The following is a 70024-nucleotide window of genomic DNA, read 5'->3' on the forward strand; positions in this document are numbered from 1 at the left end:
TAATATTATATATGATTTCTGCACAAGCACAGAAGCCAAGGCTTCTCGATATAAGAGAATGTGTCTTTGTTTGCTGTAGAAAGTAAGAATAATAACACAGAGAAACCAGTTGAACTGTCGAAGAGACATGCAGTGTGGCACTATGCAGTAGCAAATCCACGTTGAAATTACTCAACTTTAACACTGGAATTATTATAAAATGGCAACCCAACAGCAACAAAATGATTCTTCATAGCTTTTCACAAGATAAATTACAAATTAGTCTGTATAATTTAATAAAATGTACATATTGATCATTGTATACCCATAAACCACTTAATTTGTCCTAATAATTTCAAAAAATAAAAAGATATAATCAGCACAAATAACTAATGCTGACCCATTAAGAATGAATTCCTATAATGTCTTCTGTCTTCAAATTGATGTCATATGTAAAATAACCATTCCAAGTCCTCAGACAATCCAACCAATTAATTATATGTTATCTCTACATTTCCAAGTTAATCTCAAACAAGTCAATCGGTTCACCATAGATGCAGAGGACTTCAACCAAGTAATCCAATCAGATTCAATTTCAGTATCACCAAGGTTTTCAATGTTGGCCTTCACCAAAAAATGCTTCCAACATTTGTTGTTCACAGAGTTATACTTGCAGCAGCTTAGCTCCACTCCTCTATCATCCGCCATTTTCTTATATACTTGCTGCAGTTCAAGAAAAATAACAGGGTACTGATAAGTTCTCAAAATACATTTTCCACAAGTACACATCCACTAAAATAGGCAAGCAAACCATTAGTAATGAAACTGTCACACCTCGGGGAAATCACTTGTTGTAGATGATACTATTGACAGTGTGTATGGATGCCATGTCCGGAGTAAATTATCTAATATATCTTCCAAGCTCGTCGATGATTTGATAATTTCAAGCTTAAAATCAACAACTTGAGGAACCAAGATATTTCTCAGATCTTCATGAAGAATAATATCCTTGATTGACCATAGCACGCAAGGTAAAAAGGAAAAATCTTATGAGAATGTCAAGCACATAATCTTTTTACTGAAAAAATAAAAAGGAGATGCAAAAAGTAAGATACCTCTTTTGTACGGACTATAAGTTTCAAGCCCTTGGAGCAATCAAACTTCCGAAGAAAAGTTTGCAATTTATCAAAAGAAAACCCACTATCAACATCGTTAGGCAATCTGTAAGGCTCAATATGAAGCTTTGCCTCCCTCAAACCAGAAGGGTCAAAAGAAGAAAAGGGTACCTTTGGACCCTTATACTCAAAAGAAAGAAGATTTGGAGTATCAATATCAGCCTCCCTTAGCCCTCTACATCCTCTCAAGGCTAGCGTCTTTAGCTGATGACATGAAATTGTAATACAACGTAAGGCATTACATTTACTTAAAATCAGCTGTTCAAGGACAGGAAAATTTGAAAGATGATTCTGAAACAAATCATCCGTCATTTTGCTATCCTCTAAAGTCAAACTTTTCAGAGATTTGCACATGGCCAAGTTGATTTTGCTGCACCTAGATCTCTTTCGTTGATACCAAAATGATTGAAGACTTGGTGATTTAACTTCAACTTTCTTCAGTCCATGGCAACAATGTATATCAACTCTGTTAAGTCTATTGCTGGAAAGCAGCAAAGTTTTCAATCCACTGCAGTATATGAGCCTCATATCATCAATTAAAGGGCAAGCAAGAATCAGATTCTGAATGCTCTCTTCATCAATGTGGACCTTTTTAATATAAAGTTTTTGCAAGTTGGACATGTTAATATAAGCGCAAGCTCCTAAATTGCAGCCAGAAATCCTTAATGCAGTCAAAGTATTGGCAGCAAAGACAGTTTGAGGCAAACAATAACTTATATTTTTCTTGGTTGGGATATGGAGATCTAACTCTTGGATGTTGCTTTTTGTTGTAATACCTATCCATTGATCCACACGATCAGACAATTCCAAATTATAGGAGGTTAAATGAAGCATAAATTTCCGTATGCTAGATTTTTCCTCAATGCGGCTCTGCAAGGTTTCATCAACAAAATTCAGAAATATTTCATTCTTCATCTTCATTTCCTCATCTTTTCTCTTTTTGATCCTTCGATAACGCCTCTTAGAGTAAAAATACAATTGCTTCTTTTGCTTTTGGAACTTGCGTTGATCAAAATCCAATGTCAAGTATGAAGCCCATATGTCTCTCCACCTCTTGGACAAAATACTGGTTCGAGCTGCGTCTTTCTTACAACGCAGTAGAGATAGAATATGATGGATAATGTGTTCAGGGAACTGTGAGATCAAATCTGTGGAATCAGAGCTTTGGTCCATGGCCTTCAATTCAGTTCTGTTTTGCTTTGTCTTAGGACTGGCACTGTCAACAATCAGGTTAGAATCTTTTCTCTTTCTCTTTCTGTGATGATTTAGCGCCTGAGAGGTACTCTGAATGAGGTCAGCTAACTCGTCTTTAACAAAAAATTTCTTCTCACTTCGGGTTGAAGGTTGTTTCGTCATTCTGCAGGATTGTCTTCCATATCATTTATTGCTACAAAAAACAATTTTCACCCTATATTGAAATATAAGCAAGACGGGAACACAACAATAAAACAAATAAAAAAGGAAGAATAGTTGAGACATGCTCAAGCAATGGCAGTTGCAACTAAATTACACCACTGAGATAAAATCTGGAGCACCCATTGCACATGCTTTTTTGATGAACAACAGGACCAAAATAAACAATTGTTTATGTATAAAATGTCCAGCAACAAGCAAGTAGTTTGTTCGTGTGTGTGTGTGTGTGTTTAAGTCCCAATATGTACAGCAAAATTCCACGTTCCACTAATAATAACAATAACAAAAAGAACCACAAGTCTGGCTGCCTTATCACTTAGCAGTTACTTAGCTGTAAAATTGACCTTTTCTTATACCATTCTTCATATCATAAACAACTATATAATTGAAATAGGTACTGTTTGTGTTTGCAGTTGAATTATCAACTCCTCCAACACCAATTTAAAGGGGGAAAACATCAAGATATTACAACTTCAGTCTGGCTGCCTATCCATAAGATAAGGAAATCTAAAAATTTGGAGACTTTATGCTTAACATTTCTTCTGACAGGAATCCCAATTCAGCTAAGATTCTGCTTGTTTCATAACAACCAAAAAGGGGAAGAAGAGCTGTAGCATTTAAAATCGAAATCCATAATTCTAAAGAAGCGTGTAGGGACTTGGAAAGAAATGATAAATAAGAAAAGTTTACATTGAACCTAGAACGTCTATTTTTACTTAATACTAACATTTTCAGAATTTGATTTCACAACCACCAAACAGAAACCAATAATCTACACGCAAATCCTTCCCAATGTAACAAATCAATTAGCAGTAAAAGACTAATATATGAGCATAAATACAACAATGATATTCAGAAGAAAGGAGAGGGTAACCCGAAACGCTTACCTTGAGACTCGAAAGAGAGGCAATTGTCAGCAGACACAGATTGAAAACTGATCGATAAAACATGAAAGTGGGAGCTTTATATTTTGCGGACTGCATTAAGCAAGCGAGGGTCGATTTATGAAGGCTACGAATTCTTCAGGCCTTTTTGCAGCGACTTGTCAGATTGGGCTACAGCCCAACCTCCGGTTAATTATAATTTAACTTAGAGATTTGTTTTCAAAATTAAATATAGTTTTATAATATGTTTTATATCTTATAATTTTAATATAATTTTATAAATTATATTACTAAAATTATATAATTTTAATTTTAAAATTTTAATTCTATAAAATCTTAAATAATATATAGTTCAACATTATATAAAAATGATGGTATAAATAAAATAGTTATTTATAAGTCAGAATTGATTGTAAATTGATAAAATATGTTTTAAAGAAAGATGTTAAAAGTCTTGACACTAAATAGATTTTTATTAGATAACAAGTGATTTTAAATATTTTTTATTTTGATATTGAGTATATTAAATGTATATGCATTCATAGATTTAGTATGATAATAAATGCATTTGAGTAAATTTGAAAGATTTTAAGTTCTGCGTTTTAAATCTCTATTTAAAATATATATATATAAAATTATTTTTATAAATTAAATTATTTATATAATAAAAATCATAAGACTTTCTAATAACTATTAAGTAGATATTAATAATAATGTTATGCAATTCTCTGTATCAGTATATATTTAAGTGAAGAGATGACCTCTTTACTATTGTGCTACTTGTTTTTATTACTCAAATGTATACGTACGGATGTGTCAGACCCATCTCCACACCAATCTCTCTGCTACAGCGTCTTTATTACTTAGATCCATACATACAGATGTATCAGACCTCTCTCCACGTCAGACGGCCATTTAATTTCTTTCAGCATGTATGTAGGCAGGACTACCAGATGATTGAACCTGCCATATTTCCTCATGTTACATCACCAGACTGGATTTTTCTTGTTAGATGGGGCTCACAGATAATTCAGTCTGCCCCGCGCGTCTGAGTCAAGATATAAAATATTAAATACGTTGGTCTGAAAAGTTTCGTGAATTTTGCGTCAACTCTACTTTCTTAAATTTGACATTGTTCAGGGTGAATGAGGATTGGCGGTCATCAAATAATATTATAAAATAATTATATTTTCTAATTGATTATTAAATAATTTAAATTATGTAATTTATCTTTAAATAATATAATTAGTTAGGTATAAGTTATTCTACCAACATAAATTATATAGATTATATATAAAATATCCTTATTATAGTAATAGAAGTTACTATTATTTTGATTTTGATTTATTATTTTAAAATAAATATAAAAATATTATAATTTTTATATATAATAATTGAGATTGATATGTAATTAAAATTAAAATAAAAAAATAGAGCTGTACTGAAATTATATAATATTAAATTGAAATTGTATTGAAATTTAATTTAAAATATAATTTCTTTTATTTTTAATATTAATAAAGTCTTTTTTTCATTTTAAAGATTTTTTTTGCTATTTATAGCATTAATTTACCTATTAAAAATTTAATTTTAATTAAATAATTGTATGATTATAACTTTGTTATTTGGCTGTATAAAAATGGATTATCTTTTCAATAATCACATTCCTTAAGTAATTAAGAAAAGAAAAGAAATGTCATTGTCCTTTAAGGACTATTATAAAAGTACAACAAGCTGTCACTCTAATATTTAAAATTTTAAAATATAAAATTATATTTTTATAGAAAATATAAAATTAAATTAAACTCATTAATTAAATTATAAATTAATTCAATTTTTGAAAAGTCACAAATCATGAATTCAAATTTTTATATCGTTATATCTTATTTATGATTATCTAAAAATAATAATTATATTCTAAAAGGGTTATTTAAATTTGATTTCATATTATAATTAATTTTATTATATGAAAAAAATTGGTAATCGAATTGAATTACACAAAAATTAAAGCACGTGAGAAATGAAAAATTGGCACTTGGGTTGGTGGTGGGGTCTGCCGCCTGGGGGATTTGGCTAGTGTGACGTATACGGTTGTAGAATGGAAGGACCGCCAGTAGCCGCCGCTCCATACTGTTGCCAAATTACATCGCCTGTGATTGCAGAGCTCTGTGCAACAGACACAGACACAGTCCCACCACCCGTTCCTCAATTTTGGCGGTTTTGAAAGGCTGAAACCACACAACGCCCTTTTCAGCAGCGATAACTTCTCGTTCTGCTTCCTTGTTACGATTCTTGCCTTAAACCCAAATCTATTATTCCTATCAAAGTCTTGTCCTGTGCTTTGCAATCTCATCATTTCTTTGTGAAGCCATGAAGTTATTTAGCTGGGTATTTTTGGTCTTCTTTTTTCATTTGTTAAGTCAAACTTTTAGCTTAAATGAGATGCCATTGCATATCTCAACAAAGTTTCTCGATTATGCGAAGAAAGAGGAGATTGTCAATTGGACGGTGGGTATAAGGAGAAAGATACATGAGAACCCAGAATTGGGCTATGAGGAATTTGAAACTAGTAAGCTTATTAGAGCAGAATTGGATAAAATGGGTGTTAAATATAAATACCCACTTTCAGTTACTGGCGTGGTCGGCTTCATTGGAACTGGCAAACCTCCTTTTGTTGCAATAAGGGCGGACATGGATGCTCTTGCGATGCAGGTTTGATTTATTTTTATCTCCTTCAAGGTAATTGTGTTAACTGAGTTTGATTCTTGCGGAAGTGGATAATACTGTCCTGTCAGTTGCTGGGTATTTATTTATTTTGAGGATTTGTTTGATTAAAGGATAGTAGTGCGAAATTGAGAAACTCTCTCCAAGTATGGTATATGATATCTTAATTGACAAGGGATATCTAGATGGTGATGTTTCGATTTGTAGTTATTATCTTTACAGAGAGGTCAAATTTGGTTGATTTCTAATAATTTTTCATCTGTGCTCTATATTTTTTGGTGATTTTGTTCGATTACGATGCTTCAATTAAAAAGTCGTTTTTTCCTCCGTATCCCAGTGTTAGTTTGTGTTCATTTGGATTTTCTTTAACGAGAGAAAATTATAAATTTAATTAACATTTGAATATGACAGGAAATGGTAGAGTGGGAGCACAAGAGTAGAGTTCCTGGGAAGATGCATGCTTGTGGACATGATGCTCATGTCAGTATGCTTCTAGGTGCAGCGAAGATTCTTCAAGAGCATCAGGAAGAAATAAAGGTTTGTTTGGTTTCTTCTTTTTCTTTGTGAGCAAGTTATTGCCAATTAGCTGTCTTAATATCGTTAGCATCCCATTATCCTGGGAAAATTTGACAACGGGCATTAACTAGTTCCATCTGCTAGAGCACTTCTATGTTTTTTTGTGGTTTATCCACAGAAGTATATCAGAGTTGTGGGCAGATAGAAGAATCTTCTTCTGACTGCTCATATTGGCATGAGTTTTAGGATGTTGGTATTTCTGGCTGCTATTGTCGTTCAGAGACAAATTCTTGACAAGGTCAAACATAGTTTAAACTATTATGAGTGCTGGGACAAACTTTAAAGAATGCAAGATATTTCATGTTCTGGTTAAAAATTATCTAGAACCTGTATCATAAGTAATTAAAAGCTAGACATGGTAGAAGTAAATCTTCGCCAGAATCTTACATTTAGTAAGGTAATATTTTATCAATGATATGTGAGCTTAATTGTACCTTCTATGTCACTGTTATAGCAAATATGATCTTTGGGATTGAATAGTACCAGTTCATCATTCCATATGTTTTGATTTCTTGTTGTTTAGTCTGTCTATATTGATGGTAAAATCAAAATAGACAAGTCATGGCTCTGGGGACCTGCCTGGCCTTATTTGAACTAAAGATGTTGTGTGGAGTTTCAAAAACTTTTTGAACACCTCTATATTTAAGTAATGTGAAGGATGTGCTTATTGGTCTTTTATTTTTTATTTTTTCCCTTTCATCTTAAACATTATGAAATAAGCAAGCTGTAAACTATGCAAACAAAGACATATCAGATCATCTATAGAGAATGGATCTGCAATTGATGACCAAATCCTTTTAAAATGCTTTAACAAAGTGAATGGAATGTTTCATGACACCTTTAAGGTAATAGATCATAGATGACGTTGAATTCTTTGTTGCAAACTTAGATTCCTATTATGTGATTAACTTTGTTTTATGAATACCTGAGAATTGAAGTTAGATTTAACTAGTACTGAGTACTGACTACTTAGACAATCTGCTCTTTTGTTTGAGACTCTGATTCTCTCCTTATGCAAGATAAAAGAATAGAGAAGATAAGAGTGCATTGATTTTTCTGAAAATCTTCTATTTGACAGTACTATGTTTCTACAGATGCTTGATGCTATCCAATTTTTGTTACACTATTAGGGTACAGTTGTTCTTGTCTTCCAACCAGCTGAGGAAGGAGGTGGTGGGGCAACGAAAATGATAGATGCAGGAGCAATAGAGAATGTCAGTGCTATCTTTGGGCTGCATGTCAATCCCGGGTTGCCAATAGGTTATGTGGCTTCCAGACCTGGTCCTGTACTGGCTGGGAGTGGCTTCTTTGAAGCAGTGATAAGTGGCAAAGGAGGTCATGCTGCCATTCCTCAGCACTCAATAGACCCAATATTGGCAGCTTCTAATGTGATTGTGAGCTTACAGCATCTTGTTTCAAGGGAAGCTGATCCACTGGACTCACAGGTACCTTCCAGTTTCCTGTTATGTGTTTTACATTCTTCATGCATGCAATTGACAAGTTCTCCAGTTACCATTCCAAACTCTGTGCTTGTTTTACATTCTTATTTTTGTGTTCCTAATTCTACAAAGCATAACCATTTAATTTTCTTCTGCAGCTTGCTTTCTCCACTTGAGACTTGATTTTTCACTTATTTACACTTTAGTTAAGGGTTTTCTAATAGATGATTAATTTAGGCCATTTGCTTTGCACTTAACGAGATTTAGGGGGTGTTTGGCATTGAGTTTGAGGGCTCGAAAAGTGCTTTTTTGAAAAAGCACCATTTTAGATGCTGTTGAACAAAGCTGTTTGGGAAAAACTATTTTGTTATTTTGATGTTCTTCTGACTAAATTATGTCAAAAATAATTTTAAATTGTTTTTTAATATTTTCTAAATAGTTTTTTAAGAAAGTGCTTTTCTTAATAGCAGCTCTAACATCAATGTCAAACAGGCTCTTAATTTGTCTTAGATCCAGCCTTTTAAACACCGAGGAGCATTGAATAGCACCTCAATTTGATTAGTGGATTGGTTTGAGAAACCAACAGTTTGATAATGTTGTAAAGCTCTGCAGTTGAAGAGGAAAGTATGTCCACAATAAGTGAGATTAGAACTGCTACTTGTTCCTGGTTATTCGATGTAGCTTATGATGTTTCATCAGGAAAATTGTTAGAAAAGTATCAGCATTTTACTTCTCATGGGACATCTGTCTTATTTTTCATCCCCTGATGGAAAATGGGAAATCTGCTAACTCACAAATATATTCGCTGAAAAATACATGGCACTTGACTTCTCTTGTTTGTGGAGTGGCTAAATTCCTTAGCTTTTCAAATTGATGGAATGTGTTTATCACTGTTATTGTTGCATCTGGCTACTTAAATTAAAATATGACTTGCAGGTGGTTACTGTTGCAAAGTTCCAAGGGGGTGGTGCGTTCAATGTTATTCCAGATTCTGTTACAATTGGTGGCACCTTCCGAGCCTTTTCAAAAGAAAGCTTTATGCAACTTAGGCAGCGTATTGAGGAGGTATTGCAGCTGAACTATGAATGATTATAGCTATGCCTCAACAAATTTTATTGAATTATGAGTTGTATATGTTGATATTAATGTACTTGAGCATTGTGATTTATTATAAATCCTCTTTTCCAGCATAAATTGATAAAACAACCGTTTCTTTCCTTTGTTGATTGTTTTTCCCAACATAAATAGTCTCTTATTTGCCTCCTGTTATCATTTTATGCTCTCGATCTTTGTGCTTTTGACCTTGTAATCATGTTTGCCATTTTTTCTCCTATGTTCCATCGTTACGAAGTGTGTTTCGTGTTCGATAACAGGTCATCACAGGGCAAGCTTCTGTACAGAGGTGTAAAGCATCTATTGATTTCCTCTTGGATGAGAAACCCTTTTTCCCTCCTACCATAAACGATAAAAAATTGCACGAGTATTTCAAAAATGTTGCAGGAAGTGTGCTTGGCATTGATAAAGTTAAAGATATGGCACCAGTGATGGGATCTGAGGATTTTGCCTTCTACCAAGAGGTGATTCCTGGATACTTCTTCTTCATTGGAATGCAGAATGAGACGCGGAAACAGCTTCAATCTCCACACTCACCCTTATTCGAAATCAACGAAGATGTCCTTCCTTATGGTGCTGCACTTCATGCATCATTGGCAGTTAATTATCTTCTCGAATTCCAACGAGAAGTTCCTTTGCCGGAGGAAAAACGTCACGATGAACTGTGACTTGACTTCAAATTTGATATAAATAGATTGTTGACTTGGAAGCTTAAAAACTTTTCAGCTCCCCATTCTGGTTCTTGCTTATGCTGTGTAATTTGATTTTCTTTTTTTCTTTTTCTTATTTAAGTGCTTGCAACTGGTTAGTCAATTTCAGGATATTAAACTTTTTCGAGTCTGTCTAGCTTGGCTTGGTCCAGTAGCCGAAAAAGAATGAAAGAAAGAAAAAGAAATCTTTCCCTCTATGGCTTTTTGAATCATTGATATTTCAGACAACTCACAGGCAAAATTCTAATATGAGGCAGATTCTTGTTAATTAAAATTCCAAGAGTGATGCATTTAAAATTTATGATAAAACTGTGTTTGATCTGCACAAGGTATTATCTCAATTTGTTTTTTGAATTTTCTTTTTCCCATTCAAATGATTTTGGATCCTCATTCCATTTTATACAATTTTTTCAATGAAATTTTAACTTTAACTAGAAATTAAGAAAAAAAAAAAAATTCCTCTCAATCTTATTTCTTTTATTTTTTTTTCCCATTATCTAGCCAATGACACTGCCATCCTTTCCCATTTCATAACTTTGTGATCATTTTTTTTTTTTTTTAATTTGAACATGTTATAAAGTTTATTCTGTCAAAAGCCAAAATTACCTTTAAATTATAAAACAGAGCTCAAAATTGTCCAATTTTATTTTGTATTTAATTTTAAATTGTCATTAAAACCAAATAAGCTAAAAAATATAATTTACGCTATTAAATTTTTATATTTTTTTATATTTAAATTTAGCCATTTTCTTCATTATAAAAAAGTTTTAAAAATTTATTGATAGAAAGATAAAATTTTTAAAAATTTTATAAAAAAATTACTATTTAATCCTTTACAAAATACCGGTTTAAAAAATCTACATTAATTTTTTATTAATTTAGCCTGGAAAAATTTTACTTTTTAGTGCTTATAATTTTATAAAATTTATTAATTAATCTTTTTTATAAAATTTATTAATTAATCTGTCAAGTTTTTAAAGAGTTGATTAATTAGTCTTTTCATATTAGAATATTTTAAAAAAATTAATGAATAGACTTTTTTAAAATATTAAATATATTTTAATATATATTTAGAAAAAAAAAAAAAAACTAATAAGTGAGTTTAATTTCTAAATTTTATGCATTCAGACCAAGCCATTTGGGGTTCAGAATGCCCTCTATCCTAACAGGCCACGGCCCAGAGTCGCCCCTTCCTTTCCCTTTAACTGATTTTTCATTCCCCTGGACAATCCAAAACCAACTCCACTCCACCCATGGCCGCGCCAATGCACTCCTTCAGACACCTTACCATCATCCACTCTCAGTTCCATAGACTCCAAAAGCTTCAGAAGTTCCACTCGCTAGCATCCCTCGATCCTTCTTCCGTCACCCAGTACCCGGAACGACAACAGCAGCGGCGACAAGAAACAGGCCTGAAAACACAAGAAAACCGAGTCATTAACAAGAATAAGAAGGATAGTATTGAATCAAATGTTGATAACAATAGTTTTAGCTCATTTTTTCCGAAGAGAGGCCAGACTTTGGAGTTGGTTTGTGAGTCTTTGGCTTTCAAAGGGAAGGGTGTGTGCAAAGTGGCAGATACTGGTTTTGTCGTCTTGTGTGACCGTGCACTCCCTGGTGAAAGGTTCATTGGGCGAGTTACGCGCAGAAAGGGAAGTTATGCCGAGGTTGGTTTCCATATCTTGAGCTCTGGCTTGCGAATTGTTCCTATCGATTGTCTTTGTCTGCTGAAACGTTTGAGGAAAGTTTAGTTTTTTTTTTGGGTTTATTTGCCCTTGTACTTTTATTCTTTAATTATTTTGTTTATGAACTAGCTGCAATCTACCAATGCATAATAGCATATCGTTCAAGTTTAAATTGATAAATCACTGGGAGTTGGCTTAAAACTGAAGGAAGAAGGCTTTTGAAGTTTTGGACTTTTTTCTTTTTGGTCCATTTGGCCTTAATTTGTTTAGTTATGCTGTTTGATCTTATGAGAACTACAGGTAACCAAGGTGAAGACAATGTCTCCCCATTGGGATATTATAGATGCCCCTTGTGAGTATGCATCATATTGCGGGGGTTGTAAGACACAAAACCTGTCATATGAGGCTCAGCTCAGAGCTAAGGAGCAGCAAGTGCTTGAGTTGATGATACATGTCGGGAAGTTCTCACTTGAAGATGTGGATATGAAATCTATTGTTCCCTGTGATATTAAATTTCATTACAGAAATAAGGTTAGTACAATGCAGATGCATTTTAAAAATTGGTTGAGCTTAAACATTTTTAGATTTGTTGTATTTATGCCTGTTTGTTGTAATGTTGACATTTTAAAAAATATTTCATTGCACTAAAAAGTTTTCTAAATGTAATCATAAACAGAAAAAGAAGAAACAATGTGAAATGAAATGAGTAAACATGTACACATCATCATGAAATGTTTAATGGTGCCATTGTAAATTTGTAATATCTATGATGCTTCATTAGTAATTTGAGTACAATGCTGAAGATGCTTTTTAGTTGTCCATAATGTGCCAACCATGTGACATATAAATAGTTCTACTTATAGTCATGCATGTCGCTGGAATCTTCCTATACTTATAATAGCACCTGAAAGATGTGCATTTTTGCTGGCTTGACAATCTGTATCTGCTCTGTACCTTGCCATTCTCTAACTGTGTAAGTAGAATTGTTTGAGTTGCTACTTTAATTTGTTGGCAGATGGAGTTCTCATTCGGTTCTAAAAAATGGTTACCTAGAGAATTGCTAGAAGAGAAACAAGATGGCATTGAGAACTATGCATTAGGGCTGCATGCTCCAGGCTTTTTTGACAAGGTTTTAAATGTCGATAAGTGCTTGTTACAAAGTGAGCCTGCTAACATGGTATGTTGATTAGTGCTTGTTACAAGGAATTTTTGTTGTGGGTATTCTTTTCAAATACTGCAGTTTTTTTGAAAATAATTCTTGCTAGCTTCTACTAGTTTAATCTGGATACCCATTTGTAGATCTAATTTATATTTATGTTGTATTTGATGGTTTATGGCAGCTTATTTTTGCTAGGTAAACAAGATTCATTATTTGATAGAAGGTTTTGTTGAGAATATGGGGACCAATAAATAGGCAGGCCTCCATATTGAATTAGACTCCCCTTTACCAAAATGGCTTAAGCCTGGACTAGCTTAATTTGAAGACAGTGAAAGGGTGGATAATGAGTTTTTATGACCCTTGTTAAATTTGGGTCAGGTCTAACTCACCAAAAGCTAGCTCAAGGGGAGAGGAGCGCCTATGGCCCATATAAGGGGCATATTACCCTTTCCACATCGAATTCAACACACACCCACACCCCTCACGCCCAGAATTTTACTGGTGCTGACATGTTTATGGAGGCTCTAATACCATATTAAATTTGGATCAGGCCTAACTCACCCGAAAGTTAGGGGAGGAGTGCATATGTCCATGTAAGGGACACATTACCCCTTTCCACAACTGATGTGGTATTCAACACATACTCCTCACGTCCAGAATTTTACTGGTGCACGACATATTTGTGGCAAGCCCAGCAACTGATGGACCGTGTGGTATTCAATACACATCCCTCACACCCAGAATTTTACTAGTGCGCGACATATTTATGTCTAGCCCAACATCGGATAGGTCCAGAATTTTACTAGTGCATGACATATTTATGAGAGGTCCAATATCGGAGGAGAGGCTCTGATACTATGTTAAATTTAAGTCAGGTCTAACTCACTCCAAAAGCTAGCTCAAGGGGAGGAGTGTCTATGGCCCATATAAGGGGCACGTTACCCTTTCCACAACCAATGTGGGATTCAACAGCTCTAAATTCTGTTATTAAGGGAAGAAATAGAGAATATAATAGAAGACAGAGAACAGAAAATGTTGGTGCAACTAACTTTCCACTATTCTGTCAAAAAGTGAGCCCATTTGGAGCACTATATGGATACAGATGCTGACTTACTTTCCAATGCTGTGGAGTCCTTTCTCCAACAGAGACAACAACAAATACTGACTTAATCAGTCTAAGAACAAGATCAAACAATATTCTGATAGCTGATAGCTGACAAGGAGGACTGAAAGAATTCTCTTAGTAGGAAATCTTGGGACTATCTCCAGCTTCAGCCCTATAGATAGACCTCCGTAGCACTCAGAAAGTCCTGGAAACTTGCTGTCAAATGTTATGGAACTTTCAAATAATTGAAAAGGTGGGACAGGTTGCCTGAAAGCTCAAATTGCCTTCCACAAGTCAGCTCCACCCTATTTTTTTATGGCTCACTTCTCGAGACAAAAAACCAGAGACATGCAGCTCCTTTCATTGACTTGCCTCTCACTAGCCAAGGAGAATTTCTCAGCATTCCTGTGAAATTCTTCAACATAAGAATCATGCAGAAATGACACTCATGTTCCTCAAGCCCTTGTCAAGTGGACTAATCTACCAGCTATTGATGCAACTTGGGAAGACAAGCTTTCATCCAAGCACAACGTCCTATTAACATGGGGAGAGAGGACAAGAATGGTCAGAAAGGGAGGGGATAATTGTTGAGTATTTTAGAAAGGAAAAGTTGGGAGGGAAAAAGACAAGACAGAAATTGTTAGTATTGTTATTTACCTTGCTTTGTTGGCAGTTCTTATTATGATTGTTAGAATTTACTTTAAGGTTGTTATGCGCAGAGAATTTATATGTGTGTAGCCTATCTCAGCAGATGCATTCATGAAAAAGAATCAAAATCCAAATTCTCTCTCCATCATGCTCTTTCTCTCTTTTTTCTGTTCTCCGTCTTCTATTATAAACTCTATTTCATTGGCAAAACACAATGGCCTAAGTGGCAAAACTCTCCAGTTTCTAGGTTATCTATTTTTTTTTTTCTATTTTTTTTCTGACAACACTAATAGTGCTATTTATATTTTAAGGTTTGTTTTTAAATGTCCTAAGTTCAGGATTTTTTTTATTCTATCGCGTCCAAAAATAAAAAGGTTACTAATGGTAAAATATATATTTATTTATATTTTTCCATACTTATTAATACTTTATAGATTGGCATTTTTAATAAGTTTGGATAAATAGATCTACATATGCTATTATTTTTCTATTTTTATTAATTTTTGTTGCACCTCATCTCATTTAGAAGCGCGCTTGTGCCTTGTGCCTTGAACCAGGACCCTTGAGCCTTTAATAACTATGATTTTCTTCTTAATCTACACCAATTTTTTCAACTTTTCCTTGCGATTGAATAGTTTGTAAATTAACTAATCACTTATTATTGAAATCCTTATCAGTATATGCTATAAGATTTTTGTAAGAGGAATTATATTTTTGTCCATCTTTGATGTGCATTTCTGGTAAACAGGTTCTGGCAATCATCCAGGACGTTTGGAGAGATCCACAGCTAGGCCTCACTCCTTATGATGTTAAATCTCATGTTGGGTTTCTCAAGCATCTAATGCTAAGAACTGGAAGGTACTGTGCATTCTGCTATATTCATCAAGATAAATTTTCTTCATGTTTATACATACAGATAAGAAACTCAAGTCTGTTTTAATATATTTACGTCTATGAGTTATCTGATTATTATTATTTTTATTTATTTATTTATTCATTTTTTTTTTTTTGGGGTGGGGATGGGGTAGCAGGAGGCAAAAATTTAGAAAGAAGGGAAAAATTGCAGTAATGATTGACGATGTATATATTGATGTTGTATTAAACCTCTCTTCATGTTATAATCTGGCATCTGATACTACTAAATTAGTCCCCAGTCAAACTATGTCTGAATTATCATACTTGCAGCATAACTACTTAAAGATTCCATATTACCTTGTTGGTTGAAATGTACATAACAGAATTCATTATTTGGGATATTAATGCTTCAGAAAATGGGAAGTGATAAAGTACCATGAAATAACCTTTAAACTGTCTGAAAATCTCATCATGTCCATGTGTTGTTATTATCCTTGCTTGCATTTTTCACTCAACCCAACGGACAATATTTAGTCCTTTAGTTCTTTTACTTATGATTATAGAATATTAAGTAGATGTCTAAATTATTGTTGCAATTTTTTTCCCCTTTTGAAACTTGATACTTGTGATCTTGTTTCAGGAATGCTAAGACTGGTTTGCATGAGCTCATGGTTAACTTTGTCACCTCGTCTTACAAGCCACAGATGTTGAAGCCTCTAGTTGAAAAGATTTCAACTATTCCAGAAGTGGTTTGTACGTTCAACTTTAACTTTCCTGGTCCTCCTTTGTGCGGCCACCTTTTGACAGATATGAGTAGGAATAGTTTGACTGACTTTGAGAACCAAATTGAAAAATATATATATATATTTTCTAATAGTGACCTTGGTGGGACACTGGGACTTGGATTAAAAAAAAAATGCTGAGACAATCTTGTTTCATATTCTGTTATTGTGGAGATTAATCACTGTCTTTCAGCAGAAATCTGCTGTTTTTACCTTGCTCTCTGCCCTACTGAGGAAACAGTAAATTTAAACTAATAGAATCTTTAGTTTATCTTGATAAACAAATTAGCTCTCTTGTTCTCTCTAGTACTTTATATTCACCAACTTGGCCTTATCTATTGCATCCTCAGTAACTAAGATAAATTGATTTTGAGTGGTGTGAATTTTTGTAATATTAGTAACTTCCTTTTCATTTTCTCCTCCTTGGTGGACAGTTGGGCAAATGTGCTATATAATGACCCTGTCTGTCAAATGTTCTTGGATGCTTGTAGTTTAATTATTCTGGTACTGCTAACAATATTCCCTGTCTGACAATGACGCTTTGTAACTTAATTACTTGGAAAACTTCAAAGGCAATATAATTTCCATGACTACCTAAGCTATGTGAGTCTAATAAACTTTCCTCGAGATTCAAATATGGAATCTTGTTTGTTTAAGATGAATGTGTGAGTGCAACTGCTTGCTATTGACTGTGTATGGATTTTGTTTTCTGGTGTTTGGAAATATCAAAATACTAAATATTCTTGCATTATTAATCAATGGGTTCATTGTTTTGCGTTCTTATTAATTTATATCGGTTTCTTTCTCTCATGTCTTATAGGTAAGCATCATGAACAATGTAAATTCTTCTGTTGGAAACACGTCTGTTGGGGAGGAGGAGTACACTTTATATGGAAAATCCACCATCACTGAGACCTTAAGAGGACTTACATTCCAAATTTCAGCCAACTCATTTTTTCAAACAAATACGCATCAGGTGCGTACTGCGTTGAGCGACATAAATTGAATGTTATTTCATGGTTGCTTTCATGCTTTTAACAAAACTCCTCTTCTCCATTTTCTTTTTATTTCCCCATTTTTCTTGATATGTACTGTTTATAATCATTAATGAAAAAGAGTTCATACTGTATAGGCGGAGGTTCTGTATAAACTTATTGAAGATTGTGCTGGACTTGGAGGAGATAACTCAGAAATTGTTCTTGACCTATTTTGTGGCACTGGAACCATCGGATTGACACTTTCCAAAAGGTATATCTCTTCTATTCACTCACTTCTCTTTGTAGAGCACTCCAACCTGACATCATGTTTATTTTTTGTCCTTTTTGTTTTACTAGGGCTAAACATGTTTATGGCTATGAAATTGTTCCTCAAGCAATCTCAGATGCTTGTAGAAATGCTGAGTTGAATGGTATCACAAATGCTACATTTGTGCAAGGGGATCTTAACAAAGTTGGTGAAAGTTTTGGCAACAATTTTCCGAAGCCTGACGTTGTCATTTCAGGTTATTTTTGTTCAACGAGCTCCTTTTTTCCTCTAAATGTTTAAATGTTGTTTTCAAATTTACCATGTTTGTTCAATCAGTAAGGAAGAAATAGCTTTTCTTCAACTTCCTTTCCATGCAATTGTGCATGGGTTGAAAAGGTCATAATATTGGCTTTTTTTTTTCAAGTTTTATAAACCTTTGGCTTGAGGACTCACTTTTTCCTTTTTCCTGTTTCTATATATTTTTGTTGTTCAGCATGATTTTCTTTTCTGATTGGTTATTCTTCAGCACAGATTGAACTTGTGCCACAAACTCTGCTATTGTATTTCTACCTTTGGTGGGAGTAATATATGAGACATGTTTTTTCTGTTTTCTTTTGGTTTTCATGGATAGTTTGATGAGCCTGTCATTGGGCAGTACTTATATTATAATGAAGCATATTGAAGGTGGTGCTTTATTTGCTGAATGTTTGGTTGGGGGGCAGAAATATTTTGGAATCACAGTTTTGGTAGCTCTTTATTCTTGAGGCAGAAGCTTCATTCTGTATGCTTACTTCAAAGATGACAATTCTCGCTACCGAGACTTTTCACCTTAGTCTAAATGTGTCATTTTGCAGATCCAAATCGCCCTGGCATGCACATGAAGTTGATAAAATTTCTGTTAAAGCTTAAAGCTCCACGCATTGTTTATGTGTCATGTAATCCAGCCACATGTGCACGTGACCTTGATTACCTTTGCCATGGTGTGGTAAGTACCATTACTGACTGCTCAATTTCTGAAGACTGAAACTATTATCTAAATCTCTGAAATCTTCATGCAGAAAGAGCAAAATATAGAAGGCTGTTACAAACTTAAAAGCCTGCAGCCAGTGGACATGTTTCCTCATACCCCTCACATTGAGTGTGTGTGCCTATTAGAACTTCGCTGATCCTTGTTCGTAATTGCTCACTTACCAATCGTGGTTATCTCTCTGGCCAAAGCTCTGCTCAGATTTCTGAATTAGTTGGTGATGGCCATTTCTAGGAGTCAGCCAGGTTGCTTTGTGTTCATTTGAAGAAAAAATTTTGGAGGTGTCCGAGGAGCAATTTTTGGCTTTGCATTCAAGGTATGATTCTGACATGCAGGGGACGATAGCAAAAGCAGGTGTCAGAGGAACGAAGTTTGGTTGATTACTTCTCCCATTGATTATTGGAGCTTAAAGAGAAACTTGTAAACTCGTATAGGTGAAGCAAGCAGCAGATTCCTCCCATCACTTGTGCATTTTTGTGTATGAAGATGTCATTTTTCGTGCAGTAAAACCATCTTGATTTTGAGATATACAGCTGGGAAAATAAAATAAAATAGGGAAAATTACTTTTTAATCCTTGAGGTTTAACGCAATTAACACTTCTGTCTTTCTATTTTGAGGACCCAACACTTAGGTCCCTCACTTTCTCCTCCGTCTGAATTCGTAGTCCTTCCATAAAAAATAACCGTTTGGTCAAAGAGGCAAAGGTGAGGTGAAATTTTTTATCAAAATTGCCCTTAATGAAATTATTAAAATCCCTTTCAATGTCCATCCTTTATCTCCCTCGTGATGCTTGGATTCCCCAAGAGAGAGAGAAGAATAAGAAGAAGAAACTGCTCAAATTCTTTCAAAGAAGAAGATCCTTTTTTCTCATCATGCTGGAGTAGAGGAGGCTAATAGAAGAAGTGGGAAATAAGAGTAGGGTTTTTTCTTCTTGAGTGAAGCTATGTTCTTCTTCTCTTAACTTTCCTCTTTGTTTTTCTTTCTTTTTTTTCTTGTCTTTGATGCTGTTATGTTTGAATTGGGTGGTGCGGTTGGTGAATGGTAAAAGAAGAAGCGATGATGATGAAAGTGAAGGACTAATGATGAGAGGAAGAAGGTAGAGGACATGATGATTGTTGCAGGGAAATCTCACAGCACCATATGGGCCGAGATTAAGATCCAAAGGCGAGGTGGATTCCATAATCCGACCAGACGCCTCCTGGCTCGATGTAGAAGGATGGAGGAGCCTTGAAAATGTGGGGTATGTAAAGGAAGTCGGAGAAATGAAGAGAAAAGAAGAGAGAGGGGAGGATTGAGAGAGAGGAAGGAGAAGAAAGAGAGATGCGCAGAAAGAATAAAAGAAATAGAGAAGATATGAGGGAGAAGAAGGATGGAGGGAAGAAATAGAAAAGATATTTAGGAGAAAAAGGATGGAGGGAAAAAACAGAGAAGATATGAGGGAGAAGAAGAATGGAGGGATTTCACCTCAATTTCATTAAGAGCATTTTTGGTAAAAAATTTCACCTCTCACCTTTGACTCTTTGACCAAACGGCTATTTTTTACGGAAGGACTACGAATTCGGACGGAGGAGAAAGTGAGGGACTTAAGTGTTAGATCCTCAAAATAGAGGGACAGAAGTGTTAATTACGTTAAACCTCAGGGATTAAAAAGTAATTTTTTCAATAAAATAATAAAATTTGAATCATGTTGAACATTGTTCTTAAAGATTTTTTTTGCAATTCTCCAGGATTAAACGTGTTTTTCTAGAAATTAATAGATTTATTTTGCAATTCTCCAGGATTAAATATGTTTTTTTAGAATTTAATTTTCAAAATCAGTACAATAAGAATTTATCTCTAATTTATAACCAAACATAAAATATAGAGAAGAGAAAAGAATAAAATAGAAAATGCGAGTGTATTTTTTTGTAAAGATGAAGATTATTTATAGTAAAAAAAATGATCGTTGTAAGTTGAAACAACTCGGCCTAAATTGATCCAAATAATTTTTGGATCTACTTTCTATTTGGTCCAAAATGATTAACCCAAGTTTGTGCTAACTATTATATACAATTCCTATTTTCAGTAAACCATCGTGTGGGTATTGTGGTTTGCTAGTACCTTGGGTGGTACTACCTCGTCTCACACGGGTAGCTCTTTTCTCGTAAGTATACTAGCTCTGCACAATTTGACTAACCCAAGACAACTCTGATACCAATTGAAACAATCCAGCCCAAACTAATTAGTAGTTTCGCGCTAACTATTATATACAATTTCGATTTGCTGTAAATCGCTGATGTGAGACTTCCACCACAAGCAGGCAGTTGACTTTCAAATGAGTGATTATAAAAATTTTGAAATAATATAATAAAATCATAACGGTCAGATTTAATATTAAACTTAAATATCAAACATGGAACTGCAAAAAAATCTCATAAATAAAATTTTTAATGACCACAAAATCTTTTGAAATCTAAATTAATTTTGCAACAATTCTCCACATATTTCATTACTGAATTTAGAAATTTAGTGTATATGTTTCAAATTTGATGTCTTTTGGACTATGAACCAGACCTAAATTAATAATACTTAACATATAGAGTAATTAGTGAAACTTTTATTTTTATGAACCAAACACTCCTTTTTGTATGCTAATATCCTATCAATCTTATAGCACTTCACAGATCTTGTTGTAAATGCTGTTTTGTGCTAATAGATCATGCGCGCGCCTGGTAGTTTCATAAGTGTTCTAGAGGTTATGCCACAATCTCATAAAAGCGGCCCCACTTCACATTTATATAGGTGATATCATCAAGTGTATACTGCAATTTATACACCACCTATAAGGGATATGAATATCATTAAGAGTTTTCATCTTATACTCTCATTAATATAGTCTAACACTTCTCACAGCATAGGAAGGGATAACGACAAATAGTGCTAGCAGAACTAACAAGTGACTTATTATTACCCATATGAACTTTTTTCATGGGATTTCTAATTACAAAAATTGGATTTCTATCACCGTTAATTTCAAATTGGCTCAACTCTCATTTTCCTTAATGTTTCATCTATTAGTTTTCTCCCTAAATCTTTAGTTAAAGGATCGGCCAAGTTCACTTCTGACTTCACATAATCAATGAAAATAATTTCATCTTTTAGCAATTACTTAATAATATCATGTTTTAGACAAATATGTCTATTCCTACATTAAAAGTTTTATTTTTTATAATGGCTATTGTCGCTTGGTAATTACAACGCATTGGTACAAATGGTGTTGGTTTTATTCCTAATGAAATATTTGCTAAGAATTTTCTTAGCCACTTAGTTTCAGTTTTAGCTAATTACAAAACAATAAACTCTGACTCCATAGTGGATTTAGCAATGATATTTTATTTAGTTAATTTCCATGTAATTGCACCACCTCCTAGAGTGGATAAATAACCACTAATAGGTTTTATCTCATCTGAATCTGAAATCTAGTTAGCATCACTGTATTCTTCTAATACAACGAGAAATCCACTATATAGTACCTTTCAAATATTTCATTAGTCTAACTAATGCAGTCTAAGATACCATAGTTCATAATACCTCTCAAATATTTCATTAGTCTAACTGATGCAATCCAATGATTGTCATTGGGATTATGTGTATACCTACTCAATCTACATACAGTATAAACTATATTAGATCGTGAGAATTTATTAAATGCAATAGACTATCAATGATCTGTATATATTCAGATTGAACAACAGAGTCACCTCTACTTTTCTTTAATCGAGAATTAGGATCATAAAGGATACTCACTGGTTTGACATCAAAATGTCTAAATTTTCTTAGAAGCTTCTCAACGTAATGCTCTTGTAATAGCATTAGACTATTATTCTTTCTTATGATTCTAACTTTCAAAATCACATTTGACTTTCCCATATCTTTCATATCAAATTTAGAGGCAAGAAAAGTTTTTTATTTACAAACTATATTGTAACTCGTACAAAAAATAAACATATCATCCACATATAAACAAATAATTATATATTCATCATTTATACGTTTTGTATATACACACTTATCAACTTTAACAGAGAAAAAATCATCACAACAAAACTTGGTTAAATTTTCAATGCCACTGTTTAGGGGCTTGTTTTAAACCATATAATGATTTAAGAAGTTTGCAAACTTTATTTTCTTGACCAGAAACAATAAAACTATCAGGTTGTACCATATAAATTTCTTTTTCAAAGTGTCTATTTAAAAAAGCTGTTTTAACATTCATTTGATGAATAATAAGTTTATGTATAGAAACTGAAGGAATTAATACTCTAATAGAAAAAATTCTAGTTACAGGGGCAAATGTGTCAAAATAATCTATATCTTGTTTTTGAGAAAAACCTTTTGCTACTAGTTTTATTTTATACTTTTCAATTGATCTATTTGAGTTATATTTCCTTTTGAAATCCATTTACAACTAATAAGTTTAGCTTCTGGAGGCAAGTCTACTAAAATCTAGGTACCATTTTGAGTAATAGAATCAATTTTAGCTTTAATTGCTTCTTTCTAAAAAGAAATCTCGAAAGATTTAATAGTTTCAGAAAAATTTAAAGATTCATTTTCAACAAGATAAGTGTAAAAATCATTTTCAAAATAAGTCTATTTTCTTTATCTTTTACTTTTTCTTAAATTTTCATTATTATTTCCAAAATTATTTTCATAAATATTTTCATTAAGTGCATGAAAAATTTTCTCAACTTTTAAAGGGAAAATATGTTCAAAAAACTCAATATTTTTTTGTCCCAATTATAGTGTCATAATTAAGTACATCACTTTTTAAAACAAGAAATCTATATGCAGTATTATGTTCAGTATAACTTATAAACATGCAATTAGAAATTTTTGAATCTATTTTTTATTTTTTAGGGTCAGTAAGAATTATTTTAGCAAGACACCCTACATTTTTAAATATTTAGGTGTATAAAATTTTCAAAATTTATAAGGTGTTTTATCAATTTTCTTATAAAATATTCTATTTTGTAGGTAACAAGCAGAAAATAAAGATTTTTTTTAAAATTTATTAGGTGAGGAGGAACTTATTAATAAAGTATTTATCATTTCTTTTAATATTTTATTTTTTTCCACTACTTTATTAGATTCAGATGAATAAGGTAGAGTAAATTCATAAATTATTCATTCTTTTTTACAAAAATCATTAAATAATATATATTCTCCATTTCTATCTGATCTAATCCTTTTTATTTTCTTATTTAATTGATTTTCTACTTCAAATTTATATAATTGAAACATATCAAATGCTTCATCTTTGTTTTTAAGCAAATATACTTTAATATATTTAGAATAGTTATGATTAAAAGTTACATAATATTTTTTACCATCTCTAATCATAATTTGTTTTAAATCCCCAAGTCTGTGTATATTAAACTAAGCAATTCAGATTTTCTAGGTGTAGTTGGACATGATTTTTTGGTTAATTTAGGTTCTGCACAAATTTCACATTTATTTAAACATATATTACTAATACCAGATATTATATCAAAATATTACATTTTTTTAATATAAGAAGCACTAATATGTCATAATCTGACATATCATAAATAAAAAAAATCAAGTAAGTAAAAAAAGATGCATTTTCATTTGTTATTGCAGAAATATTGAGAACTAAATGTCCCTGATTACAATAACATTTTTCAACGAAAATATCATTTTTAGTCCGTACAATTTTGTCTGACTCAAAAAACACATTAATTCTAGTCTTTTCCAATAAAACTACAGAAATTAAATTAGCTCTTATATTAGGTAGGGCTGAGCACTATTCGGTTTAAACCGAAATAACCGACCGAACCGAACCGAACTAAAAATTTGGTTCGGTTTTATTTTTAATTCGGTTCGGTTCGGGTTTAATTTTTTGAAAAATCGGTGATTTCGGTTCGGTTCGGTTTTAGATTCAAAAATTTCGATCAGACCGAACCGAACCGAAATCACTAAACTACGTCGGTTTTAGCTCTTCCCCGCTCTTCCCGCTCCCCGCTCCCCGCTCCCCGCCCCCGCCCCCGCCCCCGCCCCCGCCCCCGCCCCCGTCCCCTTCCCCGTCCCCGTCCCCGTCCCCCGTCCCCAGTCCCCTGTCCCCAGTCCCCAGTCCCCGTCCCCAGTCCTCGCTCCCCGCTCCCCGCCCCCGCTCCCCGCCCCCGTCCCCGTCCCCATCCCCGTCCCCAGTCCCAGGTCCCCAGTCCCCATTCCCCGTCCCCGTCCCCAGTCCCCGCTCCCCGTCCCCGTCCCCAGTCCCCGCTCCCCGTCCCCGTCCCCGTCCCCGTCCCCAGTCCCCGTCCCCGTCCCCGTCCCCGTCCCCGTCCCCAGTCCCAATATTGATTTTTTATTTATAAAAATTAAAATTAAAATATTTTAATTGGATTTTAGAATGAATGTGAAAAAAAAATTTTAAAAATCGAATCGAACCGATCGAACCGACCGAACCGAACCAAATCGGTTCGGTTCGATTCGGTTATTCCTCTTATTCGGTTCGGTTCGGTTTGTGTAAAATTCTGCAATTCGGTTTTCGGTTATTTCGGTTCGGTTCGGTTTTGAACCGAACCGACCGAATGCTCACCCCTAATATTAGGTACGTGAAGTACTTTATTAAATACCAAGGTCTTGTCAGATTTAAATTTGATAAGAATTTTTCCTTTATTAATGACACTTCCGGTCTTAAAATTGTCTAAATACACATGTTTATAGTACTGATTCTTTGGATTTGTTTTCACGAGGGTAGGCTATGCACCGAAGACTTAATGTAATAAATTCCAGAAAATTAAGGTCCGACAAGGTAATTCGTATCTTGCTCTCTCCATAAATTATATGGTACCATTGTACATATGGGATTTGCATGTATGGTATAACAAACCAATTAAAATTAAATAAATATAAACTAACAGTGGATAAATCAACCCTATATATCGCTAACAGGATGGTAAATATATATATCGCTAACAGGATGAGGGAGTATTAATTTAATTGGGAGTGCCAATAACTGTGTACAGTTAGTTCAATTGATTATTGAACAGGGGAGGTTCATCACCCTGGGGCCTGCCTGGCCTGGGTAGCCAGCTTGAAGAATTCTAGGATTACAGAGGGCAGTTCTAGAAAAAGCTAGGGACAATGACCCTTCATTTCAAAGTGATAAGGTCCCTTCCGCCATGGGCTATTGGTCCTTTTTAGGGTTTGTTGAGCTAAGAGCCATCTAATATGACAAATCTCTCCCTTTCATGTGCATGAAAAAATTTAATACCTAATGCTCACCAGCTTAACCAAATGGCATTTTATCGATGGTGACTAGTCAGCTCCATCGTGAAATTCTCCGACGAGTGTGGACTGTGGTGGTCATCTCAATCCAGTTCCTTATCTAAACTTTTTGCCGACATCCCGTTTTGAGATACATTCTATGAACTGGAACATGAAGGGAGTTGGAACTGGGCCACACCCCTTGTGGGGTTGGGCTCATACCGTATTCCACATTTTCAAAGGAGACTCGGTTCATCTCTTTGGACCACTCGGCTGCGTTTTCAACTGTTTCCCTTTAAATTCTCCATGCTTCAAATTCATAGTTTTTTTTTTTTTTTTTGAAAAAGGGTTTGCCAAAGGAGAGTGGATGGCTCATAGTTCATCTAGCGTTCATTACCACAAGATTTTCGCTTCTACAGAACTTTTTTTTTTTTGAAAAAATAATATGAGAAATTGAGAACTTAAACTCTTTATTTATATAATTAATATTATTTATTCACAGAGCAAAAAGTAAAAAATGGTTTAGAATATATTTTTTTCACATATTTTGGGAGAGATAACAAAACAAAAAAATATATATAATTCAAAAAATAAAGGGAGACCAAAGAAATCAAATAAAATACTTTAATTTATTAAAAAAATAAAGAAAATGGGCTAATCATTTACGAAGAAAATTAGTGGCAGCTTCATTGAACCAAGTGTGGGACATGAACATCAAATAAATACATAAAATATTGATACATTAACTAATTATAATAATTTTTTTAAAAATTATTTTAGGTGACATTTAAAGTTCAACTCTAAATAAAAATAAATCATATACAATTGTTTTAAAATAAAAATTCAGTGGCAACAGTAACAGTAGGTTTGGTCCGCCGTATTCGATTCAAATAAAAGAAATTAATCGAATTGAATTAATTTAAAAATTCAGTTTGATTTTTTATTTATTTCGATTCGATTTAATTTTTAATTTTAGAAATTTTGGTTATTTTGATTCGGTTCGATTTTAATAAAAAAATCAAAAAAATCAAATTGAACCGATTAATAATAATATATTTTTTAATAATATAAAAAAATTAAATTATATTAAAATTAAAATATTTAATTAAATTTTAAAATATTAAAAATAAAATATAAAAAATAAAAAATTTATTAAAATTTAAAATTAATTAAATTAAATTAAATCAAATCAGTATAATTCTTTTGATGAAATTAGATTTGATTTTTATAAATATTAAAATTTTAATTTTTATTTATTCGGTTGAATCGGTAGAATGGTCACCGGAAAAAGGACAAGAAGGAAAAGATCAAGTGCAGGACATGCACATCAAAGATGATAGAGACGTACGAGTACGACTACATTTTGTTGAAAAAAAAAATAATAAAACAAGAGGAATCGAAAGCTCCCATCAGATGGTCCCAGCTTACAGCTCTTCCTGCGTTTTGATTTCCTCCATGTGGGAGACGGCTATCTCTACAGATGACCAACCAATCAAAAACTGCCACCTGTGCATGGGAGCGTTGAGTTCACGTGTGCGCAAGTAACAATAATAGAAGCGCAAGCACGGAGGGAAGATGGGGCCTACGTAGTTCATGATGGGGACCACCGCACACGAACATCACGGACAGCTGAGCTGAGCTGAGCCGAAGACCAAGGGGAAGAGCCGACAGCTCGGAAAACGGTTAAAGGGGAAATTGCAGAAGCTGCCTGGAAGAGACCAAATTTCATTAATTGAGATTTTGACCTTTTTCCGTTTAATAAATAATGGGCCACTATTTTTTATTTTTATTTTTTTTTACCCAAATCTTAATTTTACCATCATCAATTCATACTATTTTTTTTATAATTATTAATAAATTAAAATTTATTAATATTTAAATTATTTTCAAGACTATAAAACTTTAAATTTAAATTTAAGTGAAAATTCACTCATAAAACTTTAATTAATAAAAAATACCAATTATAATTATTAAATTTTTATTTTCCTTCAATAGTACGATGTAAGGGATTCACCATAATTTAATTTGTGGTGCATATTGCCACTGGTGATCTCAATATATACAAAATCCAACCCTTAAATTCAACGAGGTCTGAAATTGTACCTTCTTGATTTGACAAGAAAATTCAGGTATACCATTTCTTTTATGTACTAACAAACTGAAGGCATGAAAAATTTTAAAAATATGAATAAAAACTAATTAACATAGTTAGCATAAAAAATTACTTGAAAGAAACAGCATATACATCTCCCAATAATTAAAATAAGAAATTCCAGAACTGGCCTATTTGCCTGAAATGCTTCATCTGAAAAAGAGGATGTAAGAAAAAACCATGAGAGTTGGCAAGAAGAGATTGTTAATGTTGGCAAAAATATACCATGGGAACCCATTCACTGAGCTGTGTAATGATGGGGCGCATGTGGCCAGGACTCAGAACCCACATAGATACCTCCTCCTCTCTCTCTATCAACACTATATATTTTAATACAAAACTCTTAGAAAAAAAAAAACTGTAAGGGGGAAAGAAACTAGGAGATGTGATAAGGGACAAAACTCTAAACAAAAATTGCTATATTTCTTTTTTTTCTCTGACTGCCTTTGTTTGCCTGCCAACATCTTTTATGTCCTCAACTTTCCCACTACTAGTTTTTATGTTCAAATTGGCAATCTTAAGAATTGTACTTGCAGTTACTGCTGCAATTTTTACACTGATTTCTCAATTTTTATCTTTACTCTTAGTTTTGTCACTTTTATGTTTGTCACTTTCAAGCCAAATAAATGCATGCTGACCTTATTATCATTTTCTTTCTCTAAATTCACATAGAGAGAGAAAGTCTATGGGATGATGATGATGATGATTATGGTGTAATTAATCTATGATTAGGCACAATTTGACATAGTGAAAAAGAAGTGTAGTAAAAAGTGAAAACAGTAATTCTTTAAGGGTCATGATTAAAACTATGATTAAGGGGAAAAAAAAAAAAAAAACTTTTTAAAGAATTTGGAAGAAAGTGGCACTGTCAAAAGATGCTCATTCTCTCAGTACTCACTGCAGCTGCAAATTTTACTGAAACTTGACAGTGCGCATGGAATAGCATGACCAAAACCAAAAAAAGAGTCAGCTTTTCTCCCACTTAAACATTATAAAAATCTAAAATAATCAATTAGTTAAGCTTCAATATATGCTTCTCTGAAATCTCATGCTCCCCATCTGCAAAAAAATATACTCTTACATCCCCACCAAACTGACCAAAAAGCCTTATCTTTTCCAAACCCATTACACCTCCTTTCAACAGTTGAAACTATTTTTTATTTTATTTTTGGGTTTCTTTATTTTTTTTTTCCCATTTTTAACATGTTCAAGTAGTATTAACATTGTTTTCATCATTATTATATTCAACCTTGCGTACTTCCCATCTATATAAGCATACCCTTTAGCTACCATTTAACACTGCATCATAATTTGGTCATCTTCAGAGTTTAACTTCAAGAGGTACTGCAAAGCTTCTCTCTTGATTGATTTTTAACTTCTCTCGTTATTCTTTCTTGAATCGCTTGTGGGTTTTGTTTTTATTAGAGTTGCTGACAAATTTTAGTTGCCAAACTGAAGTTAGCAATGGCTGCTTTGTTAGTGAATAACAGTTTTCTTTATACAGAAATTTTAAGAGGAGAGAGTAAGGGCTCTATTATTTGCATTAAAGAGGACTTGCAGTCTAATATTTTCACCCTATTGGCCCCTCTGCCATTTCTATCTTGGCTGGCAGCTGCTGGATCTGGATTTATAATTGGTATGTATGTCCCATATATATATATATATATATATCTTATACTCTTGAACTGTATCCTCTCTTTTGTTTTGGGATTTGACCCTCGATTTCTTTGAGTTTTTCACGAGTCTTGATTCTCATTTTCTTTGATTTAACTAGAATCCATGGATAGTTTGGTGTGGGATGACTCGCAAGTTCTCACAAACACTGCATCCTTATGGAACAATCCTCCACATGCATCACCTTTGTGGAGCAATCAAGAAAATGAAGATAGCTTGATTGCTTCCAATTCAAATTCTGGCCTTTTTGGTGGCAAGATGGATCTCACAGAAGACATCTTCAATCAATTTCAAGAGCTCCAAAAGGTGATTTCTAATTCTATTTAAAGAGTAATTTAAATGATTTATCAGTGAAAATATATCTGTCTCTAACTTCGAATCCACTAATCAATTGCAGCTTCAAGAGATTACAGCTAATCCTTCCACAACTGGTTTTTGCAAGAGTAATCAATCGCGAATCTTTGATGGCATACCGAATGGAAAGGCTGTCGGAGTTTCAACAGCAGGTTCCCTTGAGTCCCTTGATTGTTTGCTCTCAGCAACTAATAGCAACACCAACACATCGATAGAGGACGATGGGATTTCCATGATCTTCTCTGATTGCAGAAACTTGTGGAATTTTGGCGCTAGTAGTGCAGCATCATCTGGAGAGTCTGAGAACAATACTTCCAATGCAAGAAACAAAGAAATGCATTGCCGGGTTAGCGAGCTTGATGAAACTGTTTCCCAGAGTTCGTCTGATAAAAAAATTTCACCAATCAAGCCCGACTCTATGAAGAGAAGCAAGAATCAAAGTGAGCTCAAAGCGTGTTGTAGTAACAAACATCAGTATTTTGATCTTCTCCAAACTGATTGTTCTACTTCAGAAGGTGGTTTTAGGCTCATCTCAGATAACCCACCGAAGCCAAAGAGATTCAGATCGGATAAGCTTCCAGGCTCATCAAACATCAACTTTCAGCAACCTAGTTCATCGGCATCTTCTTCTATTGAGGAGGTTGATCCAGAAGCCATTGCACAAATGAAGGAGATGATTTACAGAGCTGCAGCTTTTAGGCCAGTGAACTTAGGCTTGGAAGTGGTGGAGAAGCCTAAAAGAAAGAACATTAAAATCTCAACTGATCCACAAACAGTGGCTGCCAGGCAAAGGAGAGAGAAGATAAGTGAGAGAATTAGGGTTTTGCAGAGGCTGGTCCCAGGAGGAAGCAAGATGGATACTGCATCAATGCTTGATGAGGCTGCAAACTACCTCAAGTTCTTAAGGTCACAAGTCAAGGCACTAGAAAATCTCGGCCACAAGCTTGACTCAGTTAATTGTCCACCAACAAACATTGCTTTCTCTACTTTACCATTCAATAACCACTCTTTTTTTCCCATGCAAGCTCATCACTTTTCACTCCAAAACCCTAATCATATTCACCACCCTCACAGTTGAAAAGCTAATTAAAAAACCAAATATCAAACCTTAATAATGGATCCTTAATCATGGTACTTATCATCATTTCCATCTCCAATGATTTGATCTAAGGATCCAAAGCCCATTTTCTAGCCTGAAAACAAATACAAAAGCTAATCCAAGATCCTTACCATAATCTTGAACATCATTATATTCCTGTGACCCAAAGTTAAAAGCTTTCACTAATGATAGATTTCCTAACTAATACCACCATTATTCTCTTGTTTTTGCTGCTTCCACTATGTACAAATTGAGTGAAGCTGTGGGAGATAGAAAGATGGTGGTGGAAACAGTAAAAATTGGGGTGGAAGTGGTTTTGGTATCACTGCCTTTTTTCATACAAAAAGGCATAGCAATTATAACAACTATGATTAAGATCAAGGGCTAGAAAGTGATTATCTCTTTAGCTTGTTTTTCCTATAGTTTGTTTAATGTATCCTATGTACTTAAAGCTCACTTTTCTTGGAGATTTTTATGATGTTTTTAATGTAATTGTTAGCTAACCAATGCAAGAGACATTCTCTTAACAGTTGTGAGGTCCCAGTCTGTGGTCCTGTCTCCTTGATTCAATCCAAAGCATGCCCTTGAAAATCACCCCAAAGTTCATTGCTTAGCACATGTTTATGCTTCTTTTTTGGCAGGAGCTTTGATTTGTCAAATTAATTAAAAAAACCCTTCCCTCCCCACATTATTTAAAACTCTTTCATTCCTTCAAAATTTATCCAACTAATGATATTGATCATGATTCATGATGATGGGTTTATGATCATAAATTTTGGTTTGTGGGTTTTGCTTGGCAGTTATGGTTTTGTCTTTGTAAGGGATTCAATTAATAATGGCTAGTTTTTGATTGGAGCAAAGAGGATAGCCTCTTTCAATTTGTGTGGTTGGGGCATGAGGGTGTATGCTATTTTTAGACATTTCTGTTGAGAAAGGAACCTAGATCTCTCTCCTTTAGGGTTTTGTTTTTTATGCTTTTCTCATCCAAGTTGACAAATGCGATGCTAAAGATAGAGAGAGAGAGGGAGATGTCCCAAAAATAACCAATTTGCGTGTGTAGAAAATTCATTTTGTAGGCTTCTACAAGTGGGAAATTTGACTATTAATTTGTTAAACAGTTGGGATATGGTTGTGTTGTTATGGACAGCTACGTTTTCCATTGAATTGGATGACTGGCTGCTGGTGGCTCAAGCCATCTTCTTGCTCTTGTTTCAATATATATACATATTAAACTAGGTTTTATTGATTTCTCACAATGATTTGCAAAATTTCATAACAATTCCTTGAGTTATTAGTCTCCAATCAGATATTGTCACTAGGCACAACAATGTTGACTTGATACCTTTTTTTCTTAAATTTGCACGCAGAATTTTGAATGATTGAAGTTTTTGCTTTCTGGCATTTGGCAATTTGCCGAGAAGATAACTCGCTGTATTCTTTTGCTTATTTCAGCAAAATATATATATATATATATATATATAATTCAGCTACCTTTGCTTGAAATTCTGTTCCACATCAACCAAATACAATAAATGAAGCGATAATAGCTATACAAAATTATTAAATAATTTGAATTAATCACTCTGAACATTTTAAAAAGTGAATTCAGACAAGAACTAACTGGAGTTAACCATTTTGGATCGAAATTTCTGTTTCACATCGGCATAATACGGCAAATCTAAATTATAGAGTTAACCATTTTGAGTAAGTAGAAAGTGTTTTGAATCAAGTGGAAAGTAAATTCAAAAATTATTTAGATCGGAATTCTGTTCTTTATTGGCATAATACGATAAATCTGAATTGTATATAATAGTTAGGATAAAAATTCCTAAATAATTTGAATTAACTATTTTGGGTCGAAATTCTATCCCACACCGCGTAATAATATAAATCTGAATTATATAAAATAATTACTACGAAACTAGTAAAAAACTTGGAATTAACTATTTTGAATCAAATGAAAAGTGAATTACCTTAAAAAGACTAAATTAAAAAGTATTATTAATTAATATTTACTTTATACATAAAATTAAAATTTTAATTTCACTTAAGTGGAAAGAATGTCAAAACAGATATCTAGTGTTAGGAATTGAATTAATGAACAAGAGGAAAAGAATGATCTCTTTTCATTCCAAACTTTGATATTCTGTGCCTTGTCAGGCTTGCAGTTTCAAGAAAATGTTAATAATTCTTTATAATATGCATAAACTGGCTTTGGCAGGAGGAGAGCTCACAGTGATAAGATTCCTGCTACATGACAAATCAGAAAACAACAGAAGAAACCGGGAATTACAGAGTAAATCTAGCTGACCAAGAAGCAGAAATTAAGCCCGAAGAAACACCTTGCCGATTCAGCCCAGACCTATGCAACCTTTCAGATCACTGAAAAGAGAGTATGAGCTAATCATTGAAGAATTTTCAAATAAAACAATTTTATTATGGACATTAATAGATCTCTATTCTAATATAAACAATGATGAGATTGTATTTGTTGTATATACACTGACTGGCCGGCTGCAGTGTCTAGAATTAGAAAAATGAAGGGGTGGTGCTTTTCAGGGTCTAGTTTCTCACTGAAAACCTCTGTTTTGATCACCCAACAGCACAGACTCAGGGCAAAAATAGACTGAATGGACAAAAATCCATATTATTTGCAGGGTAATTGTCTGCAATTCTTATTTAGATAAGTCTGCATTGATTCCTGGAGTTTTATATGAAGTCCACAGTTATTTTACCCTATTGATATAGACCGATTTAGATAAAATTTTCCATTGAGAAGTTTACCTGTATAAAATTTTGTGGATTGGGGTCTGGGGTGTAACAAATTGATCCTGGGCCTCTACAAATGGGCTCTTGTGGAACTTAGATTGCATCATTGCCTGAATTTCACATAATATTTCAGACCCAGGAATATAAATATTTTTTTAAGAAAGTTTTTGTCCGCGAGTGTTCGTGAAATTCTCTCGGAGGGTTGATAGAAGACAGCTCTAAGCAAACTTAAATCGTTAAAATCACATGGATGGTCCTTTAGTTTGATTTTAGGAAGAGATAATTCAAGCAGACACTGATGTATTGATTCTTTTCAGATTGCTTTCAAGGGTTTCAATGAAGATTGGGCAAAAGGGTGATTTGGAAACTGTGTGAGGTATTTTTCTTATTCCTCCATCTACTTTCTGTGTTTTTACTACACCAGCTGTACGGAATTATAGCTTGCTTTTCGTCTATCGAAGAATTTAGCCTTTTGTTGTGTTTGGTATAATACGTTTTTCATCAATAGTCTTCAGCTGTTCTGCTAATGGGATAGTGAAATTAAAACCAAACGGGTACCTGAAAATTTCTTCCCGGGGATAAGAATTGCAGCAGAAATCAAATGGGGGATACGAAATTCAGTATCAAAAGTGCTCTTAGTTTTATTTTCTTTAATAATAATTTGATAGAAAAAGATGAAATTAGAACAGCAAGATATCTTTGATCAACAAGCAGTACAAATAAACATACTTTCACTGGAAATCAAAATTCAAAAGTCAAAACATTATAAAGAAAACAAAGTCTTCCTTTTACTGTATGGCCTACTATCTTGCTAGGGGAGTTGATTCAGTAATCATTTCAATGGAAGCTATTGGTTCACTCCTAGAATGTCCCTTCCTCTTTTCAGTTCTTTCTGTTGCTAAGCATTCATTTAGTTCTGTCACTACTTGATGCATAGTTGGCCTGCCAGCAGAAATTGGGGTTGTACAGGCCATTGCTATTTCTACTGCTTTCCAGACAGAATTATTGTCGAAATCTCCACCTAACCTTGGATCAACAACATTTTTAATGTCCCCGTTTGCGAGCAGAGAACTAACCCATTGACGCAGATGAATATTCCTCTCACCTCCTCCTGCAATCACTGGCCTTCCTGTGATTATCTTTAAGAGAACAACCCCGAAGCTATACACATCACTTTTCTCTGTTAGCCAGTTTGTCACAGAATACCTACAAGCCCAAATTTGGAACTCAAGGCATATAAATTTTCAGTTTCCTATAGACCATGAAATTCTTTTACTTGAACAGATAAACCATTTCATTTTATTTGATATAGACTACTCACTCAGGATCAAGGTAGCCAGGGGTGCCAGCAACAACTGTTGTTACATGAGTGCCACCTTCAACCGGGAAAGATCTGGACAGTCCAAAATCAGCAAGTCTTGCTTGGAAATTGTCATTTAATAAAATGTTTGATGTCTTCACATCCCTGTGCACAATTGGTGGTTTGCTTCCATTGTGCAGATATTCCCATCCTACATTCTGATTCCATCAATACCTTGTGGCCATAAATTATAAAAGATAGAGTGGAAGCAAAATTATGGAAGATAGTTGTCTCCAGTCCAGCTAACCTTTTGCTGCTTCAACTACTATGTTTAGTCTCCTCTCCCATGTCAATATATATTTGTTTGAACCTGCATCTGTGCAGAAGCTGTTTCAAATTTCTGGTAGTGGTTGTTTACTGGAAAATAGACTTACCTTTGCTATTGAGTCTGAAATTATTTCTGATTAAAACTAACCTGACAAAAATTTTTCTAAATCTCCATTAACCATGTACTCATAGATGAGTCCCCTGTTGGTGCCTTCGTCACAGAACCCAACAAGTGTTGTCAAGTTTCGGTGATGAACTCGCAAAAGAAGGTTGACCTCTGCCTGAAACTGCCTATACCCCTGGACTGATGATGGAGAGAGCATCTTCACAGCTACTTGAGTGTCATCATCTAAGTAGCCATGGTAAACTGTTCCAAATCCGCCCTTACCAAGAACCCTTTCAAAATTGTTGGTAATACTCAGGATCTCAGAGTATGTGAAGTGTCGTCCTTTTGCTTTCAGTGACTCATATGCGTTGTTGGTTTTGGCTTCCTCTTCTTTAGCTAGTAATACTTTAGCAAGGTCAACTAGTAAGCACATGCTTACCAAAGGAAAAAAAAAAAAGAAGAAAAAAAGGGAATTTGCATCTTGAAGTTCTTGATATTTGATCCTAAAGACATTCTTATTCAATTTCAATTTCTGAACAACATATTTAAGTTTGAAGGTCATACCTTTTTGTTTTCTTCTTTTAAGGCTGCAGAATATGATAGCTAATGCACCTATGGCAATGACCCCTCCAGCAATCGAGGCAACTACTGGAACAACCCAGTTCTTGTCCTTTTTGCTTGAAATTGATGCACATAGATTTGGATTTCCACCAACACTTGAAGTAATCAAGATATATTTCAATACAAAGACTTGAAATTTTCAGTAAAAATTTGCGAAATAACTTCCAATTGATTGTTACATCTATAAATGCGCACCTTAGCACTAGCAAATTCTGCTTTGACCTCTCAATGAGTGAAGTTGGAACTGAGCCACTGAGTTTATTTCCTGTCAAGTTCCTGCCAAGGAGCGACACTCAAGACAAATTTGCTAAAATATTACTTCTTTCAATTGTCAACATTTTCAATTCTATTTCTAAACAACTTACAGGAATTTCAAGGATGACATCTGAGAAAGAAAATCAGGCACTGATCCTGTCAAACTATTATTTGATAGGTCTCTGAGATTGTCATAGAAAATTGTTAGAGAATTTTGCATATTGTATTTATAACGAGAACAAAATATTTTATCTAGACTTACAGAGATTCTAACAATTTGAGACTGGATATGGAACGAGTTATTTCGCCAGTCAATCCACTTGAGGATAAGTTCCTGATTAAACATTGGTATAGTTATCACAGAGTTCCAATTTAACTAGGATTATGCTTACTTAGAAGCATAGACTTACAAGGATATGATCCTAAGCATATCATTATCACTGTTGCTGCAATTGAGACCATCCCACAAGTACCCTTGAGGGGTGCATGGATCTCCTTGCTAGTTTTTCTTTATTCCATATGATGACTTGATGTTCATAACGGCATCAACTGAAAACTCAAAAGTCACAAGTATACAAGCAGTAGCAGTTAAAATGCTGACACTTGACAAGATAATAGACTGGCCAGAAAGTGCAAATGTTGGAAAGAACATACCATCTTCTTGGTTTGTTTGGGACTGTGAGATTGGAAGCACATAATAAATCTCAATTGCATTGAGAAGGGGCGGAAGGGTTGAGCATTCAGTTTTATAGAGAGTAAACTGATATTGTCCTGCAGTCAATGCTGATCGACTATATACAGTTGTTGTGTACAAGTAATTAGGGACTACAGGTCCAAACCAGTGTTTTCCGTTGAAAGAGATGTTGAATTCTCTGGACTGGTTGGCTTGGAGTCTTACAATTTCAGAGAAGTGCATGTAGACCAGAAATTTGAGAGTGTTATCTTCCATGTTTATATGGAGTGTCATTGCCTCGCTAGCATTTGCAGGTGTGCCAGCAGTCCTCATGACAACTGATGGTGGCCGGTAATTATTCTGAGCTTGTGAATCAATGCTTTGTGAGGTATTTATCTCTGCCCACTTAAAGGAATGATAAGGCGCCCAGATGCGGTCGTAAACATCCTCTGGGTACCTGAATGCAAGAAACTTATTCACTCTAAGTTTATAACAGTATTAATTGCATGCAGTTTTCAGGTTTGAATTGCTCACCTGACTGTTTGATTTGTTGTTGAACCAATATCTAATCGAGTGAAGCGTACTAATGATCCTGATTCAGTATAGTTGTATGATGCATTCTTGAGAGGCCTGAATTCTAAAGCTGATATGAAAGGTGTCCCAGAGCCAGTGTTTGCTAGGCAGGCAAGTAGATAGCTCATGGTGGTCACATGTATGATCTCCTTCGTAATAATCATGGTTGCATTAATTGTTTCAACAGTATCCCATTTGGTAGATCCTAGATGAATATCAAACTGTGGTGCTTTGTTTTGACCATCATAATTTCCATACATGAAAGTAGCTCTGATCAAATATTTACTGCCCTTTTTCAATCCAACATTGTAGCAGTTTCTGTTTCCCTCAGGAAAGCTTCTGAGATTTTGTAGCTGCTGGTCTATATCGTATGTCCTGAATTCCGGTGATATCTTCATACTGATGCCAGTGTCAATGAATGCAGCATCAGAAACGTAATTTAAGTATGTTGTTTTATCAGTGTAAGAAGCATTATCTGGTACTCCACAATCTATGCTGATGAACCCTGAGAGAGAAACAGCACTAGGCGTTAATTAGCTCAACTGCAAATGTAAAGTACAGATCATTAAACTTTAAAGATTGTCATACCAGATTGATCTTGAGCTTTGACCACAGCTGTAAAAGCAAAGGTGCGAAGCAATAGAAAGAGGAAGTATTGTAACTTCACTGCAAGAAGAAAACAACACAATCATGAATTTAATATTTTTTTCAAGTCCATTTGTTCAAAAGATTAAAGTTCTCAACGAGTTAGCGACTAACAATCACTTTTCTTTTAGATTTTGACTTTATAAGAAGAAGTCAACTCTTTTTATTTTTATTGGAAATGAAAAAGATTTAATTGGCATAATTTAGAGTCAATGCATAGAGTCAATTATAATTTTTTTATTCATAAAAATAAATTTATAGTTATATTTATATAAATTATCAAGAAAATATAATTAATATAATTAAAATAATAAATTTTTATTATTTTTATTATTTTTTTAAGATGGAGGAAATATTAAATTTAAATTATCTTTAAGCTTAAAAGATTTGCAATCATTGAAAAGTAATAGTTTGACTTTATAACAAGGAGGCATGTTGATATCTTATTTCTTGGTTTGCTCTTTTGGAGTATTTATTTTAAATTAAAAAAATTAATTGAATTAAATTAATTTAAAATTTTAGTTTATTTATTTTTTATTTTTTTAATAACAGTTTGGAGTCCATAAACTATCTGAAACACTTAAAATTTAAGATGTTATTGTTCTGAATCAGTAATTTTAAAGAAATAATAAGTTTGTATGTGTAAGGTGTACACTCACCATGATTAGTGCCATCATCCTCGAGCTTCCTCGAAGCAACCATCGTCGGCAAGATTGTTCAGCCGAGCTTTCACCTCTCAGAAGCTGAATGGACTTTTCTTCTCCTTTTCTCTGTGCATTATGGCTCAGCAACTTACCCAAGTATCACTTTATATAGAGGAAATTAAAGTTCAAACACTCAACAGTAAAGTCCACCCTATACAGTATTTTAAAGGACGGCCGGTTAGTGCATGTATATACTGTGCAATTTTTACTTAAATCGGGTCGGCACAAATTCATAATCTAATTTCTATATTGTATATAAATTGTAATATGTATTTACACCATATGACCCAATTTAGGTAAATATTTTTCTATATAGAATTTTATTTATTTTAAAAAAATATATTATTTAATTTCTATAATTTATCAATTAATTACTCAAAAATGTTATACGACTTTAAAATATTTATTAATTAATCTTTTTATTAACTTTTATTTAGTTAAATAAAAATTTTATAAGAGTTGGGTCAATTCACTTATTAGAATAAAAATTAATAGTGTAAATTTTAATGAAATAGGTAATGTTTGAAATTTTCATTATCGACTTTTTTTTTTAATTTTAAATGAGCAGGTAATGTGGTCTGCAATCTAACTCCTTATATATATATAATAACTAGGAAAAATTAAATTAAATATTTAAATAATAATAAATCCAATACAATTGTCGCTCTATATTTAAAAAAAAATTTTAAAAAAAGAATTACTATTTAATTTTTATAATATAAAAAAATTTATTAGTTGATTTCTCTATTTTAAAATATATATTAAAATATTTTTATATTTTAAAAAATTTATTAATTAATTTCTCCATTAATTATAGCAGTTAAGTATCGTAAAAAATTTTAAAATAAATCTAATATGAAGAGAATAATTAATAAATTTTTTAAAAATGGAAGAGATCAACTAATAAATTTTTTAAAAGTATAGAGATTAAATAATAAAATATTTAACGATTAAAATTAATCCGTCATTAATTTTATATTTGACCTCCCTTTAAATTTAAATTTATTAAATTAATTTTGTATTTGACCTCCCTTTAAATTTAAATTTATTGAATTTATGACGTATAATTATGATATTTGAGTTTCTCGAATATAAAAAAAAATTAATTTTTATTATTAATTGTTATTATCTATTTGGGTTGGTTGGATTATATTTATAATTTTGATTTGTTTTGATCTAAGAGTTTAGAGCGTTCATTAATTTTTTGGTTGGTAATTGTTATTATCTTCGCTAATGACATAATTGATAATTTTGTGGAAGTCATCTTTGCAACTTGTTCCATTTGAAGTAACCATAGGATCAACTTTTTAATATAAGATTGTTGAATATTTTTGGTAAAATTGATAGCCCAACGTCACTATAGAATAATTTAGTTGAAAATTAAGCTACAATTTGGTTGGTTTGGAGGTTACTTTCAAAGAAAAATCTGTAAAATTTAATTGAAAAGTAAATGTAAATAACCCGAAAACTAATTTTCCGTTTGTTTCAATTATTTATCTGCACGTATACATCCAATCACTATAGAATAATTTTCAAAAAGAGAAGTAATGTAAACATCCAATCAATTCTCATGTTCTGTTATGGATATGTCCATAGCAATTCAAAGTGTTCGCCTAATCTTAGACGATAGAAAATTGCACAGTTTAACTATGAAAATGAACAAGAGAAACAGAAATGCTACAGCCATCAACAGCACAAAAACCAAGACGATCTCTGAGGTTACTTCATCCAAGATGGTGGAAAGCAGTGCGTTCTTCATGGTTGAAGAAGTGGAGCAACGTAAAGCTTGATCGAAGAGGAGAAGTGAAATATATGTGAAAGTTGCTTACGATATTGTGTGCTTTCATTGTGACTTGCCAGTAATTCGAATAATAATTTTTAAATTTATTTTTTATTTAATTTAAAATAATTAATTTAAATTATTTAATACTTTTATACTAATTATAATATATAATTTTACTTTTTCCTTAATTTACCATTTGGGACGTGATATTCAATTCCACCACTTGATTCCAAAAGAAAACCCTAGAATATCAACCAAATGAGTTGAGTTCAAAGAACCGGATCTCTAACAAGCGCTGCTCCACCTGCAAGACAAACGGTCGCATCACCGAGAGGAAGAGACGGAACATCAAAGAGCAAATCACCATCTATAGATGAAATCATTAGAGCTCTCAAAAGAAAGAGTTTCTACTCTCAACTACCGAATCTACATCTTTAGAAACAGAGGAAGCAGAGAGTCGAATTTAAAGAGGGAGGTATCAAAACCAAATATTTCACAGAGAATAGAGGAGGCGGTGTGTTCTTTGGCATCTCTCTCGCACCTCCCTTATACCCTATGAACCTCTGCCAGCAAGAGTCACCATCTACACTCTTCACCCGAGTTTAGACTATATGGAACTAGGTCTTTGGTTTTCTAAAAACACTTGCAGAAAAACAAACCCAAGAAGCAAAGCAAAAACACAAAAGAAGCACATCAAATATTTCGAGGAGCTTGCTTTGTTTCACAAGAAAACAACATCCAAGATAAAGGACAATCTCCATTCATGCAGCTCAAAGCAACTCATAAGCACATACAGTAAATCAAAAACCAAGTCTCCCTATCAAAGCTTTTCAAATCTGTGACCTAGAAAACACAAAAACTCTATACAACCCACCCAAAACCCAACTCTATACAACCCACCCAAAACCCAAAAAATGTAATATCTAGTTGCTTTCCGCTCCACATATAGATAATTCTGAATCAGACAAATTGTTCAAAACTAATTGATATAAGTAAAGGGCTATCTGTATGAGACGAGACGGAGCCGCTCGAAATATTAGCGAACCACACCACAGTACTCAGAGTTCGGTCTTGATTTGATTCTGATTTAGATTTAGTAATGGTATCCGATTCGATTACTACGAGAACGTTTCAAATTTATTTAGCATGGAGAGAATGATATCCAATGCTTTCCATTCCACATCGACTGATCCTGATTCGATTTATGACTAAAACGTTGCAAATTTAGTAAGGAAGAACTGCGTCCCATCCCACATTTACGGTTTACGGCACATTCACAGTTTACTGCAAATTGACCGGCAAATTAAAATTGTGATGACGGGTTACGGCAAATCAAAATTGTGATATCTAGTTGCTTCAAAATTGTGATGGTTTATAGCAAATCAAAATTGTAATATTCAGCCCTTTTCCATCCCAGGAGAGAGCGTGATATCTGGCTGTTTCTCATTTCAGAAAATAGTGTGATATCCAGCTACTTTTTGTCCTACATCGACAGTTTACGGTAAATCGAACCCTGATTTGGTCCTAATTTAATAATTGTATCTGATTCGATTGACGGTTTACAACAAATTGAACTCTGATTTGATCTTAATTTAGCAATTGTATCTAATTCATTCAGTTGCAACGAGAACGTTACAAATTTAGCAGCGTGTGATATCCAGCTGCTTGCCGTCCCAGTAGAGGTGAGTATTCGGTCGGTTCGGTTCAAAATCGAACTGAACCAAATAAACCTAATATCAAAATTTTAGTATTTATAAAAATCAAACCGAATCGATTTTGGTCAGAAATTAAATCGAATCGAATCGATCTGATTCAATTTGATTCAGTTCGGTTTGATCGGTTTCGATTTTTAATAAATTTTTTATTTTTTACACTTTATTTTTAATATTTTAAAATTTAATTAAAATATTTTAATTTTAATATAATTTAATTTCTCCATATAATTAAAAATAACATATTATTATCACTAATCGGTTCGGTTTGATTTTTTTGATTTTTTCTGATCAAAATCGAACCGAACCAAAATAACCGAAATTTTTGAAATTAAAAATCAAACCGAACCGAATTGAATAAAAAACTGAACCGAATTTTGAAATTAATTCGGTTCGGTCTATTTTTTCGGTTTGAACCGAATGCTGCTCACCCTACGTCCCATGGGGAGAGTGTGATACACGAAATTGCTAAATAACTTGGGTTAACCATTTTGGACCAAGTAAAAAGTTGATCCAAAAGTTATTTTGGTCAGTTTGAACCGGACTGTTTCACACAAACTGGATTTAAAAAGGAGAGGGCGGAGGAACCACTTTTCGAATAGAAAAGGAGGTATTATCTCCGACCTGAAGGGGCTAGGTCAGACAAATTGTCTAGAGTTAGTGCACCTGCGAGAAAAGGGTTACATGTGTGAGACGAGGTGGAGCCATCGAAATATTAGCGAACCACAATACTCAAGGGTTCGGTCCTGATTTAGCAATTGTATCCGATTCAGTTGCGACGAAAACATTGCAAATTTAGCAGAGAGAGTAGCTGCTTCCCGTCCCACATCAACGGTATAATGGTTAGTACTAAACTATTAAATAATTTGTATTAATCATTTTAAAACCAATAGAAAGTGAGTCTAAAAGTTATTTAGATTAGTTTGCGTTTAAATGTTTCACAAAAAGTAGAAAGGAGTGAGAGAAGGAACCCACTTTTCGAGTTGGAAAAGAGGTATCCTCCCCAACCTGAAGGGGCAGGAAACAACTGATAGAGCGGCGGTACTAGAATGACGAAGGCTCAAACACAAAGAGGCTAAAAACAATAAGAAATCTTTCTCTCTTTAACTTTTGGAGAAAGCGGGAAGTTTTTTTTAATAAAAATAAAGAAACTCACACTGGAAAATAAATTAATTCATAAGGTAAGTTTTATACATATATATCTTTAACCATAAAAAAACCTGAGAGGTTGCTTTTTAAATCTCTATCAGCCATGTAGTGATGCATGAGTTATGAGGCCCTTGTTGTCGCCTTTATTGCAATCTCACAAGTGATTGTCTAGTGAACCGTCGAGAGCATCCACCTTTAACCTCTTGCAACTCAGCTCAGATTGAACACATGATTGTCTTAATTATCAGTTCTTCAACCTCTTACAACTCAGCTTCCAAAAACCTTCCAATTTATTACAACTATTAAACAAATATTACTGAGTTCTACAGAAATTATTATCTATATTTGTCTCATGGTTTTGCTACATATAATTACAAAAACAGGTAAACTAGCAGCACTTATGAATGTTCCTTTCCTGAAAAGACTACCTTGGCTGGGGAAATAGTCCAGAAGACAGATCCACGTTCGTAAATTCAATAGAATTACTATTTGATTGACTACGTCCCTCTCTTGTTCGAGCCGTCTCTGTTGCTAAACACTCGTTCAGTTCCACCAACACTTGGCTCATAGTTGGTCTTTCAGCAGAAATTTCAGAAACGCAAGCCATTGCAAGTTCTGTAACTTTCCAGACAGAATTAGTGTCGAAATCTCCAAGCAATCTTGGATCAGAAATGGTCTTAATATCTCCTTTGTCAAGCATGGAACTAACCCAAGTGCTCAGATGAGTCCTGTCACCAGTTTTGGCAATCACTGGTCGGCTTGTAATGATCTCTAGAAGAACAACTCCATAACTATAAACATCGCTTTTTTCAGTCAACCAGTTTGTTACATGGTACCTACCAACCAAAACTTGTAATTAATTTCTAACATAAAAACTAAGGAGTAATTCTCGTCCAAATCGGATTTATTATTAATGTTTGTTATGATCTTATTTAAAACTTTTTTTTATTTTAAATTATAAAGTAATATCTACAAAAATTATAAATATAATATTGACTTGTAAATTAATGAAAAATGAGTTGAATTGTTCAAATTTAGTAATAAACAAATTAAATATATCGTTCAGCATGCCTATTGCCTTATTCTTAAGTTTGTGACAGGTATGCTGCTTGAGACTTACTCGGGATCCAGGTAGCCTGGAGTGCCAGCAACAGTTGTCGACACATGAGAGCCATCTTCGGTTGGAAAAATTCTGGACAGCCCAAAATCAGCTAATTTGGCTTGGAAATTACTGTCCAACAAGATGTTTGTAGTCTTCACGTCTCTGTGCACAATTGGCGGCTTGCAGCCATTGTGAAGATACTCCAATCCTGCATTTTCCATTTTAATGCCATTTTCCATAAAATGAACAACAAAATCTCGTACATGTTTGATTACTGACCTTGTGCTGCGCCAATGGCTATTCGAAGTCTCTCCTCCCAGCTTAAGATATTTACTGGGTCATCGCCTGCATTCATACGAAGAATTTTTTTGCTCAATAATAGAATTTTCATGCAAGTATTTTTACAAATATGTGTAAAACAAACAAAAACGAACCTGAGAGATGGTGTTTTAAGTCTCCATTGGCCATGTATTCATAGATGAGCACCATATGGCTGGGTTCCTCGCAGTATCCGACGAGGGTAGTCAAGTTTTTGTGATGAACTCTCAAAAGAAGTTTAACCTGCCATGGAAATACACACTTTGTAGTATTGTCTCCCAGGGAGTGAAGAGAAAAGTTTGTACAAGAGATCGATGCCTTTACACATGATCATACTACCTCGGCCTGGAACTCTTTGTAGCCTTGAACTGAGGATGGAGAAAGCGTCTTTACAGCTACTTCAGTATCACCCAAGAGGCCATGGTAAACGGTTCCAAATCCTCCCCTGCCAAGAACTCTTTCAAAGTTATTGGTCATTTCCAGGACTTTAGAGTAGGTGAATTGTCGTTTTCTTGACTCTAATATCCTCGCTTGAGCTTCCATCATCTCACCAGCTACTGTAATGTGTAAATAGGAATATTGTGATGAGGTTGAAATATTTATTACTAAACTAAAGTTATAAATATATGTACCTGCTGCTTGTTTCTTTCTTCTTTTAAGGCATATTGCCAGTGATATTGCTGCTACTATCGCAAATAATGCAGAAACCGATACTGTTACTGGAACAACGTAATTCTTCTTGTTATTATCATTGCATGAATCCAATGCACAAAGTTCTGGATTTCCGTCAACACTGGAGTTGATAACGACAAAACATGAGAATTCTTTTTATATTATGAACAAGCCGGATCATGGCTAAGCTTCGGCTCACCTTGTCTGGCTTCGGCCGGGCCACCTTTTCTTGATTTTTAATATTTATTCCATGAAATTATTGGTTGCTTCCTAAATATATTGAGTTATAATGCTCTTTATATGTATATATATATATATATGTTGACCAGCTCTTTATAGATTAAGAAAGATAAATTTCATATTTATATGAGTTGGGTTTTGTCTTGCTAAGTTTTTCCTAAATATAATTTTGTAAAATCTTTCTTTATCAAAAAAAAAAAATCTTATTCGTTTCTCTATGAATTCACTTATAATTTTGCAAGAGAAAAAATGGTGAAAAAAATGAAAATTATTTGGCAGTAAGATCAGAAAATGAATCGGATATGTATCTTCATAAAAGGTAATAGGACTATGGAAACTAAACCTTAGCAATAGCAAGCCATTTTGCCTTCTCTTTAAGAGGTCAACTGGAATTCTACCTGTGAGCCTGTTGCCTGTCAGGTTTCTAAAGAAGCATAAAAAAGAGGGACTCATATGAGAATTTCTTTATAACAAAACTTTCAGATTCAATTGAATCACAAAAGTACTTACAGTACTTCCAAGGACACCAACTTAGAGAGAAAATCAGGCACAGGTCCAATTAAACTATTGTTTGATAAGTCCCTGGCATATTATAATATTAGTCAGAACTGAATTTTTTTCATACATCAAATTCAGAATTCATTTTCAATCAGATTAGCTAGAATACTCACAGAGATCTTAGCGATTTCAGATTGGCTATATCAGAAGCTATCTCACCTGTCAATCCGCTGGAGGATAAGTTCCTAAATGAATTTTCAATAATACTCGTTATTACAAGATGGAATTGAGAAGAAAAATCAATTACGCAAAAACCCAGAAGACATAAACTTACAGTGATGTGATTATAGGTGCTGTCCCATTATAGCTGCAGTTAAGACCATCCCACACATACTCCTGAGGAGCACATGGATCTCCTTGCCAGTTTCTGCTTATTCCATACGTTGACTTGATGCTCATGATTGCGTCAACTATTACATGTTCAATTGCATATATAATCCATATACGCAATTAATCCCAACAGATAAACACTGGAAAGTATTTAACATATAATACTATATAATAAATTACATACTATCAGGTCTGCTTGTTTCTGATTGTAAGAGCTCAATCAAGTAATAAACTTCAACTGCATTAAGAAGAGGCGGCAGAGTTGACCCATCAACTTTGAAGAGGGAAAAGAGATAGTCTCCTCCAGTGATGGCTGATTGGCTGTATGCAGTGCTTGTATACAAGTAAAGAGGAATAATAGGTCCGAACCAGATGGTTCCATTTCGAGAAATGTTGAATTTACGCGACTGGTTAGCTTCAAGCTTCACAACATCGGCGAAGTGCATGTACATATAAAATTGGAAATTTTTGTATTTCACGCTATCGCCTATGGATAGTTGCAAGGGATTGCTGCTGTTTGCTGGTATAACTGCGCTCCTCATCACGATTGGCGGCGGCTGGTAATCGTTATGGCTTCCGACATCAATAGTGAGATTGGTACTTATGTCTGTCAGTTGGATTAAATGAAAGGGATACCAGAAACGATCAAAGATATCATAAGGATACCTGAGGAGACATACACATATGCTTGTTAGAAAACTACATTACAACTTTGAATCCTAGTTAGAGTACAATGATTTAATCACCTGACATGATCTTGATTACTTATTGAACCAAGGTCCAGCCGTTGTCCGATTAAGGCAAGCGCTCCAGCTCCAGACTGAGTTACATACGTAGTATTTCTCAAAGGCCTTAATTCCAATGCTGAAATAAATGGAGTTTCAGAGTTTATATTTACAAGACATATACATATGTAACTCACTGAAGCATCATATATGATCTCCTCTATTACAGGAGTGGATGTATTTTGTATTTGCACTGTAACCCATTTGTTAGGTCCTATGTGCAGGTCAAATTCCGGCAGCTGATTTAAATTATCGTAATTTCCATACATAAAAGTGGCTCTGATCAAATATTTGGTATTTGCAGTAACCGTTACGTTGTAGCAATTTCTGATGCCCTGAGGAAAGCTCCTGACGTACCAAAGCTGCCTGTCAATGCTATTTGTACTGAATTCAGGTGGCAAGCTCCTAGCTACGCCGCTGTAAATGAAGTACGCATCTGAAATGTAATATAGGCTGGTTTTTTCATCAGAATAGCTAGTATTTGCTGGCAACCCACAGTCAAGGCTGATAAAGTCTGAAAAAGGAGACATGTGGTTAGCAAAAATGAAAAAATTTCAACAATTCAAACTGATATCAAGAGGTTGGGATTTGTGTATAGACCTGATTGATCCTGGCCCTGAGCCTGCAGAATTGCAAGTGAAAAAAAACCAAGGACAAGAAATTTGATCTCCATAGTTTGTTCTTGCTTGGAAGAATATAGAAATAATAGATAGCCTCTCCATTTTTATACTACCAAAATCATATGGATGAACCTACAGTGACCAAGTCGATAGTGAGATATGGTGATATATACATATATATTGAAGTTTGGTGACTAGGTCAATTGTAATTACGGCTTTAATTTTTTTTTTTCTCAACTAGGCTTTAAATTAATCTATGCAAGAGTTGGGTCAATTCAATTATTAGAATAAAAATTAATAGTGTAAATTTTAATGAAATAGGTAATGTTTGAAATTTTCATTATCGACTTTTTTTTTTAATTTTAAATGAGCAGGTAATGTGGTCTGCAATCTAACTCCTTATATATATATAATAACTAGGAAAAATTAAATTAAATATTTAAATAATAATAAATCCAATACAATTGTCGCTCTATATTTAAAAAAAAATTTTAAAAAAAGAATTACTATTTAATTTTTATAATATAAAAAAATTTATTAGTTGATTTCTCTATTTTAAAATATATATTAAAATGTTTTTATATTTTAAAAAATTTATTAATTAATTTCTCCATTAATTATAGCAGTTAAATATCGTAAAAAATTTTAAAATAAATCTAATAAGAAGAGAATAATTAATAAATTTTTTAAAAATGGAAGAGATCAACTAATAAATTTTTTAAAAGTATAGAGATTAAATAATAAAATATTTAATGATTAAAATTAATCCTTCATTAATTTTATATTTGACCTCCTTTAAATTTAAATTTATTAAATTAATTTTGTATTTAATCTCCCTTAAATTTAAATTTATTGAATTTATGACGTATAATTATGATATTTGAGTTTCTCGAATATAAAAAAAAAATTAATTTTTATTATTAATTGTTATTATCTATTTGGGTTGGTTGGATTATATTTATAATTTTGATTTGTTTTGATCTAAGAGTTTAGATCGTTCATTAATTTTTTGGTTGGTAATTGTTATTATCTTCGCTAATGACATAATTGATAATTTTGTGGAAGTCATCTTTGCAACTTGTTCCATTTGAAGTAACCATAGGATCAACTTTTTAATATAAGATTGTTGAATATTTTTGGTAAAATTGATAGCCCAACGTCACTATAGAATAATTTAGTTGAAAATTAAGCTACAATTTGGTTGGTTTGGAGGTTACTTTCAAAGAAAAATCTGTAAAATTTAATTGAAAAGTAAATGTAAATAACCCGAAAACTAATTTTCCGTTTGTTTCAATTATTTATCTGCACGTATACATCCAATCACTATAGAATAATTTTCAAAAAGAATGTATACATCCAATCAATTCTCATTTTCTCTTATGGATATGTCCATAGCAACTCAAAGTCGCCTAATCTTAGACGATAGAAAATTGCATAGTTTAACTATGAAAATGAACAAGAGAAACAAAAATGCTACGGCCATCAACAGCACAAAAACCAAGACGATCTCTGAGGTTACTTCATCCAAGATGGTGGAAAGCAGTGCGTTCTTCATGGTTGAAGAAATGGAGCAACGTAAAGCTTGATCGAAGAGGAGAAGTGAAATATATATGAAAGCTGCTTATGATATTGTGTGCTTCCATTGTTGCAAATATTTATAATAATGAATACATGGCATCTTTTGTTTGGTGTCCTGAAGCAATACTTTGCTTCCATGGTGGTTTTCGCATCAACCTTATTTCACTTTCTATTTATATGAAACAGTTCGATTCGAATTAATTCAAATAATTTTTAGATACACTTTTTAAATTAAAATAATTAATTCAAATAGGAATAATTTAGAATAAATTCTATTAATTTGGAATCGTGGCCAATGATGCCCGGGTAATTAGATCAGGATTCTAATAGGATTAGGAAACTTGATTAAATCCCTAAGGCGGCGTGACTTAATACAGTCGGATACAACTTCCTTGTGAATTAGGATCTATATATACAGCGTCGCCGGAGCCACAGTCACAGACTTGAATATCTCTTCGGCAAATAATGGATTCAAGAACCGGCGAGAACCAGGAGAGGAGCAAATACGATTCCGCCATTGATCTTTTTTCTCTGTTGCATGAAGACCTTGTGCTTGATATCTTATCATATTTACCACCGAGGGATGTGGCTCGTTCCTCTGTTTTATCCAAGTCATGGCACCACGTCTGGAATTCCATCCCAACAGAAAATTTCCATTTCTTCTACGACGGACGTCGAGATTCCAATGCTATTAACAACTTCATCAATTCCGTCGATGATTCTTTGCAAGAATTCCGGGGCCGCCAGATTACAAAAATCAAATCATTCTCCTTGTGTTTACCCATTCCTTACGCAGAAGAGTTTCCTTGCCTAGATGATTGGATTGGATTAGTCACCCACCACTGCATTGAAGAGCTACAAATTTGCATTGACTTTGCCATGATCAAGTTTCCTCGGGCCATTTTTCAGGCAAAATCTTTGTCTGTATTGAGATTACAAGGTTTCACTATGAGGGGCACCGTGTTGGGAGGTGATATTACGCTTCCTTGCCTGAAAATTCTGTCTCTATCCGGTGTTTATAATAGTGATTTGATGACAGAAAAGTTCCTGTCGTCTTGCCCTTCGCTTGAGCAATTTTCTATCTTAGCATCAGATTTGAAGAATCTTCATATTTCAAATCTCCCCAAGCTCAAGAAGGTAGAAGCAGAAGTCTCCCATAAAATCCATATTGAAGGATTGAATATTCAAATCCTTCGTTGTACAATATTTCGAAGCAGTGGATTAGAGCTGGAAGAACTTCACTGTAATAATCTGAAGGAGTTGAGCGTACATGCCGACATTACCAACTACTGGATTCAGCAACTTTTTGAGAAATTCCATCTTCTGGAGATTTTGCACTTGAAATCTTTTCAACTCTGCCAAAGGGTTTTTATTTCAAGCCATAAGCTTAAGAGATTAAGCTTAGATTTGAACACACGTCCAGAGGTGCTTGATATTAATGCTCCAAATCTCAAGTCATTAACTTACAGAGGCGAAACTCTCCCTTGTCTCTGTCGTATGAATACATCAAGTCCACAAATTGCCAAAATGGGAATAGATGCCACTAAGGAATTTATTGGGCGGGCGTGGTTTCTTAGGTTGAAGAATTATCTGGGAGTGTTCCACAATCATGAACTCTTGGCTCTAAGTGTTTATTCTAATGAGGTAATATATCAAAACATTATGTTATTTTCTTTCTTTTTCTTTCTATGTTTCTGCAAATGGCTTGCGTTTTTATCTGTTTTTGCTTTAATGGGTTTTAATGGATGAAGATTTCATTCAATCCGACGGAGTGGACAGACAAATATAGACCTCAACCATGCAGGCTCGAACGTATGGAGATTATTCATGTTAAATCTGCAATTATCAGCAACTATTCAGCTCTTTTGGATGGCCTGCTTTGTTGTGCTCCTCCAAGAATTTTACAGTTTAAATATTTACCCAAGCACAACAGTGAGCTCATAAAGGTAATAAATGGTGAAATCTAAATTAGAAATTTGAGGATCAACTAGCTTTATACATACATGACTGTGATTTCATGATTTTGCAGTTCTTTTATGAGACTTTGACCACCAACATGGAAGAACATCAACAGTGTCCATTTAATTGCAAACTATGGTGTTGGAGGCACATCTTGAAAGATGTTAAGATCAAGATTCAGAAGCATAATGGTGTTGAGCAGAAAGGAGAATTTGTGTCTCTGCAAAATCTTGAATGTGGGGATCTTGTTATTTTTGAATTTACATGGTGAACAGAATATCTACTAGTTGATTTGACTCTCAGCTTATAATCTTTTTGGTTTAATTTGATAAAAAGTTTATATGTTGTTTATACTTTTTCTTTTAATATAAAGAGTACTAATGGTATTTGATAAGACTTGATTTTCTTTCATTCCCACATATACAAAGCAAAGTACCAAGCATCAATGCAGCAATAGGACATCACAGGATCTACAAACCCATCTATCAGTTTTAAAATCTAACAAATATTTATAATCATTTAAAATCAAACCCTAAGATAATTTAAAATCAAACCCTAAGATAATTTGGCAAAAATGCTCCTCCTGCATGAGATAATTTGGCAAAAATGCTCCTTCTTCTTTTTCATCTCTAAGTATAAATCATTCAACTCTCCTGAACAAAGTCATTCGAGATAAATCTCGAATAAGGTTTAAAGATTGACGTCGTCGTTGTGATTCCGGAAACTCATAATAACCAGTAAACTTCCATTAAACCTCCATTGAACATTACCTTCCGAAACAACCGAATCAATAAAATGTGAAGAAAAGTCAACTCCAGAAACATACACATGACTTTTCCACATTAACGAAAGGCCTCCACCCAATCCTTGTCTATTGACTGAGAAGCAACCATCAAAATGTAAAAAATTATTAAAAAATTTCATACGAAAACTAAGAGTTTTTGTTTTCATCAAAAATAAAATGTTCGGTTTGTAACTAGTAACCAAATCCTTCAATGCATTAACTGTCCGAGGATTGCCGAGTCCTCGACAATTCCAATACAGGACGATCATTGCTTTCAGCTATCTCGACTTTTGACGAGATGAGCTGCTTCACTGTTGTCATTCGCAGGAGTTTGTTAGAGGCATCCTGTTGAAAGGAAACCCTGTAACAATGTTATGTTTAGTGTTTCTTGACTTTTTTTAGCATCATCATTTATTCGAGTTGCACTGTAAGAATTAGCTGCCAGCTTGTATCGCGTCCCACATCGGGAAATTACGGTAATTCTGAATTATATATAATTGCTAGCACGAAACTACTAAATAACTTGGGTTAACCATTTTGGGCCAAGCGGAAAGTGGGCCCAAAAGTTATTTGGGTCAGTTTGGGCCGGACTGTTTCAATTGGTATCAGAGCCACCTTGGGTCAGACAAATTATGCAGAGCTAATGGACCTACGAGGAAAGGGCTATCCGTGAGAAACGAGGCGGAGCCGCCCGAGGTACTAGCGAACCACAATACCCAAGGGTCCGGTCTTGGTTAGCAATTGTATTCAATTTAGTTGCAATGAGGACGTCGCAAATTTAGCAGAAGAGAGTGTAAAAATCAACTGCCTGCTTGAGCTGCTAGTTTGTGTCGCGTCCCACGTTGGGAAATTACGGTAATTCCGAATTGTATATAATAACTAGCACGAATCTACTAAATAATTTGGGTGAACCATTTTGGATCAAGTGGAAAGTAGTGGGTCAGTTTGGGTCGGGCTTTTTCATGCACTCTCCTTATCAAGCTCAAAACCCAGACCAATTTAGCTAACGTCTCATTATAATAACTAGAAGGAAGGTCTTTAATCAGAATGAGTTAGAGGGATATGGAGAGAATTTTCATTATCTTGTATCTTCTTTCAAACAAGTAGGAATTGATTGTACAACCAAGGGCCCCATTCACTATATTTTCAAAATCAACATTATTAAAAAACCGAAATAGATATCTTTTTACCTCTAATTTTATAATAGATACCTCTCTAAAGAATGCCATAAATCTGCCAAAGAAGTCTGCATATTCTGAAAATTGATTGGACTGCATGTAAGAAACATCTCCATCATATAGAAATCATAAGTGAGGATCGGAATATCTCTGGAATTCTTAAATAGGGATAACAACATCTTCTTTTTCATCGATAGTCAATTGACGCAAATCATCTTCCATGGAGAGGGAAAGAAGAAATTAAATTTAAGAAAGAGGAAAATGCGAGAGTATCGAGCTTAAATATGTCAAAGAGGTTTGCATATTCTGAAAATTGATTGGACTGTATGCGAGAAACATCTCCATCATATAGAAATCATAAGTGAGGATCGGGATATCTCTGGAATTCTTAAATAGGGATAACAACATCTTTTTTTTCATCGATAGTCAATTGGCGCAAATCGTCTTCCATGGAGAGAGAAAGAAGAAATTAAGTTTAAGAAAGAGGAAAATGCGAGAGTATCGAGCTTAAATCTGCCAAAGAGGTCTGTATATTCTGAAAATTGATTGGACTGCATGTGAGAAACATCTCCATCATATAGAAATCATAAGTGATGATCAGAATATTTCTGAAATTATTAAATAGAGATAACAACATTTTCTTTTTCATCGATAGTGAATCGACGCAAATCGTATTCCACGAAAAGGGAAAGAAGAAATTAAATTTAATAAAGAAGAAAATGCGAGAGTATCGAGGCCAAATGAGGACATAGGAAACTTGCAATTAATTGTTATATTAAAATTATTGCCACATTTATTTTTCTAATTAATTTATATACTTCAATTTATTTTTATTTTTAAATAAAATTATTTTAGTAAATTTTTTATTTTTATTTATCATCCAAAACCTCGTCATCCATGTCTCTCTGAGGAATCATGGAGAAGACTGTAAGTCAGAGAAGCAACTCCGATGCAGCAATACACACAACTGATCCTTTATCTCTGTTGCCTGAAGCCCTAGTCCACCATATCATATTCTTTCTACAGCTAAGAGGTGGATCGTATCTCCATTTTATCCAAGTCATGGCACCAATTCTGGAATTCCCTCCCAACCCAAATTTCCGATTCTCCTACGGCGGAAGGGAGGATTCTTATGCTACTGACAAGTTCATCAAATTCGTCGATGATTCTTTGCACAATCTCCGCCGTTGCCACCTAGCAAAAGTCAAAGCGTTCTCCTTATTTTTACCCTATTATCAACAACAACTGTATTCTTGCATGGATGATTGGATCGGATTAGTCACCGAGAATTACATTGAAGAGATAAATATTTCCATCTTGCCCTTCGCTTGAGCAATTTTCTCTTTTATCATCTCGAAGTGTGAATCTTTGTATTCCAAATCTTCCCAAGCTCAAGAAGGTAGAAGCAGATATATTGGGTAAAATTCAGATTGAAGCAGTGAATCTTCAAGTTCTTCATTGTGTATGCTTTCAAAATGAATTAGAGCTGAATGGACTTCACTGTAATAATCTAGAGAAGTTGAGACTATCTGCCCCCATTACGAAGAAATGGATTCAGGAACTTTTTTATAAATTCCATTTTCTTGAGAAATTACACTTGCATTCTTTTCAATCCTGCATAAGGGTTTTTATTTCAAGCCATAAACTTAAGAGATTATGCCGTTATTTTAAAACTAAAATAAATTATTTTATTTAATTAAATTTACAAAAATATTATATTTTGTTTAATAATATTTTATAAATTTGCATTTTCAAATAAATGTTATTCCCCCAAATTAAGGGTGAATTAGAAATCATTGCTGATACGTGAAGCCGATAAAGATAGTGTGTGGATCCGCAGCTTGCCTGTTCAAACTAATCAAAATGGCAACGCCGCCGGGAGTAAACTTCGAGGGGAATCCTCCGGCAGCGCCGCAGCCTCCTGGGACTGACATGACGGGAATGTGCTTTAGAGATCAACTATGGCTGAACACCTACCCTCTCGATCGAAACCTGATATTCGATTACTTCGCGTTGTCCCCTTTCTATGATTGGACTTGCAATAACGAACAGCTTCGATTGCAGTCCATTCACCCCCTCGATCTCTCCCAGCTCACGTATGTATGTGTTTTTTTTTAATTTGTTTGTTTATTTTGGAATGTCAAGCTGTTAATAGGATCTGGTCGGATTATTTTCTGTTTGGTAGATAAGAAAGCATAAAGAAGTGGGAAAAGAAAATTAAACAGTTCGACATTTTTCCCCTGGCCTATGATTTTGTTTAGAAAACCAGAATTTTATTTCAGAATCTAAAAAGTAAGAGCTTTGTAATGGAATTATGTTAAGTTGATTGGGCATTATTTCCTTCTGGGGTTCTACTTTCTATTATTGGTTATTCAAGCAGCAAAATTTTTTCATTTGTGATAATTGAAGAACTTGAAAGATCTTTTTTTTTTTTTTAACATTTCTAAGGAAAATGACGGGCACGGAATACATGCTGAGCGAAGTGATGGAGCCAAATCTATTTGTTTTTCGTAAGCAGAAGAGGGACAGTCCTGAAAAGGTCACTCCAATGCTGACTTATTATATCTTGGATGGATCAATTTACCAAGCACCACAACTTTGCAATGTCTTTGCAGCCCGAATTGTTAGTTTTTCTTTTCTTTTCTTTTTGCCCGTGTTATTCATGATAGATGATTTTTTTAATTTCTGTTTTTTTTTTTTTTATAACAAAGAGCAAGAAGTTTCATTGCGCATTTTGCACTTGTACTCGTATGTTGAAGGTGATCCTAAGCTATGTTTCATTAATTTAAGTCTTTAACCATGTGGCAGGGACGGGCTCTATATTATATATCAAAGGCCTTTACTACTGCTGCCTCTAAGCTGGAAAAGATTGGATATGGTATTGAAGCCCTATACTTTTCCTCATTTAGTTGAATAGTTTTTCTTCTTCTTCTTCTTATTATTACTACTTTGGGGAGCATCCTCACTTCTATTGGAACAACACCTAGTGATGTCAGCCCTTCATGGTTTGTTCAAGTAATTGATGGTGCATTTTTCTTCTTTCAGAAATTTGATTTGTTTGCATGAATGGAAAGGACTAATTCCATGTTAAACAAATATAGTGAGATTATAGGATAAACAGACTTTTCAATCTACCCAAAAAGATTAACTCAACTTTTACACAAGATTATGAATCAATTTTCTGGTGGCAAACTGATTTATGGATCAATTTTGTTTACTGTCATATTTTTCCTATGATTTTTCAGACTTCCATTGGAAAAATATGTGCAGAATGATTTACGAAAAATTAAACCTGCTGAGGCCCCAATCAGACTAAAGGATGAACAATTAAGCCAACAGTGCCTTCATTAGTTGCCTCTGGAGTAAAGGAGTTGCTGTTACATTTTGATAACAAGAAGTATCCAATCCGGATATTTTTCCTTTTCTCAGCCCCATCGTTTTGGTCATCTCTATTGTCACTGTCCAATTGTAGAAATTTCGTTGCATGCTGATGTATTCAGTGATCTTTTATTTTATTTTCATAAGTACTCTTATGCTAGATGTCAATTCATCTTGGTTGCCTCTAAAACAGTCAGCAGTAAGAATGATCACCTTTTGGAATGTGACTTAACCATTTATAAAATTTTACAAAGATGATTTTCCTCCTATAGTTGATGTTGATAACTTCAGCCTATTGCTTACTAGCACAATAGCAGCATAACTTCTCTCGCTCTCTCTTTTTAGTGTCTCTATTACCACATTTCATAGTGAAAGCCTTCTCCATCTTTTTTTTTTTTTGCCTCAGAAGGCCTTCTAAGTCATAGTTAGCTCTTTAAGATTCTTTTGTAACTTCTGATGCAGTTGATGAAGGTGAGGGTGTGCCTTGTGAGCCAAAAACCAATAAAGACTTGATTGACTTCAAGGAAGTTAAGCGAATTGATCATATTCTTGCCTCCTTGCAGCGGAAGGTAACTTTTCACACATCTTCAGCACTCTTCATTTCCATGCATTTTAGATGATTCAAGTTCATAACTAGAATGCTTATTAATTATCCTTTTCTTCTATATCTTTTTCATTATTCCCCAGTAATATGCATGGAGTTATATATAACTTTCAATGCTTTGTTTTAGTGAGAGTAGCATACTTTAACATGGTTGATTTTTATCAGATCTAAGAAGCTTGAAATGATATTCAGGGTGTCTTTTATGTTGAATTTAACATTCTCTTTTCAGAACATTATTGTGTAAGGCTGGAATCCTCAACTAACCAACCTTTCAATAATTTTAATAAAAATAAGAACTTAATAAATCTAAATTCATTTTAAGCTTTCATAGGAGCCATGAATACGTTAGTGATACTGTGGATTTTGGTAATTATTTATCATATCGGTATTGGTCATGGGTATCACCTCATCTTGATGAAGTGGTCTTATATAAGAGCATGTAATAATTCCCTTCTCTATCCATGAAATACTTTAGCTCAACCTCAACTGATAAACAATCTAAGGAGGATTTTGATGTATGGGGTATTTGTGTTGCAGTTACCACCAGCTCCTCCACCGACACCATTTCCCGATGGCTATGCTCCCCCTGCAACAACAGAAGCAGAGAAAAGTGCTGAAACCCAACAAGGAGCAGAGTCACAACCTCCTGTTGATCCAATCATTGACCAAGGTCCTGCCAAAAGAATGAAATTCTGAATAAGGAGTTGTTTTTCTTATTAGAAAGCATTAATATCCATCCACGAAAAGATGGTTAACTAATTTCAGGCCTCTTGTAACTGGTGGAGGATCCAAAAATGTTTGTTAATCATGTAAATATGACGAGTTTTCTACATACCAATAATTTCAATTAATTTTGAGTAGACCTAAAATTCCACCTGGTTAAATTTAGAATTTTAGCGAGTTAAAAATGTTTTTTTTATTTTTTGAAAGAAAAATAGGGAAAGATTATGAATATTAAATACTATTTATAAATTATTGCGGAATAGGATATTGGTTGTGGAGGACCACAAACCAAAGATCTTTAAGGGAATGAGGTTTTCATTTTGACACGTGCAGTGCATGAACTTAAGAGTAATAATAATAACAACACATCATAGAATATGTGTGCTTTCAGCTGCTCCGCTTCACCATCACATCATAGAATATGTGTGCTTTCAGCTGCACGATTCAAACAAGTCATTTGACACGTATTAGTGTAACCTAAGAGTGGTCATAGCATTTCTGTCGCTGTACCCATGACTCGGTGCCACGTCAACTGGGGTCACGAACTAATATGGATTTGTGGTGTGGAATGCAAAGCTGACTCACTCATGAGTGTGAAGATATGATAGAGGTTAGAGCAGGGACCCACATGAAAATCAGAAACGCTGTAGGATTTGGCCTCAACGGCTTGCAAACTTTTCAATATTGTTTTTCAGGACTTTTACATTACTTATTAAATCTACCGTCCATGATTGTTGAATGATTAAAAATCAAAACTCTTATAAACGATATAAATACACATTGAAAATATTTTATTTTTTAATAAATTAATTTAATACAGATAGAATTATACATGTATTTATAAATTAAAAATAAAAAATCTCATTTTTCATCTATTAAAATTTCATTTTATTAAATATTACTATTATTTATAGTTAATATAATAGAAATATACTATTAATATTAATTTAATAAATTTTAATTTTGATATATATTTATTATTCAAAAATATCCTATACATCTCATTAAAAATAAAAAATATCAAATTATAATTTAAAGATTAAATTATAAATGCCTTTCACTGTATTTTATTTCACTCACTTGTAATTCACTGCTACTAAAGTTTGAATAATATAAAAAAATTTATAAGTTAATCTTTCAATTTTAAAAAATATATTAAAATATTTTTAATATCTTAAAAATATACTAATTAATTTATTTATTATTTAATTTTTATAATTTTAAAAAAAATTATTAGTTAATCTCTCAAATATTTTAAAAATCTATTAATTAGTCTCCCTATATTAAAAATATTTTAAATTTTTTTACAATATTTAATAGTTAAAACTAATGAAAAGATTAATTAATATATTTTTTTAAAATATCAGAAATATTTTAATATATTTTTTAAAATTGAGAGATTTAATAATAAATTTCTTCGTATCATAAAAATTAAATAGTAATTTTCCTTAAAATTTTTAATACGTGTATATCAAAGAATAAATAACAAAGATTTTGAAAAAAAAATTATATATATATATATTAATAAAAATATTTTTTTTTCATTAACAAAAAATATATAAATTGTCAAAACTTAGAAATGTATTTAAATTAGGCATATTAAATGAGAAATTCTGATGATTTATATTAATTCATATTTATAATTAAAACTTATAAAAAAACACATGTGTTAAATGTAAATATTCAATAAAATATTTTTAAATTATTAAATTATTTTATTAATCAAATAAAATTTTTAAAAATATATCATAATTTATTATTAACTTTTAAAAATGACCAAAAATTATTAGTGTACCGCGATAATAAGCGTGTAAAATTTTACAGTTGTACTAATATGTAGCCACTAGCGATGTTATTTAAAAAGATACATGGTCTAGTAGCGCAACATTCCACGGCCACGTGGACGTCTTATCGGGACCAATATTATTGTTGTCCAGTAAGTTACAAGGTTTGCGTGTAAAACTTTATGGTCATGTTGACGTTGAGACCTGATTTTGCAGGTGACTTGGATAATTCTTATTTTGAATATGAATTTTATTATAATAGGTTCTGTTTGTCATTGATGATTCCATAGAGTGACTAGATGTGAATACCTAAATTATGGTTTGGTTTATTGGATAATGAATAAATTGTGATTGATTAGAATAGAATGCTTTTAAGATTTATATAAATCCTTCTATTTTCTATGTTAAATAAGAGACTTATAAAATATAGAAAAATTATTAAGAGTTTATCGAGAATATACTGATGAAACCCTCCGACACTCAAATCAGATCTGAAATTTTTTATTAGCTTAAAGAGAAACAAAACGAAGAGAAAAAAAAAAAAAGAAAAAGTTTTGAAGAGAATTGAGAAATGTGTTCGGTATAGAGACGTCCTCTTTTAAGAGTTAAATAAAAAATATATATACTAATCGATCATTCTGATACTGTACTCATGTTTCGTAGGATTGTACGGAAATAGTCTCTTGCAGGTGTGTCAAATGGCTCATTATCCGATTAATTCATACCTTGTTTATTGTGTTCGTTATGTTAATATATTTTACTCACGCATTTATGACCCCAATGATATACCAAAAAGATGACCAGTGTGTTGGAGGTTGGTATCTTACTCTGATTTCATCGGTTCATCATGCTCGAATCATTTAATCTATACAAATATGAGTTTCTTTAGGTCACTAAGACCAATCGCGTTTAGATCACTGAGACCAATCGTGTCTGTACTTGCCCCATTGTAATAGGTTTAAAGGATTCATAATTTCATAAATTTGAATGATTTCATGAATATTTTCAAGTTAAAAGATTTTAAATTTTTAAAGTTTGACATCATCTATTAAAAAAAAAGTCAATTGGCTAAAAAACTCCAATTTTACAAATTTTAACCTTTGTGGTTTAAACTTTTAATTTTGAATAAAAAAATCTTTAAATTTTAAATTTATTGTAATTATAATAATTTTTAAAATTAATTTTGATCGAATTTAAATTAATTCACATAACACATTACGTCATTATTTTTACCATATAATTAACTTTATTAATTTGATTTAAAACTTTAAATTTCTAAATATTTAAAATCTTTAAAATTCTTATTTAAATATAGGAGAATTAAGAATTTTAATTATATAATTTAAAATTTTTATATAATTAATGGTTTAAAATTTTAACTAAAATTTAATTTTAGCTAATAAAATTGCTTTATGTTATAAAAATGATTACATATAATATATCGGGTAAATTAATTTAAATTTAATTAAAATTAATTTAAAAAATTACTATAATTATAATAAATTTAAAAATTAAAATTTTTAATTTAAAATTAAAAATTTAAATTATAAATATAAAATTATTATCTTTTTTAATTAATAGCAAAAAAAAATGCCCCTAATATCGTTGGAGTTGAAGTTGAAGCCTTATGGCAGATTTTCTCACAATTAAAAGAAGATATTAACTCCATGCACACACACATATATATATATTGTGAAACTCAGTGTTGCTAGAATCATATGATTGTAGAGAAGGATATATAACTAAAATGTAAAAATGTTACTTGATTTTCGAATTTTAATAGTTTAGTTACTACATTATGACTTTGTTAAATTAAAAGTATATTTTTAAAATAAATTATTATTTCGTCTTCAATTATGTCAAAAAGTAAAATAATAATTTATTAAACTTAAAAGGAAAATAACAGAGCAAAGGATAAGTTGTGGATTTTTTAAAATTCAAATGGATGAGAATGACTTATCCATAATAAAACTACTAATAGAAAATTAGAAGGAAAAGGAAAATTACACACTGCCTGTTGCCACCTTGCATGGGATTCTCTCTCCCTTGCTCTGTTTGCAAGTCCATGTGGTGAAAAATAGAAAATACAATTTTTTTTAAGAATAAAAAGTACAAATATTTGGTATACGGAATATGGTATTAGCCCATAAAGTATATAATAAAAAAGAAAGTTTGAATTTTCCAGGGAAGGACTCAGGTTCTGCAAATTCTCAGGGAAGGACTCTCCGGCCAATTATAAATACCTATCTTCCATCTTATCCTCATCAATCTTCATATCTTCTTCTCTATTTTTCTTTCTTTCTCATTTCCAGTCTTCTTTCATAATGACTATTCTCATTGAGCAACCACACTTTGGTATTCTTTTTCCCCCCTCTTTTGTAGTAGAATTTTTCTTTTTCCTAACTTATTTTTCTGAGATAAGTTTTCTTGCCAAGTAATTTTGGGTTCTGCTCTTCTTTTTCCTTTGATTTATATATATATATATTTGGTGTTCAATTCCTGAAATATTTGGGATCAACAATTAAAACCCTTTTAATTTTTCCCTTCAATTACAGGGTTTAAGGTAGATGAAAAGATCCCTGGTGATAAGAAAGAACTGGTGCTGGATGGTGGATTTGTGGTGCCACAGACCAACGCTTTTGGCCAAACTTTTAGGTTATTATTATGTTCTCAGAATAATCTATTACAAAATTTTCCCCTTTTTTTAATTTTATAATAATAAAACCCGAACTTAGAGTGATCTGCTTGGTCCAAATGCTTATGCCAGATGGCAGTTTTGGACATCAACCTCTTAAAACTATGGCCAAGAAAATATCTCTGCCCAATTAATTACATCTGCCACATGTTCCAAGCATTGCACTAAGGACTATTTGACAAATGGCATTTTAATGGAGAAGACATCAAATATAAATAATTAAATTCAGTTTTGATGATATTTATGTATGTCCAAAACAGAGACTATGATGCTGAAGGTGAGAGGCAACCAGGTGTGGAGAGTTTCTACAGGATTAATCACATTTGCCAAACCTATGACTTTGTAAGAATATTTACTTTCAGTGATCTCATGTTTCCTAAGGCAACTGTTTTGTTACAACTTGAAATCTTGGATTTTTTGTATTAAAGAACTTAAACAAGTGAAAATTTTCAGGTGAAAAGGATGAGAGAAGAGTATGGGAAGCTGAACAGAGTGGAAATGAGCATATGGGAATGTTGTGAACTTCTTAATAATGTTGTAGATGAGAGTGATCCTGACTTGGATGAACCTCAAATTGAGCATTTGCTGCAAACAGCTGAAGCCATTAGAAAGGATTATCCCAATGAAGACTGGCTGCACTTGACTGGCCTTATTCACGGCAATTTTCTAATCTCAATTCCCCTTTAATTCTACAGCAAACACTTGGCTTCTTTTGAGTTCTGATAATTTCTGAGCCCACCCTAATTGGCCATCAATGTTCTTGTATGGGTTTCAGATCTTGGAAAGGTGCTGCTTCATCCCATCTTTGGTGAGCTTCCTCAGTGGGCAGTTGTTGGTAAGAATCATGTTTCAGCACAGCCATTTACTACAAATAGCACTGAAATTACTAATCTTGATCCGTTTTACAGGTGACACTTTCCCTGTTGGGTGTGCTTTTGACGAATCAATAGTTCATCACAAGGTCATTTCTCATCAAAATCTATACTTCACAATAGAGCTTTTGAACCAATTTATATAAATATATCTGCTAAATTAAGTCTGCTGTACAGTATTTCAAGGAAAATCCTGACTACAATAATCCTGTTTACAACACAAAATATGGAGTTTATTCAGAAGGATGTGGATTAAACAATGTTATGATGTCATGGGGACATGATGATTACATGTATCTGGTAAATTAACCAAATTTAAAATATTATTTTCATAAAATATGATTGAGAAAAATCTGACTTTAGTTTCTGGTTTTACTTTCAGGTGGCAAAGGAGAACAAGACAACTCTACCTTCAGCTGCTCTTTTCATCATCAGATACCATTCATTCTATGGTAATTAATTCTACAATTAAAGAAAAGGGTATGATAAAATATTTCTGTTTTTGTTTCTAATGGAAGAGTTACCATTCCAGCATTACATAGGTCAGGAGCATACAGGCACTTGATCAATGAAGAGGACAAAGAAAATCTAAAGTGGCTCCAAATTTTCAAGTAAATTTCATATTTTTTTTATTTAATTACTCATGAATTTTAGTAATTGTTTTTTGTGGGTTACATAATATATGGTGGTATTAACATTCTATTCAATTTTTGTTTCTGTACATAGCAAATATGACCTCTACAGCAAGAGTAAGGTTCAGATAGATGTGGAAAAGGTCAAGCCATACTACACCTCCCTCATTGAAAAGGTAAAATTATTAATTTTAATTTGTTAATAATTCTATCATTGTTCCAATCTTTGCCCATATGATGTTGCAGTACTTCCCAGCAAAGCTAAAATGGTGAAGATTCTTGAAAAATTCCAAGCTCTATCAGAGAAGATGAGGATGCTTACTTGCTTGTAGAAATTAAGGAGCGTTCCCTGGAAAAATCTGTTGCAGGAATAACAGTTTCTGTACATCTACATATATCTCGAGTGTGATAATTTACTATTTGTTTGCTGATTCTGACAAATAAATTTAGGTTATTAAGTGGTTTTAAATTTTTTTTTTACACGCATTAACAGATTTAATCTGGTGGCAAGTGTATTAGAGACTCATATTTTACTTTCTCCATCCCAATTTTCATTTACAAAAAAATTAAATCTTTTTTCGCGTATCAAAATTCACTAACTCAGCTAATTTAAATTTGCAGCGAATAAATTTATTTATTTATTTTATTATATGCATTATTAGATGACCGACAAATACTGAATAATAATGTATTTAATTAATTTAATTTAAATTATTTCGCTTTCAAGTAATTATCCTTCCGACTTAGTTGTCATGCATTATAATTATAGACATGGAAGCTCAATTTATTAAATACTTTTCTCGAGAAATTTTAAGGGCACACTTTCCTTTATCTATTTAGTTAATTTAAAATAAATAATTATGAAATATTTTTTTTGACAAGAATAAATCTTAATTAACAGTAATTAAAAAAGTTGAGAGCTTTGATTCTGGACCCGTTGGATTGAATACTGAACTTTGAGAGTTTTTTTGAGATTTTAGAATTAAAACAAAATATTTAACTTTTTAAATTTAGATTAAAATTATTTATCAATTTGATATTTGATCGGCCGTATAGCCAGATAATATTATAATTTTAAAAATTTTTATGTATAGTTTCATTTGTACTCCTATTTATTAAAAATAATAAAATATATAAAATATAATGATTATATGTAAATAAATTTATAATTGATATTATTTAATTATTGTGTTACTATCATAATATATTAAAAATATTACTCCTACCACTAATATTATTTAAATTAATAAGTATTTTTAATTTTGTTTTTTAAATAATTGTTTTATTTTTATTTTTTAATTATTAATCATTATATTATTATAATATATTTATATTATATTAATTTGATAATATTACTTATAATATAATTCTTTATAATGATAGATATTTTTAATTATTTTTATAATATGTTTTATTTTTTTAACAGTATTACTATTGTAATCAAATAATAGTTATAAATTTATAAACAGTATTATAATAATATAACATTAATATCATGTTAGTGTATGACTGCATGAGAGCAGTCTAATAAAAATTAAATTTAATTATTGTAATATTAAATATTTATATTAATTAATTAATTTATATTTTTATAAATTATAAATCATTTAATAATATCAATAATAAAATATATTAAATATAATAACATTTTTAATTATGGTATTATTACATTAATATATTAAATAATATTAAAATTTTATTATTATGAAAAATACATAATAAATAATATTAAATACTTTAAATTTAACTCTTATAACTTTAAATATTTATATTAATTAATTAATTTATTTATTTATAAATTATAAATCACTCATCAATACTGTACAGACTTAATGACAGAATAATATATTTTATAAAAATAATTCAATACAGGTCTATCAGTAATAAATTTTTTTTATTATTTTTTATAATATATATTATTATTTTTAATATATTAATATAATAATATTATAATTAAATAATATTATTAATTCTGTATAATTTAATCATAAAATAATATTATTTTATAATTTTAAATATTTTCAAGATAATTTTTTTATTTGACTTTTATAATACCTCTATATATTAAAAATAATAAAATATATTAAATATAATAATTACATATTAATAAATATATAATTAATATTTTTTTAATTATGGTGTTATTATATTAATATATTAAAATATTTATTATTAATATAATATAAATATATTATTATAATATATTAATTAAAAAAAAAAAAAAAGTTAAATGCTTGGCTTGTCGTCACTCATACATACGCAAAACCAAAACTTGTAAATAAAAAAAATTTTAAATATCCGCTGGCAGGAATTCCTCTGCCAGTCAACATGATTTATTTAAAATAAAAAAATTTTTGTCAAAAAGCCCGAACTTTGATAACAACATGCTGCTTGGTTTTCTTTGGACAGGGCTGGTCATTTGTAATGTTCTTACGCTCTGTTTTCATTCAATCAACTCTATCTAAAAAAAAAAAAGCATTATATGAGAATTTTACATGCTCGTTTGAGCATAAGTATTACAGTTCTATATCAAAAATACATCCTTTACTCCGTCAAACAAATTGGAAAGGGGAACCAAAAAAAAAAAAAGAGCTCTGAAGGCTCAGTTAGCCTTCCAGTGATAGATTTTTCAGAATCAGACCTAAGGCCAGGCTCAATGTAATTATTATAATTAAAAAAAATTATTTTTTTAATTTTATATAATATAATTAATGAATATATATCTCAATTATTAAAACTAAACTCTTTAGTCTTTAATTTTAATTCAGTTAAAATTCAATGTACTCCGTCCGCTAATAACTTGTTTATGGTAAAAAGTGAAAAAATATTGTTTATCTTCAAAATATCCTTTTTTCCAATCTCTCAATCTTTTTATATCCAAACAGAATGTGTAATCCATTATAATATTTCAATTATTATATATTAGGAAAATCTTGATTTTCCTAAACTTCCAATCTAACAATCCACCTCAATTTCCCAAATGGTTGTAATTAGTAGAAGAAAGAGAGGATTTTAATGAGAGTAATTTAGTTCAGGTGAAATATAGAATGATGAATATAACTTGTTTGATGAAATGTTAGAAAAGAAAATCTGTAGATGTGAGAATTTGAGATAATTAATAGCAATTTTGATAGAAGAATATCAAATTTTGATGAAATCAAAACTCAAAATAAAAGTATTAAAAACAGAGAGAAGTGGCGAAATTAGGCATTTTGATCTTATCACAAATATAGAAAAGTTGGTCTTTGATTTACGCACAAACGAGAACTAGACATTTCTCACCAACAAGGAATACTTAGCTTGTGGGGTTAGCAAACACAATAATTTTTCAATAGTATTGAAAATGGATTGTTGCAATCTGCAAGTTACACAAATAAGTCTTTGATAGACATTCAAGAAGAGGCTGCTATAGCTGAATCCAATATGGTGTGAAATAATAATCAAAGATTGTAAAATTCAAACAAAACTGCTTCATCTTGCTGTAACCATTCCTATATAAGCCCTTCATGATCTCAGGCACATGCATATTCTCATATCAAAGTTAAAGCAATGGCAACTAACTCTCTCAAGTCTACCATGGTTGCTCTCTTCATCTTTGCATTGGTATTGTCTCCTATGGTGCCATGCGAAGCAGCACGCCCAAGTCATCCTCGAGGTAACCATAATCAACTGCAAAATCAACAGAAGCATTTCAGGTTTGTTGTTTTGGATTCATCTCAAAGTGCTTGATTAATCTCTGTATCTTGCAGGTCTCCTTCAAACAGATGAACCCATTTTCTGTCCTGCTTGTGTTTGTTGCACACCTCCTCCGCCAGGAGAGTGCTGTGAATGCTGCGCTACACCAGTTGATCCTTGAAACTGCATTTGGTTTACCTTTCAGGTGCTTGTCAGCAGTACACAACACAAGCATCATGGATAAATAATAAACACCAAATGTCTCTGTATGAATAAACTATATATATGTAAAACACGAAAGGATTGCTTCTCCTTTCACTACTACGATGTACAAGTAATAATTGGAAATAAAGAGACTATTTAAATTTAATGTTATATTAATATTTTTTTATAATTTTTCACTTGAAAAACGCTATTCGTCTTCTTAATTCTTTTCCCGTACTGTTCAAAATTTTTTCCATGGGGGGCATACAATGCAAATTCAGATGGGCAGCCAAGGTCCAGCCCTGCTACTATGGTTTTCTTTAAGGGGAATGTGTAAATTTATTTTGTTTTGGGTTTGAAGTGGGCTTAATTGTGAGCCCAAGATATGATTGGTCAATATCCAAGTCTAGGAGATTACTAGGTCTAATTAACCTCCATTGAAACACAGTTACACAAAGACTATTGACTCGACTTTCTGCTATGCAAGTGACATGAAGTTGCAATAACATTTCCAAGCTTCAATTATAAAAATGGTGGAAGTCCTGACAATCTAGACTCTCAACATTAAAAATGTACAAGTCTTTGAGAAAATATGAAAACATGAGGTTGGTTAATTGGAAATTTGGGTTGCAAGTTATTATTTACCCACGAAATTTCCATGCATGATGACTTTACACTGCAATAACGTGTCCTAAGGGTCGTCCCATGATGACCTAACAAGCCTATATATACATACCCTTAAATCTTACATATACACAAAACATTGTCCTGTAAGAACAAGCAATGGCAGGCAACTGTTCAAGGCAGATTCTGATGAGCCTTCTCCTTTTCTGCATGGCACTATCTCTGATATTACCTTGTTATGCAGCTCGATATGAACCAGCTGCGTATCACATCAAGGATCCAGGTGAAAACCATCGATCTCTAGTTTTGCAGAAATCTATAATTAATCACTTTGTTTTAGTATAATTATCCTAATTAATTACAATGGTTGTGGCTTGTAGATATTGGTAGATCAAGGCCTATATGTCCTGACTGCGTTTGTTGCAAACCTCCACCACCAGGCTCCTGCTGCAAGTGCTGTGCTGCTCCAATTGACACCCACACTATTAAGGGCTCTCCATGAGACATGGATAATTTGGTGGCCATTAGTAGAATAAAGAGAAACTCTCATGTTGGCCTAAATAATAATATATTGTAAAATGAGTGTGTCAAGACAAAATAATTTCCATAATCTTCTGTTTTCATGAAATAATTAATTTCCCAAATGCTGGGTCGATCCAAGTTTTGCTTTAAGCATAAGCTATTATGATTTCAAAAATCGTTAAATGTCTTCCATTGACTATGAAAACTCTTCAATATATTTGACTTTTTTGGATTTTTGTATTAAAATTTTATAATAAAAATTTAAAATTTCCTTATATATATATAAGAGCCTTTTGTTGACTAAGCCTCCTCTATTCAGTGTTCGTGTCGACAAAATTAATTTAAAAGAAAATAGAAATGGAAACCATTGAGAACTAATTAAGGTTGCAACTGGTTGAAGAGTAAAAAAATATATATATAAAATTCTTTAATGAGATATACATTTAAAAACAGGCTGCTAAAGCTGCAAGAGAACAAGTTGCATTCAAAACAGTGCATGGAA

General features: G+C 32.8%; 8 protein-coding genes, 1 long non-coding RNA gene and 1 pseudogene across 14 annotated transcripts; 7 read left to right on the forward strand and 3 right to left on the reverse strand.

The window, feature by feature from the left end:
* Positions 1-213: 213 nt before the first annotated feature.
* Positions 214-3563, reverse strand: LOC110625826 (FBD-associated F-box protein At3g49020). Of its 3 annotated transcripts, none has more exons than XM_021771484.2 (4): positions 3455-3563; positions 1095-2511; positions 814-987; positions 214-702 (listed from the first exon to the last, which is right to left on the reverse strand). In XM_021771484.2, exons 2-4 carry the CDS (start codon positions 2508-2510, stop codon positions 475-477), a joined length of 1818 nt encoding a protein of 605 aa, XP_021627176.1. In that variant the 5' UTR covers position 2511; positions 3455-3563; the 3' UTR covers positions 214-474. The 3 variants fall into 3 exon arrangements, with proteins under 3 accessions (XP_021627176.1, XP_021627174.1, XP_021627175.1); XM_021771482.2 differs by having other exon boundaries at positions 1095-2541; XM_021771483.2 differs by having other exon boundaries at positions 1095-2562.
* Positions 3564-5530: 1967 nt separating this feature from the next.
* LOC110626798 (IAA-amino acid hydrolase ILR1-like 4) lies at positions 5531-10210 on the forward strand. The gene is made up of 5 exons (XM_021772887.2): positions 5531-6163; positions 6587-6712; positions 7882-8196; positions 9127-9255; positions 9564-10210. The coding sequence occupies exons 1-5, from the start codon at positions 5822-5824 to the stop codon at positions 9969-9971; spliced, it is 1320 nt and encodes a 439-aa protein (XP_021628579.1). The 5' UTR covers positions 5531-5821; the 3' UTR covers positions 9972-10210.
* Positions 10211-11152: 942 nt separating this feature from the next.
* On the forward strand, positions 11153-19090 carry LOC110627186 (uncharacterized RNA methyltransferase CT0009). Its single transcript, XM_021773457.1, has 10 exons — positions 11153-11680; positions 11999-12229; positions 12714-12875; positions 15359-15468; positions 16106-16214; positions 17068-17223; positions 17380-17495; positions 17582-17748; positions 18347-18477; positions 18551-19090. Exons 1-10 carry the CDS (start codon positions 11267-11269, stop codon positions 18656-18658), a joined length of 1704 nt encoding a protein of 567 aa, XP_021629149.1. The 5' UTR covers positions 11153-11266; the 3' UTR covers positions 18659-19090.
* Positions 19091-28960: 9870 nt separating this feature from the next.
* Positions 28961-31595, forward strand: LOC110625993 (transcription factor bHLH87). Of its 2 annotated transcripts, XM_021771716.2 has the most exons (4): positions 28962-29282; positions 29446-29577; positions 29716-29921; positions 30013-31595. In XM_021771716.2, the coding sequence occupies exons 3-4, from the start codon at positions 29721-29723 to the stop codon at positions 31045-31047; spliced, it is 1236 nt and encodes a 411-aa protein (XP_021627408.1). In that variant the 5' UTR covers positions 28962-29282; positions 29446-29577; positions 29716-29720; the 3' UTR covers positions 31048-31595. The 2 variants fall into 2 exon arrangements, with proteins under 2 accessions (XP_021627407.1, XP_021627408.1); XM_021771715.2 differs by having other exon boundaries at positions 28961-29577.
* A 3045-nt stretch (positions 31596-34640) lies between these two features.
* Positions 34641-39110, reverse strand: LOC110625455 (annotated as a pseudogene).
* On the forward strand, positions 37721-38402 carry LOC110625456. Of its 2 annotated transcripts, none has more exons than XR_002489586.2 (2): positions 37721-37831; positions 38008-38402. It is a non-coding gene; the product is annotated as an uncharacterized LOC110625456 (long non-coding RNA). The 2 variants fall into 2 exon arrangements; XR_002489587.2 differs by having other exon boundaries at positions 38024-38402.
* Positions 39111-43941: 4831 nt separating the features above from the next.
* Positions 43942-48441, reverse strand: LOC110626327 (putative leucine-rich repeat receptor-like serine/threonine-protein kinase At2g04300). 2 transcript variants are annotated; one of them, XM_021772154.2, is made up of 12 exons: positions 48291-48441; positions 47652-48204; positions 47090-47571; positions 46850-46985; positions 46689-46760; positions 46528-46599; positions 46361-46441; positions 45445-45898; positions 45222-45348; positions 45067-45132; positions 44806-44995; positions 43942-44521 (listed from the first exon to the last, which is right to left on the reverse strand). In XM_021772154.2, exons 1-12 carry the CDS (start codon positions 48361-48363, stop codon positions 44110-44112), a joined length of 2718 nt encoding a protein of 905 aa, XP_021627846.1. In that variant the 5' UTR covers positions 48364-48441; the 3' UTR covers positions 43942-44109. The 2 variants fall into 2 exon arrangements, with proteins under 2 accessions (XP_021627846.1, XP_043817605.1); XM_043961670.1 differs by lacking the exons at positions 47652-48204; positions 48291-48441 and having other exon boundaries at positions 45445-45662; positions 45738-45898; positions 46850-47107.
* A 1788-nt stretch (positions 48442-50229) lies between these two features.
* Positions 50230-52140, forward strand: LOC110626670 (putative F-box protein At1g49610). The gene is made up of 3 exons (XM_021772710.2): positions 50230-51532; positions 51640-51834; positions 51918-52140. Exons 1-3 carry the CDS (start codon positions 50354-50356, stop codon positions 52116-52118), a joined length of 1575 nt encoding a protein of 524 aa, XP_021628402.1. The 5' UTR covers positions 50230-50353; the 3' UTR covers positions 52119-52140.
* A 3424-nt stretch (positions 52141-55564) lies between these two features.
* LOC110626281 (mediator of RNA polymerase II transcription subunit 6) lies at positions 55565-58623 on the forward strand. Its single transcript, XM_021772101.2, has 5 exons — positions 55565-55905; positions 56258-56432; positions 56618-56687; positions 57650-57756; positions 58329-58623. The coding sequence occupies exons 1-5, from the start codon at positions 55673-55675 to the stop codon at positions 58485-58487; spliced, it is 744 nt and encodes a 247-aa protein (XP_021627793.1). The 5' UTR covers positions 55565-55672; the 3' UTR covers positions 58488-58623.
* A 3872-nt stretch (positions 58624-62495) lies between these two features.
* LOC110626259 (inositol oxygenase 1) lies at positions 62496-64966 on the forward strand. The gene is made up of 11 exons (XM_021772061.2): positions 62496-62653; positions 62854-62953; positions 63254-63335; positions 63447-63651; positions 63769-63828; positions 63902-63954; positions 64043-64165; positions 64248-64317; positions 64398-64476; positions 64592-64673; positions 64744-64966. The coding sequence occupies exons 1-11, from the start codon at positions 62623-62625 to the stop codon at positions 64768-64770; spliced, it is 912 nt and encodes a 303-aa protein (XP_021627753.1). The 5' UTR covers positions 62496-62622; the 3' UTR covers positions 64771-64966.
* Positions 64967-70024: the final 5058 nt, after the last annotated feature.

Source organism: Manihot esculenta, chromosome 11 (assembly GCF_001659605.2).
Source record: "Manihot esculenta cultivar AM560-2 chromosome 11, M.esculenta_v8, whole genome shotgun sequence".
NCBI lineage: Eukaryota > Viridiplantae > Streptophyta > Magnoliopsida > Malpighiales > Euphorbiaceae > Manihot > Manihot esculenta.

Bases quoted from the DNA above. Each gene is read 5' to 3' on its own strand.
- LOC110625826 (XM_021771484.2), bottom strand. From the start codon at position 2,510: ATGACGAAACAACCTTCAACCCGAAGTGAGAAGAAATTTTTTGTTAAA. The intron at 988-1,094 runs GTATCTTACTTT...TGGTCAATCAAG, and splicing joins TTATAGTCCGTACAAAAGAG to GATATTATTCTTCATGAAGA. The intron at 703-813 runs GTGTGACAGTTT...CTTGAACTGCAG, and splicing joins CAACAAGTGATTTCCCCGAG to CAAGTATATAAGAAAATGGC.
- LOC110626798 (XM_021772887.2), top strand. From the start codon at position 5,822: ATGAAGTTATTTAGCTGGGTATTTTTGGTCTTCTTTTTTCATTTGTTA. The intron at 6,164-6,586 runs GTTTGATTTATT...TGAATATGACAG, and splicing joins TGGATGCTCTTGCGATGCAG to GAAATGGTAGAGTGGGAGCA. The intron at 6,713-7,881 runs GTTTGTTTGGTT...TTACACTATTAG, and splicing joins AGCATCAGGAAGAAATAAAG to GGTACAGTTGTTCTTGTCTT.
- LOC110627186 (XM_021773457.1), top strand. From the start codon at position 11,267: ATGGCCGCGCCAATGCACTCCTTCAGACACCTTACCATCATCCACTCT. The intron at 12,230-12,713 runs GTTAGTACAATG...ATTTGTTGGCAG, and splicing joins AATTTCATTACAGAAATAAG to ATGGAGTTCTCATTCGGTTC. The intron at 15,469-16,105 runs GTACTGTGCATT...ATCTTGTTTCAG, and splicing joins CTAATGCTAAGAACTGGAAG to GAATGCTAAGACTGGTTTGC.
- LOC110625993 (XM_021771715.2), top strand. From the start codon at position 29,406: ATGGCTGCTTTGTTAGTGAATAACAGTTTTCTTTATACAGAAATTTTA. The intron at 29,578-29,715 runs GTATGTATGTCC...TGATTTAACTAG, and splicing joins TGGATCTGGATTTATAATTG to AATCCATGGATAGTTTGGTG. The intron at 29,922-30,012 runs GTGATTTCTAAT...AATCAATTGCAG, and splicing joins AATTTCAAGAGCTCCAAAAG to CTTCAAGAGATTACAGCTAA.
- LOC110626327 (XM_021772154.2), bottom strand. From the start codon at position 48,363: ATGGAGATCAAATTTCTTGTCCTTGGTTTTTTTTCACTTGCAATTCTG. The intron at 45,899-46,360 runs GTTTAGTTTCCA...TATCAACTCCAG, and splicing joins AATGGCTTGCTATTGCTAAG to TGTTGACGGAAATCCAGAAC. The intron at 45,133-45,221 runs GTTCGTTTTTGT...GTATGAATGCAG, and splicing joins CTTAAAACACCATCTCTCAG to GCGATGACCCAGTAAATATC.
- LOC110626670 (XM_021772710.2), top strand. From the start codon at position 50,354: ATGGATTCAAGAACCGGCGAGAACCAGGAGAGGAGCAAATACGATTCC. The intron at 51,533-51,639 runs GTAATATATCAA...TAATGGATGAAG, and splicing joins TAAGTGTTTATTCTAATGAG to ATTTCATTCAATCCGACGGA. The intron at 51,835-51,917 runs GTAATAAATGGT...ATGATTTTGCAG, and splicing joins ACAACAGTGAGCTCATAAAG to TTCTTTTATGAGACTTTGAC.
- LOC110626281 (XM_021772101.2), top strand. From the start codon at position 55,673: ATGGCAACGCCGCCGGGAGTAAACTTCGAGGGGAATCCTCCGGCAGCG. The intron at 55,906-56,257 runs GTATGTATGTGT...AACATTTCTAAG, and splicing joins CTCGATCTCTCCCAGCTCAC to GAAAATGACGGGCACGGAAT. The intron at 56,433-56,617 runs GTTAGTTTTTCT...ACCATGTGGCAG, and splicing joins ATGTCTTTGCAGCCCGAATT to GGACGGGCTCTATATTATAT.
- LOC110626259 (XM_021772061.2), top strand. From the start codon at position 62,623: ATGACTATTCTCATTGAGCAACCACACTTTG. The intron at 63,336-63,446 runs GTAAGAATATTT...GAAAATTTTCAG, and splicing joins TTTGCCAAACCTATGACTTT to GTGAAAAGGATGAGAGAAGA. The intron at 63,955-64,042 runs GTCATTTCTCAT...TCTGCTGTACAG, and splicing joins AATCAATAGTTCATCACAAG to TATTTCAAGGAAAATCCTGA.